The sequence below is a fragment of the Cervus canadensis genome, chromosome 18, assembly GCF_019320065.1.
Source record: "Cervus canadensis isolate Bull #8, Minnesota chromosome 18, ASM1932006v1, whole genome shotgun sequence".
In the NCBI taxonomy this organism is placed as follows: domain Eukaryota; kingdom Metazoa; phylum Chordata; class Mammalia; order Artiodactyla; family Cervidae; genus Cervus; species Cervus canadensis.
The window spans coordinates 32,825,965-32,898,053 of record NC_057403.1 but is presented as its reverse complement, the minus strand read 5'-3'; the positions used below and the strand labels follow the sequence as shown (position 1 = coordinate 32,898,053).

Sequence of the window (72,089 nt, the reverse complement as noted above, 5' to 3'; positions counted from 1 at the left end):
CTGAGGAGCGGACCAGCTCTGGGCCACGGTCCCTCTTCTCCCTGGTCATGGCTTTTAAAGGGAACAAATCCTATTTTTAAGGCACTATGGTCCTACTTAGAAGATATCACTGGGAAGGGCTCACCTAAGTCAGGCTCTGGAGACACTGTGTGATTCCAGCTTTAAAATACTTTGTAATGCAAATTTTCTTTTTTTCAGATTTTAAAAACAACATATTCTTTTTTTTAAATTAATTTTTATTGGAGTATAGTTGTTTTACAATGTTGTGTTGGTGTTTACTGCACAACAAAATGAATCAGCCCCTTCCTTTTGGAAGGGAGGCAAGAGAGAGCAGGAGAGAGCAGACCTTCTCATTCAGGTCACCAGAAAGCATTGAGTAGAGTTCCCTTTTTGATACAGTATGTTCTTATTATCTATTTTAAAATAACATATTCTAGATATTGTATGTTATTAAATAGCACATTATGTAAAAAGCGTAATGTTTTGTAAAAGGAGTCAGACACAACAGAATACAGAAGATATTATTCCATTTATATAAAATTAAAAAAGAACGAAGCTGTGTTGTTTAGAGATACGTGATCAAGTGGTGATTTAGAGGAAAAATAAGTGTGTGAACAATAAGATGGTGAAGGGAGTGGTTATTTTTAGTGAGGAAGGAGGGGGCTGGGATCAGAAAGGGCATGGTGGGCTTCTGGGGTGCAGACATAGGGAGTAGTCACATGGGTGCTTATTCTACTCTTCATTAAGTTGCAAATTTATATCTTTCTAGATGTGTAGTATTTCACAATATAAATATAAAAACAATATACTTTGCCTGTAGGAATTTCAGAAAATAGGGAAAAGTACAAAATAGAAAAAGACAGGCCACCTATGATCACTCCTTCTGAAAGTAACTACGGTTGACATTTTGGTGGGAGTCATTTTAGAAGGAGTTGACCTTGGTAGTTAAGAAGTGGACTTGAGAGCTAAACAGATCCAGCCAGATTCAGATCTTGGCCTTGCCTTATACTAAAGGTAAAAACTGGGAAAATGATTAAAGTTCTGCAAAGGGGGAATAATAATAATAACAACGATACTTATCTTGGCAAGATGTCATGGGGATCAAATGAAATAATGCATGAAGAACATCCAGACAATAATAAATGTTCAATATGTTAGCTATTTTTAGCTCATTCCAGTCTTTTAAAAACTTATGTGTATTATATATGACTTGTGTGTTACATGCATATACATATAATGAGTGTTTTTACAAAATTATGATTGCGCTCTTAACAATTCTGACTTGAGGCAGTTTTTTAAAAAGTAATTATCCATCACTGAACTTCTCAGAGGGACACTTCTGTACAATAAAGCCTGAATAATCTGGTATAACTTCCAAGGCAGCCTGTAACCCATGTTGCTCCATCATTCTCCAGAGTATCTGCCTGTGCCTTGGCTTACCTCATTCTCTTTGTCTGGTGCCCCTTCTTTTTTGCTGGTTGAATTTTTACTCATTCTTTGGGAACTAGCCTGACTGCTCCTCTGTGAAACGCTCCCAACTGAGGAAGGAGAGAGCAGTCCTCTTCCTGCAGATTTCCTGGGCCATGGAAGCCTCAGGGGGAGAAGCCCCCATTCCCTCTTAGCTCCAGGGCACAGGTAGAACCTTAGTTACTACACCAATAAGGGTGGTGAACTGGTCCCAGGCTTGTTTCCGGCTGACCTGAAGGCCATTAGAAATGAGTCTCAGACCAGGGCGCAGGGTGGGGATAACCTACACAGATGCTAGACCTTTGAGCAAAATTTTAAACACGTCAAGGCAGTATGACTCCTTCGTATCTTCTAAAAGCTGGAAACAAACTGCAGATTAAAACATAAGGGCTCATTCTTTCACATAGAAAAAGTCCAGAGGTGGTGGTCAGGGCCTGAGAATGGGGGCTGACTCCCATCTATCTGCTTTTCTTTTCTGGGGGGCTGCATTATGAGAGGTCCCAGCTGCTGGAAGCCCATTTTTCACATGAAGAAATGAAGGCTTAGAGAGCTGAGTTCACTTGCCTGAGGTCACAAAAGACGGAACTGGGATTTGAACCTGTTCTGTTTGATTTTGAAGCCCTTGTTCCTTAACTATCAGGCTGGAATGGCTCTTATCCCCCTTTGGCTTCCCTGGTAGCTCAGATGGTAAAGTGTCTGCCTGCAATATGGGAGACCTGGGTTCAATCCCTGCATCGGGAAGATCCTCTGGAGAAGGAAATGGCACCCCACTCCAGTACCTTTGCCTGGAAAATCCCATGGACAGGGGAGCCTGGTATGCTACAGTCCATGTGGTCGCAAAGAGCTGGACATGACTGAGTGACTTCATTTTTCCTCTTTGGGAAAAAGAGGGCCTGAGAGAGTTAAAATGACTTGGCAAAGATTATAAGCCAAGTGAGTAGGGACACCATCAGGACCCAGGCTTCCAACACTAGCTGCTGAGCTGCTGACGTTGTTGCCCAGGACCTCAGAGCAGCACCCCTGGCAAGCTGACTGATGTGGCCCAGATCATCCTCAGGCTCCTACCCGCTCTGTGCCATTCTAACCTAGAGGCATCCAGGCTAATCAAGGCCAGAGGAGGACTGGTGAGGTTCCAGGAGAAGCTGCAGACTTAGCAGGAGGAAGCAAGAAGCATCTTCTGATTTGTGAGCTAAATCCCTTTGATCTGAAAATCAATAAGAGTAAATTGGTTAGAACTGCAGAAGCCTTTCTCTGCCATGCCCTGCGTGCACTAGCTCTTGAACTCGCTGCTGTCTTCCAGCACCGTGACTCCCTCCAGGATGGCCCCTGCACTGGCCCCTGAGGACAAGCAGGCAGCAGATGGAGTTATCATTCTGCCAGCGCCCAACTGACAGCTTTTTTCACTGATTCCAGCCCATAGTGTGACTTCAGTATCTTTCCCCACTGTCTAGTAGGGGCAGATGTCCCAGAGTCATAACTGTAGGATGAAGGCCTGGATTTAAGAGATCTTTATGGAATACGCCAACTGGACCAGAATAAAACTTCCTGGAGACACTACAGGGAGCACCATAGGACTCCTCCAAGACTCCTTAGCCTCAGTCAAGGACTGAGCGCTGTGACCAGTCAGGCGTTTGCAGCCTGGGGCCTATCTGTCCTGTCAATCACTCAGAAGCTTTTACTGAACCCCTGATCAGTTTCAGGAGCACCTAGGATCAGCAGACCCAAAGCTGGAAGGGAATGTTAGAGTCAACTTGTCCACTCCTGAATCTCTATGGCAAAGCAGACCTACTGGGAACATTTTCCAGTTGTAAATCATTTGGCAGCACATCCTCAGCACTTAGTGAATAAACACTGAATGAATGAAAATACGAGCAATGAAAAAGAAAAAAAAGAAAATACGAACAATGCTAAACGAATGACTTAGCCATGGAGTTCTGCAGGACACTCTGAGAACTCACATCAGCTATACAGGCGTCGGGAACTGTGAGCTCAAGAAACCAGCCCCTGGGTGCTCCTGACATTCTCCTCACTGAGCATGGACCTGTTACCTGACCTCTTGTCTTGTCACACGCGGGTTTCCTTGTCTCTGGTGGGTGTAGTATGGTGATCGAGACAGTGAGTTTCCGCATCCAGCACACCTGAGTTCAAACCCAGCCTCCGTCACCTGTTAGCTGTGACCTTGAGAAAATTACTTCATCTTTTAGAGACTCAGTTTGTTCATCAGCAGAATGGAGCAATGATGGTACATGCATATTCCTCCTGGTAAAGAATGCTGTGAAGAAAAGTAAGGCAGGCTGAGGGGGACAGGGCATGCAATGGTGGGCTCTGCTCTTATTATACAGTCTCTTCAGGGAAGACCTTGCTGATGAAGTTGATGTTTGAGCAGAAACCTGAAGGATACGGAGGAAGAGGCTTTGTGGTCCCAGGAAGTGCTGTGCAGGCAGAGGGATTATCAACCGAGAATGCTCTGATATGGGGGTGCGCTTTGATGTTGGGTACCACGTGAGAAGAAGTGAATGGGCTCAACAATGGTTCTTGGCCTGAGAAACTGAAAGAATGGAGTTTCCATTTATTGAGATCACAAGGACTGTATTTTATTGTGGAAGAATTTAATTTTTAATAAACTTTTGACATTAGCATAGTTTTTGACATAAAGAAAAATTGTGATGATACCACAGATCCTGTCACACCCAGGTTCCCTTGTTTGTGTTATATATTAGTATACATTTATCACAATTAATGAATCAATATTGATACACTATTATTGACGAAAGTCCATCCATTATTCAGATTTCTTTGGTTTTTACCTAATACCCTTTTTCTGTTCTGGGATCCCATCCAGGGTATCATAGTACATTAACTGTCATGTGTCTTTAGGCTTCTCTTGACTGTGTCAGCTTTTCAACATTTCCTTGTTGGGTTTTTTAAAAAATGTACTTGGCAGTTGTGAGGAGTGATGGTCAGGTATTTTGTAGAATATCCCTCAACTAGGATTTGTCTCATTTTTCCCCCCCTCATAATTAGGGCTGTGATTTATCTGGAGTAAGACCTCAGAAATAGAGACAGCTCTTCTTATCATATCACACCAAGGGTACATTCTACCAACATGACTTAGCATGTTGATGTTAAACTTGATCATCATCTGGATAAGATGGTGTTTTTCAGGCTTCTCTCCTACAAAGCAAGTTTCTTATACCTTTTCCAGACTCTCTGAAAGGAAGTCATTCTGTACAGTCTACACTTAAGAAATGTTATGATCCATCTCCTTAAGGGCAGAGTATCTTCATAAATTATTTGGAAATTCTTCTGCATTTAGCTAATCTCCTCCATTTACTTATCCATTCAATCATTTATGTTAGTATGGACTCATGGATTTTTGCTGTATCAGCTCAGTTCAGTCGCTCAGTCGTGTTCGACTCTTTGCAACCCCATGAACCGCAGGACGCCAGGCCTCCCTGTCCATCACCAACTCCCAGAGTTTATGCAAACTCATGTCCATTGAGTTGGTGATGCCATCCAGCCATCTCTTCCTCTGTCGTCCCCTTCTCCTACTGCCTTCAATCTTTCCCAACATCAGGGTCTTTTCAAATGAGTCAGCTCTTCGCATCAGGTGGCCAAAGTATTGGAGTTTCAGCTTCAACATCAGTCCTTCCAATGAACACCCAGGACTGATCTCCTTTAGGATGGACTAGTTGTAACTCCTTGCAGTCCAAAGGACTCTCAAGAGTCTTCTCCTACACCATAGTTCAAAAGCATCAATTCTTCAGCACTCACCTTTCTTTATAGTCCAACTCTTACATCCATACATGACCACTGGAAAAGCCATAGCCTTGACCAGATGGACCTTTGTTGGCAAAGTTACGTCTCTGCTTTTTAATATGCTGTCTAGGCTGGTCACAACCTTCCTTCCAAGAAGGAAGTGTCTTTTAATTTCATGGCTGCAGTCACCATCTGCAGTGATTTCGGAGCCCCCCCAAAATAAAGTCAGCCACTGTTTCCAGTGTTTCCCCATCTATTTGCCATGAAGTGATGGGACCGGATGCCATGATCTTAGTTTTCTGAATGTTGAGTTTTAAGCCAACTTTTTCACTCTCCTCTTTCACTTTCATCAAGAGGCTCTTTAGTTCTTCACTTTCTGCCATAAGGGTGGTGTCATCTGCATATCTGAGGTTATTGATATTTTTCCCAGCAATCTTGATTCCAGCTTCTGCTTCCTCCAGCCCAGTGTTTCTCATGATGTACTCTGCATATAAGTTAAATAAGCAGGGTGACAATATACAGCCTTGATGTACTCCTTTTCCTTTTCCTTTGGAACCAGTCTGTTGTTCTATGTCCAGTTCTAACTGTTGCTTTCTGAGCTGCATACAGGTTTCTCAAGAGGCAGGTCGGTTGGTCTGGTATTTCCATCTCTTTCAGAATTTTCCACAGTTTATTGTGATCCACACGGTCAAAGGCTTTGGCATAGTCAATAAAGCAGAAATAGATGTTTTTCTGGAACTCTCTTGCTTTTTCGATGATCCAGAGAATCTTGGCAATTTGATCTCTGGATCCTCTGCCTTTTCTAAAACCAGCTTGAACATCTGGAAGTTCACAGTTCAGGTACACTTTGCTGTATACTTTGGCTTATAATCTAGTACTACTTTATTTTGTTGCTGAAGTTGTTTGGCCATTGAGAGTTTTTTTCATTTGGCTCCTGTGTCTTTTTGACATATCCCTATCATTTTTGTTCCTTACACTTAGTATGCTCCAGGCTCATCTTATATATTTTATTCTCTAGTCTCTAGAATTAGCTATTTCTCCAAGGATCCCTGGTTTCTTTTATTGGAGAATGGTATTACCAAGATCTAGAAGCCAGTTCTGCTAGTTGCTGCTGGGACATTGTTGTTTCTAGTCCAAGAGCTCAAATTTGGTAATATTAAGTTCAAGCCTCTCATCTGATGTCATAAGTTGAGATGTGTACACAAATGGCAGTTCTGTATAGAGGTCTGGAGTTCAGGGAGGGACCTGGGCTTCAGAGGCACATTTGAGACTCATCATGGTGGAAATTATCATAAAATTGCAAGACTGGGTGAGACTTCCTTGCAAGCAAAAAATAATTAACGAGAGATGAGGAATGAGCAAAGAAGGTGAGGTGTGGCCAGTGAGATAGAAAGGCATGAGGAAAGATTTTTCAAGAAAGAGATAGTGATCAGTTGTGCCAAGTGTTGACAATATTGATGAGATGGTTGAGTGAAATGAGCACTGAGAATTGATCAGTGGATATAGCCATGGGGAGGTCATTGGTAATCCTAACCACTGCTCTTTTAGGGAAGTGGTAGAGACAAAAAAAAAAAAAAAAGAGCCTGACAGCTTCAGAGGAGACAGGGAAGAGAGAACCCAGAGACACTGAGTTTGGACAGCTTTGTAAAATTTTGTTCTAAAGAAGTGTTGAGAAATGGGGCAGTAGATGGAGAGGGATGTGGATCAAGAGAAGTATTTTTTAATTTTAATTTTTTTTCATTTATTTTTATTAGTTGGAGGCTAATTACTTTACATTATTGTAGTGGTTTTTGTCATACATTGACATGAATTAGCCATGGATTTACATGTGTTCCCCATCCCGACCCCCCCTCCCACCTCCCTCTCTACCCGATCCCTCTGGGTCTTCCCAGTGCACCAGGCCCGAGCACTTGTCTCATGCATCCAACCTGGGCTGGTGATCTGTTTCACCCTAGATAATATACATGTTTCGATGCTGTTCTCTCTGGAGTATAGTTGATAAACAATGTTGTGTTAGTTTCAGATGTACAGCAAAGTGATTCAGTTATACATATACACGATGTATTCTTTTTCAAATTATTTTGCCATTTACGTTATTACAGGCAGTAGGTCCTTGTTGGTTGTCTATTTTAAACGTAGCAGTGCCTAAAACTCCCAATCTATCCTTCTCCCTCTGGTAACTATAAGTTAGTAAGAGAAGGATTTTTCAATTTATCCCTTTTAAAAATAGCTATTACTGTGTGTTTTATTCTTAGAATAATCCAGTGGAAAAGAGGAACAATGATTCCGTAGCCAGTGGGGACAATAGCTACAGTGTTTATTGAGAATTTACTATTTGCTAGCTGCTAAATGCTTTGCATGTACCATCTTATCAGGTACTCACAAAACCCTACAAGGTAAACATGATTCTTATTTAAAATGTTAGAAAACTGAGGGCCAGAGAGATCAAGCAACTTGGCCAAGGTCTAACAGCCTGTGAATGGCGGATCCAAGATTCAAATCCAGGTTTTTTTGACACCAAAGTTCATGCTCTTAGCCAATATACTGTCTCTTAAATCTTTGGGAAATCCCCTCTTCTCTTTCCTTCATTTGCTTCTTTCCTCTTCAGAAGAAAGAATTTTTTAGAACAGTGGACACCGTGTGGGCTGATAACCCTTTCTGTGGTTGGGCTGTGGAGCCACCATACTTCTCTTGAGTCACATAAACAAGGTAATAATTTCTGATGTTCCTCTTCTGCAGTGTGGATCCCAAGATCTCCCCAGCCAGCCAGCCAGCCAGCCAGCCCAGGAGTATACGGAGTAGCTGATAAATGTTAGATGCTAGGGCTACAGTAGAAAATGGACACAGTGAATGCCTGCCCGCACAGAACTTACCATCTCCTTCCTGAGACCTTTGGACAAAGGAGGCCAGTCCTGTGGTGAAAGGTAACTGACCTTTTTCTGTCCTCTGCTCTCAGGCAGGTACTAAAAGGAAGGCAGAGGGGTTGGGTGTAGCACAATATGGATAAGCAGGGACTCTGGTGAACTGAAAAGTGCATGACCTACCTCAAGAAGGAAGCCACTCCTGAATTCCTCCTGAATATGGGCCCCAGGCCCAGTGTTGTCAGATATTTGTATTTTGTCCAAAGGAGGTGGAAAATTCACATTTTTATGCGAGAACTCCCAATTCATTCTAATAAATCTTCCCCTGCCTGTTCCCCTTTTTTGTGCCCCCAACATTCCCTCCTCCCCCATCTGTGGGTCTGATTCACTCTATAGGCTGTTGGTTTGCAATTTTTGCTTTACAGCGACTCAGTGGTTTACCTAGCATGATAGCCCCCATTTAGGAGATGCGATTTCATCCTTGCTACTCTTTGATCTTATTAAAAATTCAGACTGAGACTTTAGCCCTGCAACTATCACCACTTAAGAATAATTTCTCTGAAGTATGCCTCCTGGTTAGTGAAATTACTGAAGTATCCCCAGAGAATGCATGCATAAACATGCATTTAGCTATGTGGGTGTTATTTAATTTTAAAAGCTACCTTGTTTAAGTAAAAAGTTTGAAAGGAATATATTATAGGAAAACTCTTGGGTGTTTTGGAGCCCACTTTGATAGGAACAGTCGGAGCACAGGGACGGAACAACACAACTCAGAAGCTTAGAACTGGGGCATGGCCAGTCTTTAGTGTCTAGGTCACTGAATGAACCCACCCGAAGGCAAAACTGTCTGAAACATGTAAACATCAACTGCTGCTCAGTGGACTGTGTGAAGGACTCGGGATCTTGATTTGCTATCATATTTAGATTTTCTGTACCACTTTGTGGCTGAGCTTAGGTGCCGCCCTTCACAACATATGCGTAAATGCTACCAGCACTGTCATTCCCTCTTTAGTGGCTGCAGACACCCATGTAGAGAGGGGATGGGATGCTGTATTTAGAGAGACCAAGAAGCAGGCAAGATTTAAGTTTCGATCTTGAATTTAGGCTCTTTGTCCACCATGTATAATACAGTGTTTCCTATACGCCATGTGTTCTTATATTGCCATAATGATTCTTATCACAGCTTTGTACCACCTGTGTTCTTATCTACACAATTTAAAAAATGCCCCATATTTTTGCTTAAATAATTTTATAAGGAAAATTTATCTCACCACCATTAATCTGAAATCATTATTACTTGCCAAGAATAGAAGATAACAATAAGGTATGATAAAATTACATAAGCATTACAGTTTTGTAAATGTTTGTCCATGTATTAATTGTACTTATTTTGCATGCCATTAGTGGAATGCACTATGTCTAGATCCTTCTGTGAGGAAAGAAGCGTATGCCTAGCTTTGAGTAAGTGTAAGCAATAGGCTGGGTTCACCTTTCTCCTATATCTTTTTCTGGGTAGCTATTAGTTCATTCATTCATTCATTGACTTGACAGTCATTAGATCCCTACTCTGAACCATGCAGAGTTTCCCAACCCTGTGATCCCCCTTTTTTCTTTTTAATCTCTCCTGAGTGAGAGTATTTCCTTGGGTCATGAATGGTGGGGTGTATTGCCCTGATATTTTGTCAGCCTTCTTTGGCTGCAAACTGGGCTGATCTTCAGCCAGAACATAACAGTCATGCTGCTGCTGCTGCTAAGTCACTTCAGTCATATCTGACTCTGTGAGACCCCATAGACGGCAGCCCACCAGGCTCCTCTGTCCCTGGGATTCTCCAGGCAAGAATACTGGAGTGGGTTGCCATTTCCCGTTCCAATGCATGAACGTGAAAAGTGAAAGTGAAGTTGCTTAGTCGTGTCTGACTCCTCGCGACCCCATGGACTGTAAGCCTACCAGGCCCCTCCATCCATAGGATATTCCAGGCAAGAGTACTGGAGTGGGGTGCCATTGCCTTCTCCAATAACAGTCATACCAGTTCCTTATGACTGCTGTCTGCTCTGATGGCTCAGGGCATCTGGTTCAAATGGGTTGGTTGCTAAATTTTTTGAATATAACTGATAGTGGCGAGCATCAGAAATTGATTAAAATTAGTTTAAGCAAAGGGGCATTCATTGGAAGGAACTGAGATCTCACAGAATTTTTTGAAGGCCGAAGAATCAGGCTGGGCAGAACCAAGGTCAATCTGGAGTGCAACGATGCAGGAGACACCAGCACAGTTAGGACCTGATGCTGACCAGGAATGGACCCCACAAATGTCGGTCTCTTGACTCATTGATTAGGACATAAAATCCAGAGAGTGCCTGACTGCCTCAAGCTTCAGTCAGCTAGACACAACCTGAGAAGCAGAGTGCTAGGCACAGGTATTTGTATCTCAAAGAAAAGAAGTAAGTTCTCAGAAGGAAATAGAGGTGCTTTTAGAAAAAGGAGGTAGAGGATGGGTGATCAAAAGGCAAGATGAATCCAAATATATTGCATTTTCAGATCTGGCAGAGAAAAACTTGGTTTTTCTAAACTTAGAAAAGCTTAAAACTTGTTTATCAGGGGAATAATTGTGGGATGGAAAGAAGATGAGTTTTGCCACAAACCATAACATTGGAAAATAATGGCAATATTTACCCTTTAATCATTTATCAGAAAGAAGTGCATTTTTCTCTCTCAGTGATTTTGTATTTCCATTGCATGATTGTACTGACTAAACCTGCCTATTTATTTATTTAATTGGAGTAAAGCTGCATATTTAATGAGAAAGATCGTTGTACTTGGAGTGAAAGTTTCTCATTTCCCCAGGAGTTCCTCTCTGACTTCATTTAGGTAAAACAAATAAACACCCCTGTCCCCACAGAGGTGGGATTTAATGAGTAGGATATTTATCCCAGTTCTTTCACTGAGTAGCTTATGAGAAGAGATCTTTGGCAAGATGCTTTCCAGGAAGATTTTCTGTGCCCTGAAGCCAAGACAGACTCCCCAGTGTCTCTCCTGGGTTGATGTTACCCAGATTGGTATTCTAAAGAATCCAAATCTTTTGAGGCCTCCCCAGTTCATGAGCATTCCTCCTGATGAACCGACTTTTAGGTAGTACTCCTCAGTTTATCAGCCTTGTGGGGGAAAATAGCTTTCTTGATTATTTAGCGTCAGGCAGATCAAACCCCAGATATCTGACTGAATTTTTGACTCAGTAGTTTTGATATTTGGAGCACTAACTTCAGTTCTCCAGAGTTGTGGTGTGTTGGGTCATTGTTTTATTGTGGCTCTTCCAGGAGAGATGGCATGTGTGACTTCAGTCGAAGGGAAACACCAGTAGTCAGTCAAGCCAGAAATAGTTGAGAATGGATTTTTCTAAAGAAAAATGAATCAGTGGTTTTCTAGCTTTTGACACATATATGCATGTGTGTGTGTGAATATATATATATATATATATATATATATATATATCTCAGTATACACACGCCCAGGACTCATAAAATAGTACTTTGTGCAAATACACTGTGCTTTTTTTTATTTCATTCTTTTCTTTTAAAAATTCTGGTCACAACCCTTTGGTATTGATTTTGCTATAACCACAGTTTTAAAAACACTAGTATCGATGGTCCAAGTCCAAAGCCAGCACCTTCTCCCCTATCTGCTGTTGATGGAGCGGTCCACAGTGCTGACTTCTGCCCACTAAATAGACTTGGTATGTGAGAAAAAGGCATCCTAAAAACCTCTTGAGTTAGCCACCAGGAGATGCACTTTTATGCTTGGTTTCTCTTCCTTCCCATCCTGAAAAATATTCTCTGACTGCAGGGCTGGATATATCAATGCAGAACTCTGTGCAGTGAAAACAGCCCTTGCTTACTGTCAGTCACTGTTCTGAGAATTTTGCCTATGTTATCTCCCTTAATCCTCATAATAATCCTGTTTGCAAGAGGTGGACATCATTCTTAATATCCATTTAAAGATAAATAAGTGAATTCCCGAGGAGATTTCATAACTTGCTCAAGGTTGCATAGTTACAAGGGGGTGGAGTTGAAATTTAAATCTAGACCTCTCTGACTTCAAAGATTTTTAATAAAACATTCTCCTTAAGATGTGTCAGTATGAGAGTTGAATAATTTAGATCAATTCCACAGTGTAGTATTTACTTTTTAGCAGAAGGTTCAAATAACAGTACTCAGCCCAGGGCCCAGAACTGTGGCCGCTTGTCACAGGGCACAGCTGCATGAGATGCTCTGTGCGTGACTGGCCAACACCAAGGACTAAGCCTTGCTGATGGCCAAAAACACCTCCCTCTGAACTCAAAGCACCCTGCCATCTGGAGAAATGCTTCTCTTATGTTTTGAGGGATTGCTAAACATTAGCAAGGCCTCCTGCAGCAAAACATACCTTCCACATGATTATCTGTTGGCTTCGAGAAAATCCAGCCAGAGAGAACACAGCCAACTCCAGAGAGTAAGAAGAGAGCACGCATGTTCAAGGAGCACCTGCATTTGCCATGCATGTAAATACACCCTCTAGTTCAAACCAAAGAGTTTACTATAGCTTCATAGATGGCTAGTGTTATACCAATGCAAGCTTCCCCAAGGTCACCTGGGAATTGCAATATTTTACAGCCCAGACATCTGACATGAACCAGATGGCTCCCTTCTTTTTCCATAATAACATGTTTACTTCTTCTCATCCTCTGTCTGACATTTATGGAGTACCTGGTCAGATGAGCAAAGAAAAATAAGGCAAGGCTCATCTGCTCTTGAAGCTGATGCAGTCTCCTCCCTTCCAGAACTGCCTATCACAGGGCTTTGTGCATTGCCTGAGGCCTCACCTGTCTCTGCTCTTCTGTTCTGTTTCTGTAAACTCCTCCCTACTTTCCCCAGAGATGATCACAAATTACTGTGGGCAAGGAGACCAGCACGTGACGACAGGCAGGATTTTAAAAAAGGAGATTTTCCCTGTGTAGACACTGTAGGCTTTTCTCCCCATGGTTCTTCAGCTTCTAGTCAAACATGCCGATTAGATCTCCATAAACAAGCAGAATCTCAAATGAGAGTGATTTCAAAACGGTTAAACACAGAAAATTGTTTGGAACTCTGCTAACACCGTGGGTTAATATTTCTTAATTTTTTTTAGCCACTATATGCAGCATGTGGGATCTTAGTTCCCTAATGAGGGATTGAACTCAGAACCCCCCTGCAATGGAAGTGCAGAGTCTTAACCACTGGACCACCAGGGAAGTCCCATGTGGGTTAATATTTCTTACTCTATGTTCTTCGTCTATATGTATTATTCTGCTCTCAACCTGCAGTCTCTTACCTACTGTACAGGATTCTGGAGACTATTTTGCCATCATCTTTATCAGAGTTGACAAGTAGCACTTAGATAGTTTCGGTGGTGGATCAGCTGATACTTTATAAGAATAGGTACTGTTATCTCTTTTGATCTCCCTCTGACTGCACATGGCAAGTGCCGAATACACGTTTGTTAATTGATTCATTTAGAAATTGATCTGGGCAAGTACCAACATGATAGTTTTAGTGCCAAGATGTTGGATACAGCCCAGGTCCATCTCTAAAGGGTTTTCATGTCCTGGATGGTATTAAACGGAACAGTCTCAAAAGGAAATGTTGATACAGTGAGAACTCTGAGAATCAACAAAGCTCTCTGGATTAGAGGCTAAGGTCCTATCAGCCAGTGTCAACCGCTGTCTTTTCTTACAGTGCCCTTTGCTTGTCCTAGGATGTGATTATAGGGATTATAGGAATATAGAAAAGATAGGAAGGCTAAACTTAAGGTTGTGAAATATTACAGTGAGAGAAGGTTGAGGGACATGTGGACAAAAGGTGACTGAGTTATGTGGAAGGTGATTAAAACCTCGTTCCCATCACTGGGCAAACATCAGTTCTCAATAACATCTCCTAGGATTCCACAATCCAGACAGAGTGCTCTCTCTCCCCTATTTTCTCAGGACCCCAGAATGCCCCAAGGGTCTTAGAATTTTAGAGCTAGAAATGACTTTTGATATCACTGAATCTAAGAGATCGTGTTTTATAAGTGAATCTTGGGCTAATTTAGTTCCTTCAATTGTTCATTAATTCAGTCTCTCGTCTTAAAGAGCTACTGAATACCAGGCATTGAGCTTGTGTTGCTACAGGGCCACAGTAGTAACCAAAACAGAAAGAGTTCTGACTATCTTCTTTGCTCTTTGGTAGTTTACATTCTGATGGAGTGATACAGAGAGAAAGCCAGTCAAATACAGAGAGAAAACCAGTCAAAAGCCAGGTAGAATAAGATAGTGTCGGGTAGTGATGAACACTGGGAAGAAGATAAAACAAGGTAGACAGGGTGGAATAGATTGGGAAGTCAAGGTCAACATGTGTTCACTACTATGTATGAAGTAGATGAGTGGTGAGGGCCTGCTGCATAACACAGGGGAAAAAAGAAGGTACGATCTGTTTGTAGGACATATATATTAAATTAACCTTAAAAATGCACTCCAGTATACACTGAAGTGAAGTGAATTCGCTCAGTCGTGTCTGACTCTTTGCGAACCCGTGGACTGTAGCTTACCAGGCTCCTCCATCCATGGGATTTTCCAGGTAAGAGTACTGGAGTGGGTTGCCATTTCCTTCTCCAGTATACACTAGGTGCAGACAAATACTGTTTGGTTTCGCCTGTACAAGGTACCTAGACGAGTCACATTCATAGAGTCAGAAAGCACATTGGTAGATGCCAAGGACTCGGGAGGTGGGAGGGGAAATGGGGAGTTAGAGTTTAACGGAGACAGAGTTTTAGTTTAGGAAAGCAAAAAAGTTGGAAAGATGGGTGATGGTGAGAGTTGCACAACAATGTGGATGTACTTAATGCCGCTGAACTGCACAGTTAAGAATGGTCAAAATAGTATGTTTTATATTATGTGACTTTTACGACAATAAAAAGAATTATTTTAAAAGCCAAGAAACAAAGCAAAACAAGGTAGTGAGACAGTGACTGGGGAAGAGGATGGCCACAGGAATAAGGGAACCTGCCTCTATAATGGATTTTTGAATTGGGATCTGAGTAATGAGGAGTCAGCCTTGCAAAGGTCAAAGTGAAGAATTTTCTGGCTGCTTCTCTGGCAGATACCTCAAGGTGGGAATAAACTGTTACATTCAAGAACAGAAGGAAGGCCAGTGTGACTGGATTACAGTGAGGGCAAGGGAGGTGATGCAGTGCTTATAGCATGCATGGTTTTGCAAGTCATGCCAGGGTGTTTTGAATTTCATCCTTCGTGCACTGGGAACCACTGGAAAATGTTAAACAGGGCAGCAAAGTGATCTGATATATTTTTTTAAAGGGCTACTCCAGCTGTCTGAGAAAAACAGTCCATTGGAGGTAGCAACAGAGGAGTGTGGAGCATAGGAAAGAAACTTCTGCTGTAAGCCAAATGAGTGATAACCTCTCAGTCATATAGTGAGTTAATGGCAGAGCCTGGGGGTAAAACATTAAGATTTGTTCCAATAGTTAATGTATTTGGTACAGTTGAAAAAGTTTAAAAATATAAGAATAAATATCATTTATTAAGTGCTTGTTATTGCCAGGCTCTGTGCAACATGCTGTATATGCATCATCTTATTTAATTTTTATCATAATTATGTAAGGTAGATTCTATTTTTCTTTCTATTTTATGGATGGGGAAATGGAAGCTTCAAGAATTTCAGTATACTGTCCAAGTTCACACACGTGGCAAGTGACAGAAAGGCAGACTGGGGATTAAAATGCAAACTAAGTCCCAGAGCCCACAAGCCCCAAAGATGAGGCTCATTACTTGTAGTAAGGGCAGTGTTGCCTAAAGGTTAAGCTGGTGAGTGTTGGAACCAGAAAGCCTGCATTCATATCCCAGCTCCCTTGTTAGTAGCTCTGTGACCTTGGGAAAGTCCTCCACCTTTTCCCCCTGCCACTTCCCCACCGTGATTAGCAATAAAATTCTGGAAAGAAAAATCAACCCGTGGGCTTTGTCCTTGCAAAGAATGGAAAAGCTGGGAAGACTAGGTCCCCTGTTACAGCCACAACTCAGAGTAGATGGTGCCTGCAGGGGAACAGAAGCTGATTCTCTGGATCCCTGGGAAGAAGAAGGGTTAGGGAAATCGTGAACTAGGCCCAATAAGCAGCTTTGGGGCCGAGTAGGCAGAAAGGCCTGCTAGGTTCCTTGGTACACGCGTGGTCTGGTCTCTGAAACAAACCCAGGTTCGTTGTTTTGTTTGTTCCGTGTCTGTGCTCTTACACGTGAAGGTCAGCAGGGGGCAGTGCAGCCAACGTATTGCTTGTGAGTGAGGGGCTGCCTGCTTCTCACCCAAGGGTCTGAGGAAGAGTTTCTGTGCCTTAAAACTGGGCCTATCTGGGCAGGTTCTGGGTGGATGGATCCACCCTTTCTCTTGTCCAAGATCCTATCCTACACACTTTCCTGTTGTCTCCTGTTCTGTTTGGCTTCCTCATCTCTTCTGCTCTGCCTCATATCCCCAGACCTTTTATCTTCATAAAATGTGCTCCTTGGGTCCTCCTAAATATTCTGTGCGAGAGACCGGGTCAGGTTGAGTGTTTGTCATTTGCAGATGAAGGCCTACGGCGGTGCCTGGTCCCTAGCCCCTGTCGTTTCCTCCAGTGTACTCACAGGATATGAAAGCCAATAGCTGAGACTGATTTCGTTCACCGTTCTAGGGAAGGCTATTATGCCCCCAGGGCACCACGGCGTTTTGGAATTAGAGCAAAAGCTGCCAGAGCAGTAAGCTGAGAAGGGACTTGTTCCGAGTTGTGGACTCTCGGGTCCTATCAGTTTCCTAGGGCCCTCCACAGAAAGGATGGAAAATCAAAGGGCTAACCTTTGAATACACACTTGGGACCAGACAGGTACAGATCAATCTTTATGCTTTTTAAGAAAAGAAGCTACCAGAGCCTCTGGCTCAGGGCCCAGGTGGTTGGAGAGAGCCAGCCAATGCTAAGGCTGTGTCCTTTGTGCAGAGGTGTCGTATTGCTAGCAAGTTTCTCCAGCTCTCTAAGCCTCAGTTTCCTTTCATATGAGGGGCAGTTATAATAGAGCAATTGTGACAGAGTCCACATGTACTCTGCATTCAGCCAGTGTTGCTACTGGTGTTGAAATAGGAGGTTTACTGTTTCCATAGCTACTCATTGTGGAAGATGGATTACGTTGACGGCCCCGGTTCATGACTCCCCGTATCCACACCCTTTGTGGTTGAGAATTTCTAGTCCCTGCCCTCTTCTGACTCAGGCTCGCCTTGGGTCTTGCTTTGGGCATTAGAATGTGGCATCTGTTAGCCTCAAGCCTCCGGGGGCCTTGTAGTCTTCTGCAGTCTCTTACTTGTTTTGAAACTCTGCCACTTAAGTATGAAAAATACTGGGCTGGACTCCTGGAGGATGAGGGCCACACGGAGCACGGGCCAGTTGTCCCAGCTGAGACCATCAGACTGGGCTGCAGCCCGTAGACCCCCAGTGGTGTGAGAGAGCCCAATTAAGATCAGCAGGACTGCCTACCTGACCCATAGCTGACCTCAGCTACTTGAGTATGTGCAGCGGAGACCAGGAGAGCTGCTCAGCTGGCCTGTACAAACTCATGAGCAATAACAAGTACTTATTGTTCATGTTGCTTGGTTTTGAGAGAGTTTACTATGCAGCAATAGCTAACTAATATGCTACTTAAAGTTTTATGTGTGCCGGTTGAAGAAGGGGGATTACACTAGGCGAGACTATTTGCAAGGTTAGTAACTATATTACTATTTGGAAGATTACTAACTATATTACTGAGTACTTAAGAGAACTTGATATGTATAGAGTCTCAAGTTTAGGGATCATATATAGTGGTTCAGAGTAAACACCGGAATAAAACAGACCTGGTTCCAAATCCCTGCTCTACCAATTACTAACTGTGTACCTTTGGTCAAATTTCTGAACCATTTCTATGACTCAATTTCCTCTCCCATAAAATGGAGATAATAATGGTTATTGGGAAGGTTGCTATGAGGATAAAGCAAATGTATGCGTAGTGTTTAGGATGGTGCCTGGCACACATTGAGTGCTCAAGAAATACTACCCACTCTTCCTTTGTTTTTCGACATTTATTTATTTGGCTGTGTGGAGTCTTAGTTGCTGCATGCAGGATCATTAGTTGCAGCATGTGGGATCTATTTCCATCACCAGTGATTAAACCTAGGCCCCCTGCATTGAGAGTGCAGAGCCTGAGCCACTGGGCCACCAGGGGAGTCCCCGCAGTTTTCCTGGTCATGGTGAATTTAATCTCCAGAGGACATCTCTACACAGAACCCTGCTTGCTGCAGGTCCAGTGAGTAACATAGGCAGGATTTTGCAACTGATTCTTCTAAAGCTTTTGATAAGAAAATTATGATTACATATATATCCCCCCCCTTTTTAATTATAAAAGTAACATACTTTAAGCAAAAGGGAATCTAGGGGGAAATTCCTGATTCGAAGAGAATTTGTATTGTGAGCTGTGACTTGTAATTATGAATATTGATCTCTACCTCAGTGCATTGAAGTATACCTTATTATTTTTAAGGAAGAAATGTGCACACCATGCTGAGTTGTGAGACAGGGGCATAAATCTATCTTTGTTGAAAATTATAACAATTTACCTCATATTTCATTGACCAAGGAAGCAAAGCAATGATCCACAATATACGAAGGAGGAAAAAAGTCATGACTATATGAGCTCTCATGTAAAAGTTTAACTCGGCAGGATATGTCAAAAGGAAATCAGATTTTGGTTTAATGTTCAGGACAAAACTTCCTGCCATGATCAATTCCTCACTGGCTTTCAGATAGCATTCACTGACGTTTATTCCTGATGGAGAAAGAAAGCTCATCTCTCCGGGGTGATGAGGAGTCAAGGTGGAAAGTCTTCCCAGTCTAGAGAGAGGAACGCTGTGTCTACTCCTTGTTCCTGAGCAGCATCAGGCTGCATGAGCATTCACTGATTCTGTTGACTCTCAGTTGATTTAATTTAAAAAATAATCAAAATAAAACTGACCCTTTCCCTAAAAGCTTGGCCTCTTTCATTTTGTCTTCATCATGTAATTGGAGTATCTGATGTTACCTACATGCCTGTGAATACCCACAGTGCTATTGATAACAGTCTAGGGGTTCCTGATCCCTGGAGTGTATCAGGGAGCTCCAGGGTCCTGTTTTAGAGGGAGTGGCAAGTTCCTCAAATTCCCACTAGTGGATCTAGCCCCTCCTCACACAGATCAGATGGAGGCTTTCCATCTGTAGGCCACTTGTGTGTGTTATTCCAAGAATCACAGTGAATGCACTTGATATTATCACAAACATTTATCTGTGAGTTGTCTGGAAGAGATACTGACTCCGCAGTGGGCTACAGAGGAAATCTGTGATCACACCAAAGTTTGTGCTAGGCTGTTGTGCGACTTCTACTCGGGTGATCCTGAGATTCTTAGGTCACAGCTTCCTGCAGCTTCACTCCCTGAGGGCAGCAGTGTGGGTGGGGTGGAAAAGAGGTGAGCTTTGGGGTGGCAAAGAGTTGGGTAACCAGAGTCTAGCAGTGGGGCTGCTCTATATGCTTATGGTGAGTTCCCCCTGGATTAGTTGGCATTTGGGCCTTATCAGTGGTTAAATATTATGAATGTCACCCCTGGTTACAAGTGACGAAACCTAAGGTTTTTATTGTACCTCTCCAAATCCAGGAAGCATTGCATGTCTGTCTGTCTGTATATCTCTCAGTTTCTTCCTCTCCACCCCCTCCCATACCCATAAGTGGTATTTCTCTGCTAATTTTTGAGCATAGCAAAAGATGGCTGTCTCATAGCTCCTATTTCTGTCCGTTTCAAGGCTCTAGTAGAAACTGATCAGAGTCTCTGAATCATAATTCTGAATTCTTTGGGGAAAGTATCTAACTGGCCAGGTTTGGGTTAGGTGTCCATCTCTGAATGGTGGCTAGGGGGTCCCAGTCACATTATGTAATCTTACCATCTTGCCAGCCTCTGTGAGTGATGGGGGGAGGCAGTTAGTGGAGAAGGACACGCTGATAAGTGGCTTCTGAGATGGCTCTCAGTAATTATTGTGACTACTGGCATCCACAGGAATTATCTTCTGTGTGATCCCCTCCTCTGGAATGTGAACTAGGTCTGTTGACTACTGCTTCTAAAGTGAACACACTGCCCAAATTAGGTTGCAGAAGACTGGGACTTTCATCTTGCTCAGACTCTGTCTTTCTGGTTCTTGTTTTATTTGCTCTGGTACAGCAAGCTGCTGTGTTGTGCTCTGTGGAGAGATTCATGGGGCACGGAACTGAGGGTGCCATCTAGCCAAGTGCCAGCAAGGAACCAAATCCTGCCAGCAAGCCTGGGAGTGAGCTTGGAAGCAGATCCTTTCCCATTCCCTTTCCCTTGAGATGACTGCAGTCCCAGCTGACACGTTGATTACAGCTTTGTGAGGGACCCAGAGCCAGAGGCACTCAGCTATGCTGAGATTCCCAACCCATAGAACCTGTAAGATAATGGATGTTGTGTTTAGCCATTAAATTTTACTCCACCATTCCAGAAGTTCCACCCCTAAGCGACTACATTTTGGATTAGTCTGTTATGCAGTGGTAGATAACCAGCCAGGAGTGTGGTGACTGGAGCGGCTCTGAGGTCAGTTAGGTTCATGTCTTGTCCTAATTTCACCATGAGCCAGCTGTGTGGTTTTGTACAAGCTGTTGAACCTGTTCAAGTTGCATTCTCTTTTGTAGAATTGACATAATAGTAATATGGTTGTTGGGAGGGCTAAATGAGTAATCCAGGGCCAGCACCAAGTTTAGTTATATTAATATTTATTCATTCACTAATATTAATATTAGCAATATCAGCCAAGTTTAGCTATTGTTATTGAGCTTTCACAGCTCTGCTAACCCTATACTCTTGGGTTATTTGTTGCCTCAGTTTCTTCAGAGAAGAGGAGAATTCTGTGCCCTTTACAGGAACATAAAATACCCAAAAATCTCTTTAAAGCAAATAGCTTTTTAATTGGTAAATATGGAGGACTGTTTTCCTTTTACTCTTTTCGGTTTCCTGGTAAAGAACAATTTCATATCATGGAGAAGTTAAATTACAGAATTCATGCTCTCCAGTTCCAAAATATCAAAAAAATATTTGAGTTGATAGAATTTGTTTTTGCAGCTTCCTTCCCACAAAGACATCCAACAACCTTCTGCAACCAATTATTTTGTGCACGGAAATGCCAGGGCACTAGGCAGGTGGCAATCCATCACCGAGACGGAGCCCGAAGATGAAGAGCAGGGGGATGATCGTTGGTGCTTAAAAGGTTTCTGCCTTCTGAAGCCAAAGCCCATTGTGTCAAAGGTTTGATGGGGTTTGCTCATTAATTCCAAGCTCCAGTGCTCAGTTGCCATGTTTTCATTACTCCTTGGGGAGGCTGTTTTTCCCCCACTGGCAGCTGTGGACTTTGTGTGATAGAGGGAGATGTCAGGTTTTCAGATCTCCCACCCATGTCATCTCCATCATCCCAAGACCACTGCCCAAGCCCAGATTCCCCATGCATCTCCTTCTGCCATGCTGTGGGTTTATTCCAGAGCCTGGGGCTCAGCCTGCCTCCTCTCATCTCCACTCCTTCACCCTCCTGGACTGAGCTGGCTGCTGAGTGGGGAGCAGCTGGGCTCACCCACTTTTGCTGTCCCCACTCTTTTCTGTCAAGTACCACAGAAGCCCTCTCTGTGTTAGGGTGACAGTGCTCCCGGCTGAGAAAACACAGAACAGAAGAAAGCGCACATGAGGGGTGTGGTGGTCAGACACCCTTTGAAAAACTCACTGGGATTCTTGACACGGGCCTGCCACTGTCTCAAGGCTGGGATCTGCCACATTCATCACATTTCGTCTCCTCCCCAACCCAACCTTGTCCCCAAGAATGGTAGAGTGAGATAACCAGTCTCCTCACGACTGAAAAAACACTGCTTTTTTGCTTCCAGAATCACCCTCGCCTGTCACTCAATGGAACAGACCGGTTAAAAATAATGACCAGCAATGACCAAACAGGGAAGGAGCTTATCCTCACGCTATAAACTGAAAAGCATCCGACAACAAGAAAGGCAGATTTTGGTGTGACTTAGTGCAGCCCCCACACCTCCCTTTCCCCCAGAGAGTGACACATACGGAAACCTTGAGAATTCCCACCATCCCCCGGTTTAGAGAGCAACTGACATAACTGGGAGTAGGAAACTTAAAGAAAAATCAAGGAAGTCTCTTCCAGGAGCAGAGGTTCCCTTCTATGATCTCAGCATCATAGCCGAGTCAGGACAAGGCCCCAGGTATCATCATTTTCCAGGATTCCTGCTGAGTTGGGGTTGAGATGAAGTCTGAGGACCTCTGCTTCTCCCCACCCCCATGGAAAGGAGGGTACCCCAGCTTGGACACTGACAAAATCTTAAAAAGAAACAGTAAACCCAGTCCTATACCAAAGGCTGCAGGAAGTTTGCCAAGCTTGTTCCAAGTTCCTGCCCCCAGGCTACAGGAAAGTGGATGGAATACAGTTACCAGGCCTTGAGAGTAGCTGGAAGGGGAAAAAAGGTCCCAGATGAGGTTAGGAAGTTGTCAGTGAGAATTCATCTTCTTTCTACCAAAGCAAAATGAACTGAGTAGAGCTGTCCATTTGAGGCATGAGCAACAAGAAAAAAAGCAACATGGTAACTAAGGAAAATTATGCAGATGAGTAAAATGGAGGAAAACTTAAAGGAGCACAGCAGGAATAAAACAGATAAAAGACTGCTCCACACCCACCATCCCCCCACCCCGGCCCCAAGAAAAATCTACCGAAGAAATTACTAAGAACATGAATTCAGTAAGACAAGGCTTAAAAAAAAAAAACCAAAACCCACCTACTTCAGTAATGAAATTCAACAAACCACAAGATGAATGGAGAGGTCAGGAGAGAAGAACCAACATGGCACTAATTACCAGATGATCATGGAACAAATTCTATAAGCTCATGAGGGAAAGAAAATCTACATGTCCTTTGAGAATACAGGAGACATTTTTAAGCTTGCTCAAACTTAGCACCTAGACGCCCTCTTGAAAAAAAACAACAACTCTTGGAACCATGATAAAAAGACATAAATGGAGAAAACATAGTAAAAGGAAATGAATCAGCTTTTATATAATAACACCAAGATTTGGGCCTGTTCAACTGCAAGAGTGCATTCCCACCTATTGACATGGGGAAGGCTGTGGGAAGCAGAGGTGTTTTGAACTGGAATTGGATCTCAATGAAATCTGAGATGCCTGGGATGCATTCAAGTGGAGATATTGAGTGGGTAGTTTGTATATAAGAGACTAGAGGTTGGAAGAGAGGTCTAGGTTGGAGATATATATCTAGGAATCATAGACGTAGAGGTGATATTTATGGCTTGAGATTGGATGAGATCACTCAGGGAATTAGTGTAAAGAAGGTCAAGGAATGAGCCGTGGTTAGTCTCAATGTCAAGAATCAAGAGAAGAGAGAAATGAACAAAGAAGACTAAGAAGGAAAGTCAGTGAGGAAGGAGGGAAACCAGAAGGTGGTGGTGTCAGGAAAGCCAAGGGAAGGATGGGTATTAAGGAAAAGTAGGTGATTAATTGTGTCAAGTGTAGCTGAGAGATCAGAATAAGATGAGACTTGAAAATTGTCCCCCGCCTTTGGCAATGCAGGAGTCACAAGTGACCTTAACAAGAGCTGTTTCAGTGGAGTTGTCTAGTTGAAAGCTTGATTGGAGAGAATTTAAGAGACAGTTTTCAAGAAATGCTGTTGTATTTGGGGCGAAGAAAAGAGGAGGTAACTGGTTGGGATGGTGGGGTCAAGATAATGCTTTTTTTAATTAACAGATTTTATTTTTTTAAGGCAGTTTAGGTTTACTGAAAATTGAGCAAGTAGTACAGAGTTCTCTCTACCCCCCTCCTCAGGGTTTCCTCTGTTATTAACATCTGCATTAGTGTGGTATATTTGCTACAACTGAGCCAATACTGGTACAATATTATTAACTAAAGTCTCTAATTTATGTTAGGGTTAATTCTTTGTGTCGTACAATTCCATGGGTTTTGACATGCATCATGTCTTGTGTTATTATAGTATCCTATAGAATAGTTTCACTGCTGTAAAAAAAAAAAAAATCCCCCATCCTCCAAGGATAATGCTTTTTAAAGATGGGATTGCATGTGGTAAATAGAAGAGAAGAGGGACAATTCTAATTCTGTTAAGCAGTTGGCCAGCTGGCTCTAGCCTCAGCAGTGAGCTCTGGGTTGAAGAAGTAACTCAAACAGTCAGCAGCTTATTTAAGGATTGCCTGGAGATCAATGAGACATCTTAGTGGGGCATGTAGACTGAGAAGAGCAGAAGGCCTAGTGGAGAACTCTGAGGACACCAACGTATAATGCACAGCCAGAGGCACTGGAGCCCACAAAGCAGTTGCAGGAGGAAGGAGCATAGGAGGAAAACCAGGAGGTTGTGTTGTCACCAAAGTCACAGGAAGAGAATGTTCAAAGAAGGAAGACCACAGGGTTGAATGATGCCAGGAATTCAGTAAAGATAAGGGCGAAGAAGTCCGTGTTGGATGTAGCAATAAAGGAGGTTATTTTGGATCTTCAGTGAGAGAGTTTAAGGGATATGAAAGAGGAGAAACACATTTTTCATGAGCTGAAGAATTACTGGGAGGTGATGATGTGACAGCCACGAGCATAAAACTCTTTGAAGAACTTCGGCCACGAAGGAGGTAGTGGAGAGATAGGACAGTGATTGAAGCAAGACATGAGTATGAGAGACTTATTTTCAAGATGGTAGAGACATGCATATGTAAATGTTGATGGAAGCAGGAGAGAGGGTGCGGGGAGAGGCTCCTCTGTGCCTGTGGCATGAAGTTTAGAGAGAGAGATACAGGAGAGAGAAATGATTGATTGAACCAGGTCCCCTGATGAGGTGGAACGACCTGGGACACAGAGAACAGAAGGAGGGGTTAGTCTTAGACTTCTATTGCATTATGACAGGAAGACCAGAAAGTGGGTACAGACAAGTTTTGGATGAGTGGCAGAATTCTGAAGGAGTTCTCTCCTGATGGCTTCTGTTGCCTTTGTGAGGGAGGAGGTGAGGTCATCTCCTGTGATGATAGGGTAGGAAATACGAGAAGAATGGGAGAAGTCCAAAGTCTCTGGAAAAGAAAAAGACTAGTCATTTGGAAACACAGAAAGGGAATCAGGGAAATAGAAGGGAGTTGGTTCCATATTCTTCTTTGTCTACTGAACCCAAGAAATGTACCTCTTCTCTTTTCAAAATGTTAAGGGGATTCAACATTGGTCTTTACTTCCATCACCAGTCACATCCACAACTGGGTGTTATTTTCGCTTTGGCTCCGTCTCTTTATTCTTTCTGGAGTTATTTCTCCACTCTTCTCCAGTAGCATATTGGGCATCTACTGACCTGGGGAGTTCATCTTTCAGTATCATATCTTTTTGCCTTTACATACTGTTCATAGGGATCTCAAGGCAAGATTACTGAAGTGGTTTGCCGTTCCCTTCTACAGAGGACCATGTTTTGTCAGAACTCTCCACTATGACCCGTCCATCTTGGGTGGCCCTACACTGCATGGGTCATGGTTTCATTGAGTTAGATACTGGGCAAGACTGAAGGCAGGAGGAGAAGGGGACAACAGAGGATGAGATGGTTGGATGGCATCACTGACTCGATGAAGATGAGTTTGAGCAAGCTCTGGGAGTTGGTGATGGACAGGGAAGCCCCGCGTGCTGCAGTCTATGGGATTGCAAAGAGTCAGACACGACCAAGCGACTGAACTGAACTGAAAGGGGATTCAACATGAGTGATCAAGGAGGTTGTGGATCAGTTGGTCTTGGATTCCTCTAGGTCTCCTGAGAGTCATTGTCAACAAACTCCTCACCTCCTTCCTGGTCTCAGCTTTGCAGTTGGTTCTCTCATGAGCCTTCCTCAGCTCCTGGGCTTGGAGCTGTTCAAGGGATTGTTCATGTGACTCCAGCAGGGACTGTGGAAATGGAATCAGGATGCTGGGATTCGGGATGAGACAGAGATGGATGTTTAGCAAAGGAAGTAGACACATAGGAGTGTCTATTTACCATCTTCTACAGCAAGGTCCCCAACCTATGGCCCATGGCCAGATCTGGCCCACTGCCTGCTTGTGTAACAAATATATTTCAGTACAGCTATGTCTATGGTTGCTTTCCAGCTGTAACATCAGAATTAAATGGTTGTGACAGGGGCCTTATGGCCCACAAAGCTGAAAATATTTACTATCTGGCCTTTTTACAGAAAATGTTTGTCTATCTCTGTTCTAGAGGAAAGATGGGGGTATTTTGGAGGAAGGATAACCTTGAGAAAACCCCAACTTCTGAGTCTGTTTCCTTTTCTGGAAAATAAGGACACCATTCATTAAATCATTCTTTCACTTAACAAACATTTATCGATTTCTCACTATGTGCCAGAAGCTGGGCGAGAGAGATCAATAAGACCCAGCCTTGTTCTTTCAAAGCTCAATAGCAGAGATGGATGGGTAAGCAAATAGTTGGAATGCTTAGAGATAAATGCTCTGTGCGTGCCATGGGGATGAAGGGAGGCGTCTCACCTGGCCCAGATGGATCTGGGAAGGCTTCATAGGAAAACAGAAGAGGAGGGACTCATCAGCATGGAGGGTTGCTGTGGATGAAGAGGAAATCAGTCAGGGATTCTTGCAGGCTGAGGGGAGATAAAGGGGAATGAAGGAGAGTGAGTACTTGGAAGCACCAAGATAGAAAGGGTAGATGAAGGGAAACAGAGAAGGAGCAGTGAGAGAGGCAGAAGGAGAATCAGGAAAGTGTCAGGAGTACCAGTGGGACACACAGGGCCCCACGATTCTACCACCCTGCCCTTGACACCCTGCCCTGCCTACCTGATCATTGCCAGTCCAGCAGGGCCCAGATATGGTTTCACAACTGACTCAACACAGTATTCAGAGCAGACACCATCAATCAGCATTTGCCGCTGTGATGAAACCCAGGGTGATCTTAAAAAGTATACACAATCGATTTGTTAATTACAAAGCACCCCCAAATTGTAATGTGGTATTACTATCAACTGTTAGTAAAATAAAATGCAAGAAAAACTCAATAATATGGTAATAGGTGTAATTCAACCTGGATATCAGAATTTGAAATCTATTTTGATAATGTAAACATAACACAAAACATAGCCTATTTTTAATAAATTCATTATACACTTTTCAAACTGAATCTGAGATACATACTCATTCCTGAAAATCATTCATACATATGATTTCATTGAGCAAATGGATTTCTACAGTATGTGGGAGTTTGAATGGATTTAAGAATGAGGCAGATTGTCCTCTTTTTTTATGCTTAAAAGTTTTGGGAAATATTTCAAACATTCGAAGAAGTAAAGAGAATAATATAACACCCATGTATCTACTACTTAGATTTTTTTAAAGTGCTAGCGTTCTGCCACTGCTTCACAACTCAATAATAAGAGTAAAAACATTGTGGACACAGTTGAGGGCCCTTTTGTGACTCTTTCTCATCCCTTCTGTCTTCCCAGAGCTCACCACCCTCTGGAAGTTATAGTGTGCATCTTCCTCCTCTGTGGTTTTATATTTTTCCTGCATTTGAGTCAATAAACATGAAGCAGAATTGTTTCTTGTGTTTTTAAACATGACACAAATGGTAAGGCCGTATAAAACTTCTGCCACTTGCCTTTATCATTCTCCTCTGTGTTTTTGAGCAGCAGCCATGCTGATTTGTGTGTTCATTCATTTTACAAAGCTGGTCCTCTTTCCCTTCTTTGAAACCTGCCCAAATTGTTGAAGACAGTGAATACGTTTGACAGCTTCTCGGTGACAGATATGAAATAATTTGGTCTCAATTGTCTTCTCAGTTTTCGTTTTCTCTTCCTTCATCTCCCTTCCTCTTTTCCTCTCCTGCTTTGTTGTGGGTTTTGAATGTAAAAAGAAATAGTGAAAGAAGGAAAATTCTAAAAGGTGGTATCTTCCAGAAAAGAATAGACTTCCCCCCACCCCACCAGGAGCAGCTAGCATTTATCAGATACTAAGTGCAAAAACCTACACTAAGTGTTTCACATTCATTTGTTAATCTTCAGTGTGACCCTTGGAGATCTTCCTTGCCCCAAGTCACAAAGCTAGTTTGTGAAGATTTTAACCTAGACACTCAGATGGTAGAGCCGATAAAGGCTTAACCATTCAAAAAGAGAAGCCATATTGAGCCCAAGTAGGGACAGTGTTAGGTGAGCTATTAACAGTAATAATCCCCAGGGTTAGTGCTTTAATAACTTTTGATATTGATCTCACTTCTAAGTTAAGTATCACAGTGATTGTTAATAATAAATAACAACAGAGTTCTTACTTAATTCACAAGCTTGAGAGTTAACCTCAGACTAATTTTCTCACCTGAACTTCAGTCACCCATTGATTTCAAACTCCTGCCAGCATATTTCTGCTTGGCTATTCCTCTATCATCCCTTACTCTCTAAGTACCAAACAGTTATTTCTTTTCTTCTTGACCATTTCTAGTTGCTGCAAATTCTCAGCTTGGCGTCGATGTCTCTCTATACTCTGGTTCTTCACTGCCTGCTGTGGATTGGATTGTGTCCCCACAAAATTCATATTTTGAAGCCCTTCCCCTCAATGTGATGGTATTTGGAGATGGGGCCTTTGGGATGTAATTAGGTTTAGGGATAGGACTGAGCACCTAACACTAGGTTTAGATGAGTTCATGGGTGGGGATCCCCATGATGGGATTAGTGCCCTTGTATGAAGAGACCAGAAACCTGACTCTCTCTCTGTCTTGTGAGGACACAGTGAGAAGGCAGCCTTCTGCAAGCCAGGAAGAGAGCCCTCACCAGGAACCAATCTTCCCACACCTTGATTTTAGACTCCAGCCTCCAGTACTGTGAGAAACAAAGTTCTGTTGTTTAAGAAACCTAGGCATATTTATTATAGCAGTGTAGGGTAGGGTATTTATTATAGCAGCCTAAAGTGACTAAGACACTACCTATATAGCATTTTAATCTTACTAAGTTTCTTTCCCTTTTGAGCAATTATCCTTCCTCTTGCCTGTTTTTCCACCTGTGTTATTTTCCTGAGCGAGGCTGGTACTTCCTCTACCCAAATAATAGCAGCCTTTTAAGGAAAAAATTAAAGTCTCTTTTCCCTACCAGTTCTTTCTTCTTTAGATTCCTACAATACTTAACCTGCGGAATACAATATAGTACTTAGTTGTGTAATGTTATTTATTTTTCAGTTCAGTTCAGTTCAGTCACTCAGTCATGTCTGACTCTTTGCGACCCCATGGACTGCAGCATGCCAGGCCTCCCTGTCCATCACCAACTCCTGGAGTTTACTCAAACTCATGTCCATTGAGTTGGTGATGCCATCCAGCCATCTCATCCTCTGTCATTCCCCTTCTCATCCCTCCTTCAATCTTTCCCAGCATCAGGGTCTTTTCCAAGGAGCCAGCTCTTTGCATCAGGTGGCCAAAGTATTGGAGTTTCAGCTTCAACATCAGTCCTTCCAATGAATATTCAGGACTGATTGCCTTTAGGATAGACTGGTTGGATCTCTCTGCAGTCCAAGGGACTCTCAAGAGTCTTCTCCAACACCACAGTTCAAAAGCATCAACTCTTCAACATCCAGCTTTCTTTGTAGTCCAACTCTCACATCCATACATGACTACTGGAAAAACCATAGCTTTGACTAGATGGACCTTTGTTGACATAGTTATGTCTCTGCTTTTTAATATGCTGTCTAGGCTGGTCACAACCTTCCTTCCAAGAAGGAAGTGTCTTTTAATTTCATGGCCGCAGTCACCATCTGCAGTGATTTTGGAGCCCAAAAAAATAAAGTCAGCCACTGTTTCCAGTGTTTCCCCATCTATTTGCCATGAAGTGTTGGTATTAGATGCCATGATCTTAGTTTTCTGAATGTTGAGCTTTAAGCCAACTTTTTCACTCTCTTCTTTCACCTTCATCAAGAGGCTCTTTAGTTCTTCTTCACTTTCTGCCGTAAGGGTGGTATCATCTGCATATCTGAAGTTATTGATATTTCTCCTGGAAATCTTTTTTTTTTAATTAATTAATTTATTTTTTAAACTTTTTTTTCCATTTATTTTTATTAGTGGGAGGCTAATTACTTTGCAAGATTGTAGTGGTTTTTGCCATACATTGACATGAATCAGCCATGGATTTACATGTATTCCCCATCCTGTACCCCCCTCCCACTTCCCTCCCCATCCCATCCCTCTGGGTCATCCCAGTGCACTAGCCCTGAGCACTTGTCTCATGGATCTAACCTGGACTGGTGATCTGTTTCAAACTTGATAATATACATGGAATTTAGAAAGATGGTAATGATAACCCTATATGCAAGACAGAAAAGGAGACACAGATGTATAGAACAGACTTTTGGACTCTATGGGAGAAGGCGAGGGTGGGATGATCTCCCAGAAATCTTGATTCCAGCTTGTGCTTCATCCAGCCCAGCATTTCTCATGATATACTCTGCATATAAGTTAAATAAGCAGGGTGACAATATGCAGCCTTGATGTACTCCTTTTCCTATTTGGAACCAGTCTGTTGGTCCATGTCCAGTTCTCACTGCTGCTTCCTGACCTGCATACAGGTTTCTCAAGAGGCAGGTCAGGTGGTCTGGTATTCCCATCTCTTTCAGAATTTTCCACAGTTTATTGTGATCCACACAGTCAAAGGCTTTGGCATAGTCAATAAAGCAGAAATAGATGTTTTTCTGGAACTCTCTTGCTTTTTCAATGATCCAGCAGATGTTGGCAATTTGATCTCTGGTTCCTCTGCCTTTCCCAAAACCAGCTTAAACATCTGGAAGTTCACGGTTCACATATTGTTGAAGCCCGGCTTGAAAAAATATTTATTTTAATATATATACATATTTATTTTAAAGTAAAAAATATATATTTTAAAAATATTTATTTATTTGACTGCACTGGGTCTCAGTTGTGGCATGCGCTATCTTTGATCTTCATTGTGGCATGTGGGATGTCTAGTTGAAACATGAGAAATATTTAGTTGTGGCATTTGAACTCTTAGTTATGGCATGTGGGATCTAAATCTCTGACCAGGGATCAGATCTGGGCCCCCTGCATTGGGAACATGGATCTTAGCTGCTGGACCACCAGGGTGCTGCGCTGTGCTTATTCGCACAGTCGTGTCTGACTCTGCGACCTCATGGACTGTAGCCCACCAGGCTCCTCTGTCCATGGGGATTTTCCAAGCAAGAATACTGGAGTAGGTTGCCATGCTCTCTTCCAGGGGAACTTCCCAACCCAGGGATTGAACCCAGATCTCCTGCACTGCAGGCAGATTCTTTACTGTCTGAGCCATCAGGGAAGCCTGGACCACCGGGGAGGTTCCTCTATTTGTTTTTTGATGGAAAGAGATGCCATTTTTGTCTTTTGTGATACGAATCTCTATTTCCCTCAATATTTTATTATGAAAAATTTTAATAGAGAAAAGCTTAAAGAATTATGTGTCCACTACCTAGATTTTACAGTTGTGAACATTTTGCTATACTCACTTTATCATTGATCCATCCTTCTATTCATCCACCAACTCATCTTCTGTGTAGTACATTTCAAAGTAAGGTGCAGATATAATATACTTCTCCCCTAAACACTTCAGCATGCAAATGGTTAACCTAGAGCTCAATATTTGTTCATGACTCTTTTTTTTAAAGCAAAATTTTTATTTAGTGGAATGCTAATCTGAATTGTACCATTTGATGACAAATACATATACCGCTTAACCTAAATCCCCTATCAAGATACAGAGCATTTCTATCACCCCAGAAAACTCCCTCTGGGATTTTGGAACCACGATTTGTATATTGTTGCCTCACAGAATCTGAGGATGTAATTAGAGACTCAGCAAGTCAATTGGTGATAAAGGATCACAGAAGCAGTTTATGTTTTGTTTGCTTTGACAGAGAACTATAATCAGATAGAGGCTGGGGAGCCAGTTGTTTTAATTCTTGTGTGCTACTTACGTTGTATCATGCCAACTGAAGACATAAAGAATTCACAGGAACTGGAAAGAATAACCAACTGTACCTGGCTTGCATTCAGACACTGTGTATGATCATTAAAATATATTGTAAAAAGTTGATACTAAATGCATTCACATAACTGTGCATTTTAATACCAATGTGCAAATTAGTACAGGGCCTGGTGATTTTCTTTCAATTCTTTAAAGTTTTAAATAGTAATTTAATTCATTCGTAACATTTCATCTATTTCCTCCAAATTTGCAATAATCCATCTTCCTGCTTTTAGGACAAAATGAATAAAACTGACCTTTTAAAAAAATTCCTGGCCTACTGTAAGCATTTCTGGCCATGAATGTGGACTATAAAGTGGTTTTTAAATTACTGGAGGCAATTTCTAGGAACTCTCTGCGGAACAGATTGGCCTTGGAGTCAGCCGACCTAGGTCCAAACCTTGACTCCAATACTAATTGACTGCATGACTTTCAGCAAATTTCTTAACCACTCTGGTCCTTGATGTCTCTGTTTACAAAATGGAGATGTTACATATATTGACCTCATAGAGCTGTTGAGAAGAATAAGTGAAAAATGGCAATTTTCAGGGTTTAGCACATATTACGTACTCAAAACAGGTTAATGTTGTGATTATTTTAGTAAAAACAGACTCAACTGTAAGTTTTTTTGTTTGGAATGTTTCTGATATTTATAAACCTCAAGGAACTTGGTGATTGTGTTTAAGGGATTAAATATCCTTTGTCTAGTCTTTGGTCCCGTGAAAGAGCAATAGCCATAGCTTTTAGTTAATATTTGCTAAGAATCAGATGTAAAAAGCAACCAACTCCCACCAGTAGTTAAAATAAAAAAGATTCACAACCCTGAAAGTTGGTGAGGATGTGAAGCAACCAGAATGCTCACATACTGTGGGTAGAGATAAAATAGTGCAAGCTCTTTGGAAAACTCTTTGGGGTTTTCTTAAAAGAGTTACACTTACACCTTCCTCAGTGATTCTCAAAATGACAATAATGCTGAGGTTGAGAAATCCTGATCTGCTTCATGACCCAGCCATATCATGGCTAGATACTTACCCAAAGGTATTTACCCAAGAGTAAAGAAAATATATGCTCACAAAAAAACTTTACTGGAATGCCTTGTTGTTGTTTAGTCACTAAATCGTGTGACTCTTTTGCGACCCCATGGACTGTAGCCCACCAGGATCCTCTGTCCATGGGATTTCCCAGGTAAGAATACTGGAGTGGGTTGCTGTTTCCTTCTCCAATGGATCGTCCCAACCCAGGGATTGAACCCATGTCTCCTGCATTGGCACAGATTCTTTACCACTGAGCCACCAGGGAAGTCCCACTGGAATGCTTATAACAGGTTTATTCATAATAGCCCCAAACTGGAAATAAAACTCACATGTCCATCAGTAGGAGAATAATATGTTAAACTGTAGTCTATCCATACAATAGCATACTACTTAATAAAAAGGAACAAACTACAGGTACAGAAGACAACATGGATGAATATACTCAGGGTTCAGAACATACTCCTCTAAAATAGGGTGCCTTGGCATATTGAATGTTTTAAGCTAAAGGAATGTAAGAAGTGGTAGGCACAGGAAAGACTCTGACCTTGCTCTGAAGCAGGTTATAAGAACCTTGCGTGAGAGATGCCCTCCCTATACCTAGAAGAAAGAAACATCCTTCTCTCCAAAGATGGGAGGACACCAAGAGGAATCTGGATAAACATACCTTGTTAAAATTTCCCCAGTTTAGTACTCTTGTTGTTGTTCAGTTGTTAACTCATGTCCAACTATCTGTGACCCCATGGACCACAGCACGTCAGGCTCTTCTGTTCTCCACTATCTCTTGGAGTTTGCTCAAATTCACATCCATTGAGTCAGTGATGCTATCTAACCATCTCATCCTCTGCCGCCGCCCCTTCCCCCTTTGCTTTCAATCTTTCCCAGCATCAGGGTCTTTACCAATGAATCAGCTCTCTGCATCAGGAGGCCAAATTATTGGAGAGTCAGCATCAGTCTTTCCAGTGACTATTCAGGGCTGATTTCCTTTAGGATTGAGTGGTTCAATCTCTTAGTAGTCCAAGGGACTCTCCAGAGTCTTCTCCAGCACTACAATTTGAAAGCATCAGTTTTTCGGTGCTCAGCCTTCTTTATGGTCCAACTTTCACATCCATACATGATTACTGGGAAAACCATTGCTTTGACCATACAGACCTTTCCTGGCACAGTGATGTCTCTGCTTTTGAATACTCTTTCTAGGTTTGTCATAGTTTTTCTTCCAAGGAGCAAGTGTCTTTTAATTTCATGGCTGCAGTCACTGTCCACAGTGATTTTGGAAATCACAGCCCAAGAAAATAAAGTCTGTCGCTGCTTCCACTTTTTCCCCATCTATTTGCCATGAAGTGATGGGAACAGATACCATGATCTTATTTTTTGAATGTTGAGTTTCAAGCCAGCTTTTTCATTCTTAGCTCAGACTCATTTGTCACACTTTCCCACGACATTCTACTTCTTATCAAATCTAGTATAAAAACACTCAGGTTTAAACCTAGTGTGAAAAACAGTGTCTTTCAGATCCTCATTTCCTTGTGAAGGCTCTCTTGTCATGCAAAACATTAATAAATTTATACGCTTTTCTCTTGTTAATCTATCTTTTGTTACAGAGCCTAAGCCAAGAATCCTAGACTAGTAAAAGAAAGTTTTTTTCCTCCCCTAAAAAAAAAAAAAAAAAAAAAAAAAAAAAAAAAATTACAGTGAGTGGAAAGGGGCTGGAAACTAAAATTATAGACTGTAATGACAGAATTTATATGACATCTAGAATAGGCAAAACTAAAATATAGTGTAGAAAACAGATCAGTGTTTGCTTCTTGGGGGTGGGAGATTAATTGGGAAGGGGCTCGAGGAAACTTTCTGGAATAAAATTATACCTGGAAAAATTTTCTAAAAATGGCAACCAACTGGTGAGTTAGGAAGATCTTGGAAGATCTTTTTTCTTCCAAACAGCTTTGCATTGGTTGCCCCTCAAACTCTCCAACAGTTATATTTTCAGGGTTTCATTTTAGCTAGTCAGTGTGTAACTGTTTGATTATGGGTTTGGTTTACATCTCTCCAATGACTAATGGAGTTGAGCATGTATTTATGTTTATTGACCTTTTGGATATCATCTTTTTAAAGTTTTTGTTTTAGTCTTTTGCCCATTTTCCTAATGGGACGTCTTTTCTCATTTGTTTTAGGAGATATATACTCTGGATGCAAACCTTTGTCTCATATGTGTATGGTAAATATACATATATATATATATATATATATATATATATATTTCCCCTTCACTCTCAATGCTGTCTTATGATGAATAAACATTCTTAATTTTAGTGTTTATTTATGTATATATATATATATTATGATTAGTGCCTTTTCTGTCCTGTTATAAGCTTTTTGCCTATTTCAAGACTATGAAGATGTTCTCTTATATTTTCTGCTTAGAGTTATTGTTTGATCTTTAAAATATAGATTGACAATCCAAATGAAATCTGTTTTTGTTTATTATGTGAAGTAAGAGTCCAGATGTGAGAGTTGGACTGTGAAGAAAGCTGCGTGCTGAAAAATTGATGGTTTTGAACTGTGGTGTTGGAGAAGACTCTTGAGAGTCCCTTGGACTGCAAGGAGATCCAACCAGTCCATCCTGAAGGAGATCAGTCCTGGGTGTTCATTGGAAGGACTGATGCTGAAGCTGAAGCTCCAATACTTTGGCCACCTCAGGTGAAGAGTTGACTCATTGGAAAAGACCCTGATGCTGGAAGGGACTGGGGGCAGGAGGCGAAGGGGACGACAGAGGATGAGATTGCTGGATGGCATCACCTACTCGATGGACATGAGTTTGAGTAAACTCTGGGAGTTGGTGATGGACAGGGAGGCCTGGCGTTCTGCGATTCATGGGGTCGCAAAGAGTCGGACACGACTGAGCGACTGAACTGACTGACTGACTGAAGAGTCCAGATGAAGTCTTTTCCATATAAAATAGATATTCAAATGTCCTAGCACCCTTTTTCAAAAGATTACTTATTTATTTATTTGTTTTTGACTGCATGGGGTCTTTGTTACTGTGAGGGCTTTCTCTCGTTGTGGTGAGCAGGGGCTTCTCATTGCAGTGGTTTCTCTTTTTGCAAAGCACAGGCTCTGGGTGTGTGGGCTTCAGTAGTTGTGGCACACAGTCTTAGCTGCCCTGTCACATGTGGGACCTTCCCTGACCAAGGATCAAACCCATGCCTCCTACACTGGCAGGTGGATTATTAACCACTGGACCACCAGGGAAGCCCCACTATTTATGTATCTTTTTTGAAAAGACTTTTCTCTACTGATGCATATACTGGAAGAGTTGTAAAATTTGTATGTGTGTCACACACACACCTATATATGTATATATATGACATAAATGGGTCAAACTCCACATCTAGTTCTATATTCTCCTATTTTCATGACACTTTTGGCATATATATAACCTATTAATGGCTGCATAGTAGTGTTAGTCACTGAGTTGTGATCAACTCTTTGTGACCCATGGACTGTAGCCTGCCAGGGTCTTCTGTCCATGGAATTCTCTAGGCAAGAATACTGGAGTGGGTTGCCATTCCCTCCTCTAAGGGATCTTCCCAACCCAGAGATCGAACCCAGTCTCCTGCACTGCAGACAGATTTTTTTTATCACCTGAGCCACCAGGGAAGCCCGTATATATGTGTTGGTATACAATATTTATTTTTCTCTTTCTGACTTACTTCACTTTGTATAATAGGCTCCAGTATTGTTATTAATGTTATTAAGATGCTATGATAAACATTTTTTCCCAAAGTGAGTGCCAGTTGTTTTCTAAAGCTAAATTGCTAGGAGTGGGAATTGCTGGGCTAAAGTACAAGGTTATTTTAAAGTTTGCCTTCTGTAAAAGTGAAAGTGAAAGTCACTCAGTCATGTCCAGCTCTTTGCTACCCCATGGACTGTACAGTCTATGGAATTCTCCAGGCCAGAATACTGGAGTCCAGGGGATCTTCCCAACCCAGGGATTGAACCCGGGTCTCCCGCACTGCAGGCAGATTCTTTACCAGCTGAGCCACCAGGGAAGCCCTTGTGTTCTGTAAGGTAGTAACAATTTTCACTCTCCCCTAAAATATGTAAACTTGTTTCTCCATATTGTCACCAATAGCCATTTCTGATCTTTTAAACGAGTGAAAATAAACCTTATTTATTATTTTTTTTAAAGTCAAATAGCTTTGTGAAGTGAAGGTCACTGAGTTGTGTCCAACTCTTTGCAACCCCATGGACTATACATATATATATAAACTATATATAACTATATAACCTATACATATATATATATATATAACTATATATAGGTTATATGTATATAACTATACAGTCCATGGAATTCTCCAGGCCAGAATACTGGAGTGGGTAGCCTTTTCCTTCTCCAGGGAATCTTCCCAACCCAGGGATCGAACCCAGGTCGCCCATATTGCAGACAAATTTTTTACCAACTGAGCTATCAGGAAGCCCAAATAGCTTTGCGGTATCTCCTTAACGGTTGTTTTGCTTTTCGGAATGGCTTGTTCAATCATCTCCCATTTTACTTTGAGGTTGTCTTGTGAAAGTGAAATGTGAAAGTGAAGTCGCTCAGTCATGTTCGACTCTTTGCGACCCCATTGACTGTAGCCTACCAGGCTCCTCTGTCTATGGGATTTTTCTAGGCTGTAGTGGGTTGCCATTTCTTTCTCCGGGGAGTTTGCCTTCAGTTCAGTTCAGTCGCTCAGTCGTGTCCGACTCTTTGTGACCCCATGAATCGCAGCATGCCAGGCCTCCCTGTCCATCACCAACACTCGGAGTTTACTCAAACTCATATCCATCGAGTAGGTGATGCCATCCAGTCATCTCATCCTCTGTTGTCCCCTTTGCCTCCTGCCCCCAGTCCCTCCCAGCAGCAGAGTCTTTTCCAGTAAGTCAACTCTTCACATGAGGTGGCCAAAGTATTGGAGCTTCAGCTTCAGCATCAGTCCTTCCAATGAACACCCAGGACTGATCTCCTTTAGGATGGACTGGTTGGATCTCCTTGCAGTCCAAGGGACTCTCAAGAGTCTTCTCCAACACCACAGTTCAAAAGCATCAGTTTCTCGGCACTCAGCTTTCTTCACAGTCCAACTCTCACATCCATACATGACCACTGGAAAAACCATAGCCTTGACTAGATAGGCCTTTGTCGGCAATGTAATGTCTGCTTTTTAATATGCTATCTGGAAGGGAGGTTGTTTTACTCGTTTATAAATATATGTATGTCATGATAACAGTATTTTTGTAGTTTCCCTAGTTTGGCTTTCTAACCTCATTTTCTTCTAACCTCATTTTCTTTCTGCTAAGAGCTAAACTCTACCGCAAGAGAACCTCGGGCGTCCAGGGCCCAGGTGGGCGGGGCCAGCGTGTCCGGGACAGGTTGTCCTCGCCCCATTCCACGCCTCCACCCTCGGGGGGCGGGGCCAAAGGACGCTGGGTTTGAGCGCGCAGTTGCCATAGCGGCCGTTGGGCGGGAGGCTGGCGCTTCCCGGATTCAGCACCCAGCGGAGAAACGAAACCGAGAGAGCAGAGGTCTCTTACGAGCATCGCCGACGTGCGTAACGTTGACGTAAGACGCCAGCTCAGCCTTGAGGCGCACGCGCAGTGCGTGTGTTAGGGCTTTTGGGCCTCCGTTCGCCGGAGTCTCGCTCCGGAGTCTCGGGCTGCAGTTGTGCTTCCGCTCTGCGTGTTCCTAGGGCCGCTCCTGCCTCCTTCTCGACCTTCCGGCGCGGCACCTCCCATCCCTGTGCCAGGGCTCAGAAGACCTGCAGTAGCGATGCTCTTGGGAATCATCCCCAGGAGTGGAAGTGGAGAATGCCCTCCTTGAGTGAGGAGAGCGAGTGAAGCGCAGCCTCTCTAGACTCTGGGGGCTGAGGTGGGCGTGAGCGAAGGTAATTCAGGCCCACTTTCCGAACCCGGGTCTTCCTTCGACTTTCCAGTGGATTAGGCAGAGGCTTGGGCTGAGTTTCCTCCGGGTCAGTGACTGGGTCGCTCGAATGAAACTTGAGACTTAATTTATACCTAGAGGAAACGAGATTTTGGGTGCCCCTGGCGCAAAGTAAGGCGCTGGATACACAGTAGGCATTATTTTCGCTGTTGCTGTGAGGAGGTGGAGCTGTTGGCACCTCTTCTAAAATTTCTTTGCAAGTGTTAACTGGAGGAGTAACAGCTATTAATGAGACTTTGTGTTAGGCCGGTGAATTTTGCGGGTATTCCCTTCGTGGCTTTGGGCAGGGGGTACATGACTTCCTACTCAATTCTGCAAAACAACAATGGTAATACTGACCCTCGTAGCAGAAGGATGATGCCACAAAGCTCTATGGAGTGCTTCATAAGAGGGACAGAGGAACCTTTTCCAGAGGATCATACTGAAAACTTTTTCCTTGTCTCTCGTAAACCATATGCATTTTTGTTTTTGTTTTGTGTGAGGTGCTAGAGTGACGTTGAAGTTCTTTGCTAAGACTTATATTCAGAACCTGATTAGAGGAACGCCTTTTGGGCTAGTCTGAAATCCCTTTTAGTTATTCCATGAATACTTACTGAATGCTTTCTGTGTACTGTTCTAACTTCTTAATAAGTGAGTAAAGAAAACAAAGATCCCTGCCCATTGCAGCTTAGGTTGTAGTTTTGGGAAGACATAAAAAATAGTAAACATAAATAAGGAAATTCTTTGATGGCTTAGATGGTAAAGCGCCTGCCTACAGTGCCAGAGACCTGGGTTCATTTCCTGGGTCGGGAAGATCCACTGGAGAAGGAAATGGCAACCCACTCCAGTACTCTTGCCTGGAAAATTTCCAGGGTAGTCTCCACAGTCGATGGGGGTGGCAAAGAGTCAGATACGACTGAGTGACCTCACGTTCACTTTTTCACTTTCACATGTTAGAAGGAAAGAGTGTCATAGGAAAAGACAGCAAAGTTCTTACCTTTACCATTGTTAATGGAAGATGCAATTTTAAATTAGAATGTCAAAGGCTTCACAGAAAAAATGACACTTCTGTAAATTCTCGAAGGAGATAAGGGAAGGGAAGAACATTCCAGGTGGAGGGACTGACTGTCCAAAGCCTCCCCTTGCTGTGTGTCTGGGCTTTTAAGTGAACGGCAAGAGAGCCTGTGGGACTGGAACGCAATGAAAAAAAGGGGTAGTAGGAGAAAATTAGGTTAGCCATGGGGTGGGGCTGGAGAACAGACATGTTCTAGGGCGTTGTAGACTATTGTAAAGACTTTGGCACTTACTCTGAGTGAAACGGGGAGCCGTGACAGCACAGCAGCCCTACAATCTGAGGTTTTTCAGAGTTACTCTGGTGGGTGTGTTTCAGAATAGAATGGCGGAGGCAAGGGTAGAAGCAAAGAGAGGAGTGAGACAGCTGTGGCAGTAGTTCAGAAGAGAGTTGATGCGTATTTCTAATCAGAAGGTTGGTAGTTGGAGTGAGTGTGAAGCAGTTGGATTCTGGGAATTTTAGGAAACAATATTTGGATAAGTTGTGTGTTATCAACCTGAACATTTTTCAACATGATATACAGTTTATATATAAATATATAATATATAATTTTGGTCCATGTTCCACAAGTATAGGCGGGAAGAACAGTGGAGTGTTTGAACCACTTTAGTTGTTCTCCTGTGAAAGTAATTACGTATTAGCTTAGGTAAGATTTCAGAGCTTACTTACAGCCATTAATTGGTATGTGAAGTTAATGACTAAAGTCAGACTTTTTCCAAAATAGAATATAGTTGAAATCTAAAAGTTGTAGTTTCCAGTAAGCAAAGTGTGAATTAGGACAGAATAACTTGTTGTAGTCCTCGTGCATTTACTCTTAATTAAAATTTTAGTGAATGTGAAAATGCTTCCTTTCTGCTTTCTGTCAGAAATTTGTCTAAATATTCTAACAGTAAAAAAAAAAAAAAATAGACCTAAGGTAAGAAAAATACATTAATAGGTTATTGTGACTGTTATTCACAATTTTGGGGTAAATATACTGTGGCAAACAGAAATAACTAAGATAATTGTTACTTCAGGAAGTTTGCAAGCTCGTGGGCTTTCCTAGTGGCTCAGACGGTAAAGAATCTGCTTGCAATGCAGGGGACCTGGGTTCAAACCCTGGGTTTGAACGATCCCCTGGAGGAGGGCATGGCAACCCACTCCAGTATTCTTGCCTGGAGAATCCCCATGGACAGAGGAGCCTGGCGGGCTACAGTCCATGGGGTTGCAAAGAGTCAGACAACTGAGTGACTGAGCACAGAATGGCACAGACAGACTTGTACGTAATTTAAGCAAAATATAAAAGGATGAAAAAGTATTTTGAGTACAAAGTAAATGCTAATGGAATACAGTCTTCTTTTGTTACTGTTTATTGTGCTCACTTTTATCTCCTGTTTTAATCTTCATACTGATGTAGAATGTATTGAATATGCTAAATAAACCCAGAAGTCATGAACTGAAGCACCTGTTGATTAACACTGTGCCAACAAGTACCATGTAATACTCATTGCTGTCTCTGCTGGAATTTAGAACTTTTTCAACATTATGCCGTTAAGCGTTGCTTCCTTCTCTTGCACCCCTTTCTGTTTCCAGTGGACTGATGTTTTTGGTATCTTAGACAGTGTGAGAGCACAGAATGTAGAGTGACTATTTGTAATTTGTATATTCATTAAGGATATTTCTTCAGTTTAAAATTATTCTATGAAAGTATATTAAGATTTTGTGGCAATAAAAAGATAATATTTTATAATATAAATAAACAAGGAGCTGTCTGACCGACCTTATGAGGCAGGAATCTGAAGTTTAGAGACATGCCAGGGTGAACTATAGGTCAGTTTCAGCGTTGAGCGAGAGGCTAACCTGTCAAGTTCACCACAGTTGACAAGTAGTATAGTGACGGGTGTTTGCTGGTGGGTGGCCTGTAAAGGTGATTTGGTACCGCCAAAGTGCATGACTTAGCAGGAGTCAAACCTGGACAGAGGGCATATTTGGCAGTCCTCATAGGTGAGTTTAAGTGGGTGGGGGCAGAGAGGTCATAGCAGGAACGGTGCTGGGTTCAGGTGCTGGAATCTCTCCTGGAAGGAAGTGAGGTTTGGAGGGAGCTAAAAAACAGAGCTAGAAGTCACTTGTTAGTAGTTTGAGCAAAAGGATAAATCTTCCTCTAAGCATGTGTTTGGGTCCCTGTGGGTGGTGTCTCAGCCTTGGGTACAGAACTTTGGGGAGGAACTAGGTGTGTTACTTTGGTAATAGGAGCTGCCATTCACTGATGAATGTTCTTTCGTGTATGCTAACATGTTTCATCCTCATCTTAAAAAATAATACCTCAAGTTTTTAAAGAAGAAACTGATGTAAAGTTATTTGCCCATGGCCACTTTACTAAGCTGTAAATAACAGTACTGGAATTTGAGCCTAGGTTTATTGGACATCAGTGCTTTTATTCTTTCTTTATTCCAAATTGCCTCAATATGTAATGAATTGTACTCACATTAGTCTACCTATTTTATGTGATTTGTCATGATTGTGGTCGTTTGCTGTGGATTAGATTTCACTCACTAATAAAATTTGATTCACTTAATTGTGTGTTTTCTTTTTCTAGATTTTAATTTGATTTGAAAATGAGTAAGTGCAGAAAGCAACCACTGGGTTCAAGTCCTGAGACATTCAGCCCAGATGTTCTTGCTGACATTGTTGAACTCTTTGCCAAGAACTTTTCTTATGGCAAACCACTTAATAATGAGTGGCAGTTACCAGATCCCAGTGAGATTTTCACCTGTGACCACACGGAATTCAGTGCATTCCTTGATTTGAAGAACTCCCTAAATGAAGTGAAAAACCTACTGAGTGATAAGAAATTGGATGAGTGGCATGAGCACACGGCTTTCACTAACAAAGCTGGGAAAATAATTTCTCATGTGAGAAAATCTGTAAATGCTGAACTTTGTACTCAAGCATGGTGTAAGTTTCATGAAATTTTGTGCAGCTTTCCACTTATTCCACAGGAAGCTTTTCAGAATGGAAAACTGAATTCTCTACACCTTTGTGAAGCTCCTGGAGCTTTTATAGCTAGTCTCAATCACTACTTAAAATCCCACCGAGTCCCCTGTGATTGGAATTGGGTAGCTAATACTCTGAATCCTTACCATGAGGCAAATGACAATCTTACGATGATTATGGATGACCGACTTATTGCAAATACCTTGCGTTGTTGGTACTTTGGTCCAGATAACACTGGTGATATCATGACCTTGAAATATCTGACTGGACTTCAGAATTTCATAAGCAGTATGGGTACCATTCACTTGATCACTGCAGATGGAAGTTTTGATTGCCAAGGAAACCCAGGTGAACAAGAAGCTTTAGTCTCTTGTTTGCATTACTGTGAAGCTGTCACTGCTCTGATGACCCTTGGAAATGGTGGCTCTTTTGTTCTGAAGATGTTTACTTTGTTTGAACATTGTTCCATAAATCTTATGTACCTACTAAACTGTTCTTTTGATCAAGTTCATGTTTTCAAACCAGCTACTAGCAAGGCAGGAAACTCAGAAGTCTATGTGGTATGTCTCTACTATAAGGGAAGAGAGACAATCTATCCTCTTTTATCTAAGATGGTGCTGAATTTTGGGTCTGAAATGACCAAGAAAGCTCTCTTTCCCCATCACATGATTCCAGAATCTTTCCTTAGAAAACATGAAGAATGTTGCATGTTCTTTCATAAATACCAACTAGAGACTATTTCTGAGAACATTCGTCTGTTTGAGTACATGGGAAAAGGGGAACAAGCAAAGTTGAACAGTTTAAGGGACTATGCTGTTCAGTATTTCATGCAAAAGTTTCAATTGAAGCCTCTTTCCAGAAATAACTGGCTAGTGAAAAAATCTAACATTGGCTGTAGTACAAATACAAAATGGTTTGGGCAGAGAAACAAATATTTTAAAACCTACAATGAAAGGAAAATGCTGGAAACCCTTTCCTGGAAAGATAAGGTGGCCAAAGGGTACTTTAACAGTTGGGCTGAAGAACATGCTACATATCATCCTGGGCAAAGTTCTGTTTTGGAAGGGACAGCTTTCAATCTTGAGTGTCACTTATGGCAGGTTTTACAGGGAAAGAAACTGCCAAAGGTAAAGTGTTCTCCTTTCTGTGATGGTGAGATTTTAAAGGCTCTTAATGAAGCAGTTGAAAAGTCATTAGGAGGAGCCTTGAATTTTGATCTTAAGTTTAGGCCAAAACAGCAGCATTGTTGTTCTTGTCATGTTTTTTCTGAAGAATTGATATTTTCTGAGTTGTTTAGCCTTACCAAGTGCCTTCAGGATCATCAGGATGAAGAACCCAGCACCCAGATAAAGTGCCTGCTAGTGGGTTTCCCAGCTCTCCATAATATCAAAATGCACATACCATTGGAAGTTCGACTCTTGGAATCAGCTGCACTCATGACTTTTAGCTGTTCATTGCTTCATGATGGAGACCCCACTTACCAGCAATTATTTTTGGACTGCATACTACATTCATTGCAACAGCTTCATACAGGAGATGTTATGATTTTGCCTATACTTTCTTGTTTTACAAGGTTTATGGCTGGTTTGATCTTTGTACTCCACAGCTGTTTTAGATTCATCACATTTTCTTGTCCCATATCCTCTGAGCCCCTGAAGACTTGTGCAGTCCTGCTTTGTGTTGGTTATCAGGATCTTCCAAACCCAGTTTTTCAGTATCTGCAAAACGTGAATGAATTGTTGAGAGATTTGGTTAACACTGAGGCAACCCAGCAGGTTTTACAGTTTGTGCCAATGGAGGTGCTCCTTAAGGGTGCACTACTTGATTTTTTGTGGGATTTGAATGCTGCCATTGCTAAAAGGTATTTGCATTTGATTATTCAAGGGGAGAGAGAAGAAATCATTGGCAGCCTTCAGTTATGAAGTTGATCTTGTCCTTCCTGAGATTTAACTTGATGGCTTCTTACAGTTTCCATTGTTATTGCATTCCTTTGCTATTAATTTAAAACCTTCTGTTTTGAAGAAAGGCTAAGTTTTGCATCATTTAAAGTCTCACTTTTTTCTGGAAAACCCATCAGCTAGTCTGACCTCTAGGGTATATACACACACAGGCATAGAGCTTCCTATATGGTAGAAGATACATAGTGCTGGTATTCAACTTCACACAGAGAAGTGTGTATATACTTGGACATATCCATGTGTGCATATGCAGTTTAGTTGGTTTTATTTATCTGCTTAAGATTTGCACCTGTGTGCCTTCAGGTTAGATTTTTTTTCCAACTAATTTTCTCTCAATGGCTAATACTGTTATGAATTGACAGAGGTCTTTGATGAAAAGAGATGAGCCACTCCTCAGCAATACTAATTTCCTTTGATATTGACCTTGTCAGTTACTAATTTGGGGAACTCATCATTCTAGACATCTTGATATGTGCCATTCATTGCATTTAGGCCACTGATCCAATTTACTTTTGTGGTTCAAATGAAGCTACTGTACTGTTTTATAAATATTTTACTAACTACAGTCCAACTAGAAAGGCTATCAGGACAGCTTTAAACCAAAGATCATATTTAAAACAATGAAGAATTACTGTGTCTAAAACAGTCTTATATGAGTGAAAAGTTTCATTTAGCAATGGAGTGGTGATTTTTAGCTTCCAGGAAATAATGTGTGAACAAAAAGATTGCAAAATAATGTGTGAACAAAAAGATTGCAAAATAATGTTTATGGTCTCTCATTGGGGACATACAAATGTGATGAACGTAGTGAATACTGAGAAATTTTGGCACTTTGAGAATGATGGTATAACATGAACTTTTTGTAATCTTCATAAATCCTTTTTTCCATATGAAAGTAGCACTTTACCAAAAGGTTAACCATGTGATGTTTATTTTTCAGGTACATTGATTTCTTTTGCATTATATATATCTGTCAGTATAATCAGGCTATTATGGCCAGCTATGTTAAGCAGATCTTTGTTACTTTGAAATTCCACAAGGTGAAGAATATTTGTATGTTCACATGTGCATTTTAGAGATATTTGTTAGTTATATAAATATTCTTTGATGTATTTGGTTGACAAATATTAACGTGAAGTTTTTCATGTTCTTTGCTATTTTGAGTTCCATTATAGATTCATGAATAAAGTCATTAGCAGAGAAATTTTGTGTTCATTCTTTTAAAGAGAATCATGGGGGAATTAAAAAATATAACTTGGAAACACTTTTTTTTAAGGAAAGCTTTAATGGAAGCTAATGTTCCTTCATTTTCTCTGATTTGTATTCATTAAAATTTATTCCTTAATGTTGCAATATTTACAGAAGCTCTACTTCAGGAAAGAAATGGAATACTTAAGGGACAGAGGAAGAGGTTATATTTAGTTCTTGACAGGGAGGATGTGAGTGTTTGAGGTAGATTTCTGAAAGAAATGTGATTTCCTATTGGTGACTTTATGAAAGCTGTTACAGTTGTGTAATGGTAGACATCTGATAGAAAATTGGTTACCAAGAGAGAATTAAAAACCACTCTTGGGAAACCATTTTGCACTTAAATAGACTTTATGCCTTGGTTGATGGGGTCCAATACAGTGACTCAGTTTATTTTTACCTGTTTTAACTATTTGATTAGAATGAAGTTGAAAGCTTAGGGCCAGGTTCTGATATTAAAACTTTTTAATTTAAGTCCCTCAAATAAGTATTGAATGCTTAGTTGTTTTTGTTAACCTGTGTTGGGATATGTAACATAGGGGTGTATACTAGAATGTATTTGTTTTTTAATCCATGTTTGGGATCAGTTGCTTTTCATATGGCTTATTGAATTCAGAGTTGCTCTTGAGGTGAGATAGAACCTCAAGGAAGATTCAAATTGAACGGGGTGTAGCTGACAGGTACCAGTGATTTTCAGAAATTGCTCTGAGAAAAAGGGAAGGAAAAATAATGTCTGAGAAACGAATGAGAAAGTAGAGAAAGACCATAAGATGAGATGATTTGTGTAGGTTATCAAGGTAGTAGTTCCTGTTATTAAAAATATCGGGGGGGGGGGTCTTGAAAATTTTAACTTAATTGTGTTGCTTTTTGAAAAGAATTTTTAACAGCCATAAAATTTAATCATCACAGATGTGTTTCCTGACAAACTCAGAGAAAGCAGTCTTAAAATACACTTAATTTCTTCAGTATTGTTTTATGTTTTCCAAGGAAAAAGTCAGTTTTGTATTTTAGTGGAGGCTTTTATATATCATGCTAATGTCAAAGTTTTGAAAATTTCTGAGTCAATGTAAAATCCAAATTTGTGTACTTTCTCCATTTTTACAGTCATTATTTTGTTTAAAAAGATTTGCATTAAAAGTTTTTTTCTACTCCAAAGATTTCAAAGTGGAACAAAAGTAACAAGTTACTAGGGGAGTTGAAAAAAATCTTTATACTTTTGTTATTTTATTTAATCTTTGATGAGAATACAAGTCCTTTTAAATATTTAAACCTTATCTTTTATTTCCAGATATTTAACTGAGTATTTTTAACATTTGTTAAGGTACTGTGGTGTGAGTATATAAAATTAGTTAATACTTCACTTTTTTATAATGAAAGTGTTGATTATAAACCCAATCAAATTCTTATTTTTCTTGTTTAAATACTTAATATTTTTCATTGATTCTTTACAAAGGGCAATGTATTTTGTTTAGTGTATTTTTGCTTTTTAAGATGAAAGTAAGAAAAAGGAGATGTTTTAATTGTTTCAGTTTTTTGAGTCATTTTAAGCAATAAATGATTATTACTTTTTATAAAACCAATACATGCTTATAAGGATTTTAACCAAAGCATGAGAGATTTTCTGTTTATTTTTATATTCTATAGCCCACAAGGCTCCTGTGTCCAGGGGGTTTTCCAGGCAAGAATACTGGACTGGATTTCTTCTCCTGGGGATCTTTCTGACCCAGGGATCGAACCCGTGCCTCCTGCCACATCTCCTGTGTTGCAGGAGGCAGATTCTTTACTGGTGAGCCACTGGGGAAGCCTAATAAAAAAATAAAACCATTAATTACACTGTTATAATTAGATCTTAAATTCCCTTTATAATCTGTTTTAATACAGTTTGAACAAAACTTAGATTTAATATAGTAATATCTAAGTGAAGTCGCTCAGTCGTGTCTGACTCTTTGCGACCCCATGGACACCAGGCTCCTCTGTCCATGGGATTTTCTAGGCAAGAGTACTGGAGTGGGTTGCCATTTCCTTCTCCAAGTAATATCTAGTATATCCTTTATTAAAATGATGAAAAATTATTATACATAGATGGTACTACAGATTTGCAGGACCTGGCTGAATATTTGCACATAGTTACTACTGCAAAGAGACTCAATTATTATTTGGTAATAGGTCTCTCCCCACTTTTTTTTTCCTTAAGTTATATTAAAACTCATTTCTGGCTGATATGAGCAGAATTAACTATAAAACAAAAATTTCACGGTTCCCAAATAAATTTCTATTTGGATAGTAGATGCTTTTCTGGTTGGCCTAATGGCCAAGTAACAAAAAGCTAAAAGCTTGATACTGCATATAGTCACTTATAATATCTTGGCATGTTTTAGGGCATGTGGTTAAAACAATAATCCTCAATAAATTTATGATTTTATGTTTCTAATCAGTGTACACTTTATATAAAACAGTTTATATTAAAGTTTTTAATAAGGAATTTTTCTCCTCATTCTGTTGTCTTTTCTTAGTTTTAGCGAATACAGAAAATGAAGGTAACTTATCTTTTGACAAGCACAAGTTTATATTGGAACATTTTGATTTATAACCACAAATATGGAAGATACCAGCTTTTCTTAATGAATATGAAATATTTTAGTGAAAATATTTGGAAATTACCTGTCAGTGAGCATAGGTTAGCATTTGGTTTCACTCAACTGAAAATTTTCTGTAAAAGTGTAATCTGCTTGTGTTCACATAAAGGCTGTATGTGCATGTGTGCTAAGTCGCTTCAGCCCTGTCCAACTCTGTGACTCTATGGATTGTAGCTCTCCAGGCTCCCATGTCCATGGGGATTCTCCAGACAAGAATACTGGAGTGGGTTGCCATGCCCGCCTCCAGGGGATCTTCCTGACTCAGGGATCAAACCTGCGTCTCTTAGTCTCCTGCATTGGCAGGCAGGTTCTTTACCACTAGTGCCACCTGGGAAGCCCAATAGGTTATATATTCAATTACAAATACAGTGTTTCTCTAATTTTCTCAAGATCTTGATTGTCATGTCTTTATAGTGGTCTAATAGATTAACTAGGTGTAGTCATTCTGTGTTCACTTACACCAAGTGCAGGAGCATGAGTTTAGCCTGTTACCAGGGATTTAAAAATATTTAATATTGCAGCCATCTGGTGATGTCCATCTGTAGAGTCTTCTCTTGTTTTGTTGGAAAAGGGTATTTGCTATGACCAGTGCATTCTCTTGGCAAAACTCTTAACCTTTGCTCTGCTTCATTTTGCACTCCAAGGCCAAACTTGCCTGTTATTCCAGGTATCTCTTGACTTTCTACTTTTGCATTTGAGTCCCCTATAATGAAAAGGACATCTTTTTTGGTGTTAGTTCTAGAAGGTCTTATAGGTCTTCATAGAACTGTTCAGCTTCTTCAGCATTACTGGTTGGGGCATACACTTGGATTACTGTGATATTGAATGGTTTGCCTTGGAATCGAGCAGAAATCATTCTGTCGTTTTTGAGGTTGCACCCAAGAATTTCATTTCAGACTCTTTTGTTGACTATGATGGCTACTCCATTTCTTCTAAGGGATTATTGCCCGCATGGATATAATGGCCATCTGAGTTAAATTCATTCATTCCAGTCCATTTTAGTTTGCTAATTCCTAAAATGTTGATGTTCACTCTTGCCATCTCCTGTTTGACCACTTCCAATTTGCCTTGATTCATGGATCTAATATTCCAGGTTCCTATGTAGTATTGTTCTTTACAGCATCAGACTTTACTTCCATCACCAGTCACATCCACAAGTGGGTGGTGTTTTTGCTTTGACTCTATCTCTTCATTCTTTCTGGAGTTATTTCTTTACTGTTCTCCAGTAGCATATTGGACACTTAGCGATCTGGGGAGTTCATCTTTCAGTGTCATATCTTTTTGCCTTTTCATACTGTTCATGGGGTTCTCAAGGCAAGAATAATGAAGTGGTTTGCCATTCCCTTCTCCAGTGGACCACATTTGTCAGAACTCTTCACCATGACCCATGATGTCTCCCATCATGACACCTGATGCAAAGAACCCACTCACTGGAAAAGACCCTGGGCAACACAGATGTGCTTTTATTGTCTAGACTTTTAGGAGTTTCTATTCTGTTTCCAGTGACCTCCAGCGCTGAAAAATCAGTCTTTGTATTAGGCTAGCTGAGAAAATTCAAAACAAGCACACACATCCTAATAAATTTCCTTTTTATTTTTTAAGAGTAAACATCATTCCTGCAACTATTTAATAACTCTAGTAATGTTAATCTATTCCTGGAGCTATTTTTATTGCACATACTTTTTGGGTTGTTCAATTTGAAATTGATTGATTTTTCTACTCTCTAAAACATTTTATTTGTAGTATTATATATATTTTAATGAAGTATAGGGCTTCCGTGGTGGTTCAGATGGTAAAGAATTCTACCTTCAATGCAGTAGACCTGGTTTTGATCTCTGAGTCAGCAAGATCCCTTGGAGAGGGTATAGCTACCTACTCCAGTATTCTTACCTGGAGAATCCCATGGACAGAGGATCCTGGTGAACCAACACTCCAAGCAGTTGCAAAGAGTCAGACACAACTGAGTAACTAACAACACACTATTGAGGTATAGTTGATGTACAGTTCAGTTCAGTCGCTCAGTCATGTCTGACTCTGCAACCCCATGGACTGCAGCATGCCAGGCCTCCCTGTCCATCATCAACTCCTGGAGCTTACTCAGACTCATGTCCATTGAGTCAGTGATGCCATCCAATCTTCTCATCCTCTGTCATCCCCTTCTCCTCCCGCCTTCAATCTTTCCCAGCATCAGGGTCTTTTCAAATAGGTCAGCTTTTTGGATCAGTGGCCAAAGTAAGAGTTTTGGCTTCAACATCGGTCTTTCCAATGAATATTCAGGACTGATCTCCTTTAGGATGGACTGGTTGGATCTTGCAGCCCAAGGGACTCTTAAGAGTCTTCTCCAACACCACAGTTCAAAACCATCAATTCTTCGGTGCTCAGCTTTCTTTATAGTCTTAACTCTCACATCCATACATGACTATTGGAAAAACCATAGCTTTGACTAGATGGACCTTTGTTGGCTAAGTAATGTCTCTGCTTTTTAATATGCTGTCTAGGTTGGTCATAACTTTCCCTTCCAAGGAGTAAGCATCTTTTAATTTCATGGCTGCAGTCACCATCTGCAGTGATTTTGGAGCCCTAAAAAATAACTTCTCACTGTTTTATCTGTTTCCCCATCTATTTGCCACGAAGTGATGGGATCGGATGCCATGATGTTAGTTTTCTGAATGTTGAGCTTTAAGCCAACTTTTTCACTCTCCTCTTTCACTTTCGGCAAGAGGCTCTTTAGTTCTTCTCTTTCTGCCATAAGGATGGTGTCATCTGCATCTCTGAAGTTACTGATATTTCTCCCAGCAATCTTGATTCCAGCTTGTGTTTCATCCAGCCCAGCATTTCTCATGATGTACTCTGCATATAACTTAAATAAGCAGGGTGACAATATACAGCCTTGATGTACTCCTTTTCCTATTTGGAACCAGTCTGTTGTTCGATGTCCAGTTCTAACTGTTGCTTCCTGACCTGCATACAGATTTCTCAAGAGTCAGGTCAGGTGGTCTGGTATTCCCATCTCTTTCAGAATTTTCCACAGTTTATTGTGATCCACTCAGTCAAAGGCTTTGGCATAGTCAATAAAGCAGAAATAGATGTTTTTCTGGAACTCTGTTGCTTTTTTGATGATCCAGTGAATGTTGGCAATTTGATCTCTGGTTCCTCTGCCTTTTTCTAAATCCAGCTTGAACATCTGGAAGTTCATGGTTCACATATTGTTGAAGCTTGGCTTGGAGAATTTTGAGCATTACTTTACTAGCGTGTGAGATGAGTGCAATTGTGCAGTAGTTTGAGCATTCTTTGGGATTGCTTTTCTTTGGGATTGGAATGAAAACTGACCTTTTCCAGTCCTGTGGCCACTGCTGAGTTTTCCAAATTTGCTGGCATATTGAGTGCAACACCTTTACAGCATCATCTTTCAGGATTTGAAATAGCTCAACTGGAATTCCATCACCTCCACTAGCTTTGTTCATAGTGATGCTTTCTAAGGCCCACTTGACTTCACATTCCAGGATGTCTGGCTCTAGGCGAGTGATCACACCATCGTGATGATCTGGTTCATGAAGATCTTTTTGGTACAGTTATTCTGTGTATTCTTGCCATCTCTTCTTAATCTCTTCTGCTTCTGTTAGGTCCATTCCATTTCTGTCCTTTATTGAGCCCATCCTTGCATGAAATGTTGCCTTGGTGTCTCTAATTCTCTTGAAGAGATCTCTAGTCTTTCCCATTCTATTTTCCTCTATTTCTTTGCACTGATCACTGAGGAAGGCTAGTTGATGTACAGTATTATATAAATTTTAGGTCCATAACTTAGTAGTTCACAATTTGTAAAGATGATATTCCATTTGAGCAGTACTTACATTGTTCTTTCTTTCTTTTCGCCATTCTTTCATTTTTACCAGAATTACAAACTCAAGGGCAAGGCACAATGATATACTGATTTTATATCTTATATTGTCAATATAGATGTCTACAGGATATATGTGATTTTTAAAAAATTATATAAAACTTTAAAACATGTGCAACGTTAAAACTAGGTAACAACCCTCCCATGTACCTTCACCCAGCTTCAATAACTATCCATATTTTGTTAAAACTTATTTTATTCTTCCACTTTTTTTTTCTTGGAGTGTTTAAAACAAATTCATGAAATACCTGTAACATATCACACCTGAAAACATTAGTATTCACCCAATACTTAAGTCTGTGTTTAATTTTTACAGTTTGTCTCAAAAATGGCTTTTTCAGTTGATTCAAATAAGGATCCAAATAAAGCTCAGATGTTGAATTTACTTAGTATGTCTCCAGACTCTCCATCTGTTGAGTCCCTCTCCCAACATTTTCTTCTCCATGCCAATTTAACTGTCCTATAATTTTTTACATTCTGGATTTTAATTATTTTATCTGGATCTAATTATTTTATCTCTTAATTTGTATCTCTATGCCACACATTTTCTGTGGACTGATAGTTAGATCTAGAGAATTGATTGCTTTTGGCCCTGGTACTTTGTAAGCAGTGTTGTGTACTTTCTTTTTAATCATGTCACAAAGCATGAAATGACTGATTGCCCTGTCTCAGTGACATTAGGATTAGTTAGAGATTCAGATACCAATTTTATTTCTACACTACTAAGTTTTCTATCAATCTTTCACTTAATAGCATTAGCTTCTATTGAATATTGTTTTTTAGCTCCACTAAAGCTTAAATTCCAAATTAGTGGTTTCTAACCATATTATGGAGTAATTGGACTTTATAATACGTTCTTGAAGTCAGCTGTTTGTTTTTTTCTGAATAGTTTGTTGCGTAGAAGCTGGAGAAATGTTTGCTGTTGTTCAGTTGCTCAGTTGTGTCCGACTCTTTGCGACCCTGCGTCATGCCAGGCTTCCCTGTCCTTCACTATCTCCCAGAGTTTCCTCTGACTCATGTCTGTTGAGTCAGTGATATCATCCAAACTCTCACCCTTTTTTTTTTTTTTAAATGAGTTTTTTGGCCCTTTTTTTGATCTTAGTTTTTTGAATGTTGAGTTTTAAGCCAACTGTTTCACTCTTCTTTCACCTTCATCAGGAGGCTCTTTAGTTCCTCTTTGCTCTCTGCCATAAGAGTGATGTCATCTGAATATCTGAGAGTATTGATATTTCTCCAGGCAATCTTGATTTCAGCTTGTGAGTCACCCAGCCCGGCATTTAGCATGATATACTCTGCATATAAGTTAAATAAGCAGGGTTAGAATATACAGCATCAGTGTACTCCTTTCCCAATTTTGAACCACTCTGTTGTTCCACATCCAGTTCTAACTGTTGCTTCTTGTCCTGTATACAGGCTTCTCAGGAAGACAGATAAGGTGGTCTGGTATTCCCATCTCTTGAATAATTTTCCACAGTTTGGTGTGATCAACACAGTCAAAGGCTTTCATGTACTCAATGAAGCAGAAGTAGATGTTTTTCTGGAATTCCCTTGCCTTGTCTATGATTCAGCAGATGTTGGTAATTTGATACCTGGTTCCTTTTTCTTTTCTAAATCCAGCTTGTACATCTGAAAGTTCTTAGTTCACATGTTGTTGAAGCCTAGCTTGAGAGATTTTAAGCATGACCTTGATAGCATGTGAAATGAGTGCAATTGTGCGGTAGTTTGAGCATTCTTTGGCATTGCCTTTCTTAGGGATTGGAATGAAAACTGACCTTTTCCAGTCCTGTGGCCACTGCCAGGTTTTCCAAATCTTTCCAAATTTGGAAGATATTTCCAAATATCTTCTTTTAGGATTTGAAATTGCCTATCTGGAATTCTGTCACTTCTAGCACTTTGTTCGTAGTAATGCTTCCTAAGGCCCACTTTAGTTCAGACTTCAGGATGTCTACCTGTAGGTGAGTGACCACAGTATCATGGTGATCCAGGTCATTAAGATCTTTTTTGTATAGTTCTGTGTATTCTTGCCCACCTCTTCTTAATCTCTTCTGCTTCTGTTAGGTCCTTTAGGAATTTTTAATTTTTAAAATTGAGGTTAGTTGATACACAATATTAGTTTCAAGTATACAACATAGTGATTCAAAATTTTTGTGGTTTATACTCCATTTGTAGTTTAAAAATATTGGCTGTATTCACTATGCTGTACAATACATCCTTGTAGCTTATTTAATTTATACATAGTAGTCTGTTGCCTTTTAATTCCCTACCGCTGTTTTTCCCTCCCTGCATTTGTCCCCCACTGGTAACCACTAGTTTGTTCTCTATATCAGTCAGTTTCTTTCTTAAAAAATAATTTTATTTATTTATTTAGCTGCTCACCATCTTATTTGTGGCATGTGGGATCTAATTTCATGAGCGGCATCAAACCCTGGCCCACTGCATTGGGAATGCAGAGTCCTAGCAGTTGGACCACCAGGGAAGTCCCTGTCAGTTTCTTTTTTGTTATATTCACTAGTTTAATTTTTAGAGTCCACATACAAATGATAACATATAGTATTTGTCTTTCTAACATATTTCACTAAGCTTAGTTATTCTCTAGGTTCATCCATGTTGCTGGAAATAGCAAAATTTCGTTCTTTTTTATGGCCGAGCAGAATTCCATTGTGTATGTATACCACATCTTTATCTACTCATCCATTGATGGACGCTTGGGTTGTTTCCATATCTTGTCTATTGTATATAATGCTGCTATGAACTTTGGGGTGCATGTGTATTTTTGAACTAGCATTTTTGTTTTCTTTAGCTAAATACCTAGGGGTGGAATTACTGTATCATATGGTAGTTCTATATTTAGTTTTTTGAGGAGCCTCCATATTGTTTTTCTTAGTGGCTGCACCAATTTACCTTCCCACCAACAACATACAAGCGTTCCCTTTTCTTCGCATCATTGCCAACATGTTATATGTGGTCATTTTGAAGATAGCCATTCTGATTGTGTGAGATGAGATCTCATTGTGGTTTTGATTTGCATTTCTCTGATGATTAGTGATAGTGAGCATCTTTCCATGTGCCTGTTAGCCTCTGTATATCTGGAAAAATGCCTGTTCGGATCATCTTCCCATTTTAAAATCAGGTGTTTTTTTTTTGTTTGTTTTTAAATCAGGTTTTTTTTTTTTTTTTTGGTATTGAATTTTAGCTGTTTATATATTTCAGATATTAATCCTTTATCAGTCATCAGTTCAGTCGCTCAGTTGTGTCCGACTCTTTGCCATGCCACAGACTGCAGCACTCCAGGCTTGCCTGTCCATTACCAACTCCTGGAGCTTGCTCAAACCCATGTCCATCGAGTTGGTGATGCCATCCAACCATTTTATCCTCTGTTGTCCCCTTCTTCTCCCACCTTCAATCTTTCCCAGCATCAGGGTCTTTTCAAATGAGTCAGTTCTTTGCATCATGTGGCCAAAGTATTGGAGCTTCAACTTCAGCATCAGTCCTTCCAATGAATATTCAGGAATGATTTCCTTTAGGATGGACTGGTTTGATCTTCTTGCAGTCCAAGGGACTCTCTCAAGAGTCTTCTCCAGCACCACAGTTCAAAAGCATCAATTCTTCAGTGCTCAGCTTTCTTTATGGTCAGACTCTCAATCCGTACATGACTACTGGAAAAACCATCGCTTTGACTAGATGGACCTTTGTTGGCAAAGTAATTTCTCTGCTTTTTAATATGCTGTCTAGGTTTGTCATAGCTTTTCTTCAAGGAGCAAGCGTCTTTCAATTTCACGGCTGCAGTCACCATCTGCAGTGATTTTGGAGCCCAAGAAAATAAAGTCTCTCACTGTTTCCATTTCCCCAACTATTTGCCATGAAGTGATGGGACCGGATGCCATGATCTTAGTCTTTTGAATGTTGAGTTTTAAGCCAGCTTTTTCACTCTCCTCTTTCACTTTCATCAAGAGGCTCTTTAGTTCCTCTCTGTTTTCTGCCTTAATGGTGGGGTCATCTGCATATCTGAGGTAATTGATATTTCTTGCAGTAAGATCGATTCCAGCTTGTGTTTCATCCAGTCTGGCATTTCTCATGATGTACTCTGCATATAAGTTAAATAAGCAGGGTGACAATATATAGCCTTGATGTACTCCTTTCCCAATTTGGAACCAGTCTGTTTTTCCATGTCTGGTTCTAACTGTTTCTTCTTGACCTGGATACAGATTTCTCAGGAGACAGGTAAGGTGGTCTGGTACTTCCATCTCTTGAAGAATTTTCCGCAGTCATATCATTTGCAAATATCTCCTCCCATTCAGTAGAACTTTTTTTTCTTGTTGATGGGATTTTTTTTTTCCTGTGTAAAAACTTTTAATTTGGTCCCATTTATTTTTGCTTTTGTTTCCTTTGTAGTAGAAGACAGATCCAAAAATACATTGCTACAATATATGTCGAAGTGTTCTGCCTGTGTTTTCTTCTAGGAGTTTTATAGTTTCTGGTCTTTTTTTTTTTTTTTTAAAGATTTATTTATTTATTTTGGCTGTGCTGGGTCTCTGTTGCTATGTGCAGGCTTTCTCTAGTCGTGGCGGGTGGGACCTACTCTCTAGTTGCGATGCTCTGGGCTTCTCATTGTGGTGGCTTCTCTTGTAGCTTCAGTAGTTGCAGCTCAGGGGCTCTAGAGCTCAGGCCCCTGAGTTGTGGCACATGGGCTTACTTGCTTCTTGGCATATGGGATCTTCCCGGACCAGTGATTGAACCCGTGTCCCTTGTATTGCAAGGCAGATTCTTAACCACTGGACCACCAGGGAAACCCCAGTTTCTGGTCTTGTAAATATTTAATTTAAGAAAACACTTTTATCAGTTTTCAAATAAGTAGGATGGTGTCTTAGTAATTTCTAGGGGTGTTCAGTGAAAAATTTTTGTAGTTTTTTTTTTTTAATTATCTTTAGAAACTTCCAGGTGCTTATTTAGATGTGTCTTAGTGAATTACAGTTATTGTTTTCGCTTGATGCTCAAGTTATCCTAATTGGCATGGGTGGGTCAGAGAGAGGATCCTTCAAGTTGATACTAGGTCATTTTTTAAATAATTCAGTTTCTGATAGTTTCCATACTTCCTGGCACAACTCATTTCCATCTTTTATATTTTCTGCCCATACCTGCTACCATCCTGACCTTAGTGGGAATGTCTGTAGTACTGTGGTTCTCAAACTTTTTGGTCTCAACACCCTTTTACCCTTTTAAAAATTATTGAGGAATCCTAAGAACTTTAGTTTATGGGAGTTATATATGTTGATATTTTCCATATCAGAAATTTAAGCTGAGAAACATTTTATTAATTCAAAAATAATGATAAAACTATTTTATGTTAACAAATATTTTTTTATGAAAAATAATTTTCAAAACAAAAGTCAGTGAGAAGTATGGCATTGTTTACATTTTTCCAAATCTTTTTTGTTTATGTGTTTTAATAGAAGACTGCTCTGTTCTCATATCTGTTCTTACATTCAGTCTGTCGTAACACACTGTCTTTATTTTGTTGAAGTACTTAAAACCTGGCCTCACATAGCTATGTGGTTGGAAAGGGAGGAGTATTAAACAACCCTGTTAGGTAGTTAGGAATATTCTTTGATGCCACTCCAGAATCTGACAGATGATAGTTTCTCAAAATTCAGTTGCAATGAAGAATGTTAAACTAAATTAATGACCTTTTATACTCTGTTACACTAATATCCATTGGTCTGTCTTGAGCTTTGAGTGGGTCTCTTACCCACACGTGGTTTTGTAACGCCATGAATTTGTCCTTTGGAAAATATCAGTTCCTTGAGTTTTGCAGATCTTGCAAATGTTGACACATCTGATTATATGGTATCAAAAAAGAATCACATTTTTAAACATCTCAACTAATGTCTCCAGTGTAGTCTTACTACTGAGAAACTGTCATGCTCACGATGGTGAACAAAATTTTTCTTAAATTCTGATTTTCACTTGTGTGCTTGAATGTTGTCATGGCAGGAAATATTGTCAGTTGTTTTCCTTGAAGTGATAGCTCACTTTATCAATTTTTGAGAAAATATCTGTCAAAAATATGTCTGAATAACTACAGTTTATCAGCTGGTTGTTCCTGAAAGTAAAAATGGTATTCCATGAAAAGTTTAAAGCTTCAATTTACAACTCAGTCTCACAAATGCTTTTCCTGAAGACAGCTGTCATATTTGGATATGCAGTAGAAGTGCTTTGTGTATAGTTCCCATTTCTTCTCCTAGAATGTTAAAGACGTGTGCTCAGGGGTCAAGACTTAATAAAATTCATCATGTTTTTTACTTCATCAAATATATTATTTTTTAAAAATATTTTATTTTGTTTATTTATTTGTAATTAAAGGATAATTGTTTTACAATGTTGTGTTGGTTTCTGCTGTAGAAGCAGTGTGAATCGGCCATAAGTATGTCTATATCCCCTCCATCTTGGCATCCCCGCCAGTCCAACCCCTCTGGGTTGTCCTGGGCTCCCTATGTTGTATGTAGCAGCTTCCCACTATTTACCTGTTCTACACGTGGTAGTGTGTACAGGTGGTGATGGACAGGGAGGCCTGGCGTGCTGCGGTCCACGGGGTTGCAGAGTCGGACATGACTGAGGGACTGAACTGAACTGAACTGAGTGGTAAAAGTGTATATATGTCAGCGTTGCTCTCAGTATGTTCCACCTTCTCCTTCCCTCTCTGTGTCCACAAGTTCGTTCCCTACGGCTGTGTGTGTATTCCTGTCCTGCAAATAAGTTCATCAGTACCATTTTTCTAGATTCCATATATATGCGTTATATCAAAGGTACTCAATAAAAGTGGCTTCTCCTCCCCCCACTATAATATGCGTGATGAAGAATGACTACTAGTATAGTTTGTTGCCACAAGGTGATTTATGCTGACACCAGCAATTTTGCTCATTGCTTTTGTATTACATTTACTATTAACATAGTGAAAAAGGGAAATAAATAATGTCTTGGTTTGGGTCCACACACCACACTTTGAGAACTGGAGCTCTTTTCCCCATTATATCAGCTGCTGAGATTTTAAAAATTTATTTTCATTTATATTAATGAGGTATTAGTTCCTATTTTTGAGGCTTTTAAAAGCATAAATGAGTGTTTCATTTTTCCATTTTTAAAAATTTGTGAAGATTAGCATAGAGTATATTTTTCTCTTTGGCTCTATTAATATGATTAATTGTATTAATGGACTTCCTAATAGTGAACCCTTATTACATTTCTGAAATAAACACTGCTTTATCTTGATGGATTATTGGATTCTGTTTGCTAATACTAATTACAGTATTTGCTTTAATATTTACAAATGAGATTGGTTTATATCTATGTCTTATTGAGCAGTATTTTTCTGGTTTTGTAATCAATGTTATATTTGCTTTATAGAAATAATTTGGATGTTTTCTTTTTTCCCCAACTCTCTGAAGTAGTTTAAATAGCATTTGCATCATCTTTAAGGTTTAGTAGACTTCTTTGTGAAACAAGCTTAGCTTGGTATATTTTTGGCAGAGGAACTCTTACAATTTCCTATATTTCTTTTCCCAGGTGGACTCTAGTCGTACAGAATCTGCCTGCCAATGCAGGAGACATAAGAGATGCAGGTGCAATACCTGAGTTGGGAAGATCCCCTGGAGCAGAACTGGCAATCCATTCTACTATTCTTGTGTGGGAAATCCCATGGACAGAGGACCATGGAATTGCAAAAAGTCAGACTCGACTGAGCATGTGTGCGTGCACACATATTTCTTTTTACAAAAGTCATTTGTTTAGAGCCTCTGTTTCTATTAGTGTTAGTTTTGATATATTTACCTAGAGTTTTGTTTATTTCATCTGAATTTTCTCAAACATTTTCTCTTGTAGAATTGTATAGAGTAGTCTCATAATTTAAAAAAATTTGCTGTGTTGAGTTTTTCTTTTGTGTGCTTATACTTTCTTTTAAAATCAGGTTAACTCTCTATTTTATTGATTAATTTTCAGAGAACCAGCTTTTTGGTTTACTTTTTTGGTTTACTGTTTATTTCTGTTTCCTAACTCATCAATTTCTGCTTAAATTTTTAAATTGAGGTATAATTTATATATAACATTATTTCAAGTGTGCAGCATAGTGATTCAGTATATGTATATATTGCAATATGACCACCACCACTAGTTGGCATTTGTCATCATACATAAATTACAAGTTTTCTTTTTCTTACAGTGAGAACTTTGAAGATCTACTTTCTTGGCAACTTTCAAGATTACAGTATAAACTACAGACAGTTGACTCTTGACCAACATGGATTTGAACTGTGTGGGTCTACTTACATGTGGGTTTCTTTCACTGAATACATGTTATATACATACACTACACTATCCACAGTTGTTTGAATTTGTGGTTGTGGAACTATGTATATGGAAGGCTGACTGTGACGTTATACTTGAATTTTTGACTGCATGGAGGGTTGGTGCCCCAATTCCTGACTTGTTCAAGGGTCAGCTGTATATGGATTAACCTCCATCTCTGGCAACCACCAGGCTTTTCTCTGTATAGATCATGGGACCTAGGACCTATATTCCCTGTATAGGTCATTGGATCTCGCTTTTACATTTTTAATTTTGTATATTCTACATATAAATGATATCATAGGTTATTTGTCTTTCTCTGACTTATTAATCTTTCACTTAGCATAATACCATTTAGATCCAACCATGTTGTCTCAAATGGCAAAATTATTTTTTTTATGACTGAGTAATCCATTGTATCTATACCACATATCCTTCATCCACTCATCTGTTGATGGATAGCTTGCGTCCATACCTTTTCTATTCTAAATTTAATGCTGCAGTGAACATTGGAGTGCATGAAAGTGAAAGTTGCTCAGTCATGTCTGACTCTAAAACCCCGTGGACTATACAGTTCGTGAAATTCTCCAGGCCAGAATAGTGGAGTGGGCAGGCTTTCCCTTCTCCAGGGGATCTTCCCAACCCAGGAATCAAACCAGGTTCTGAATTGCAGGTGGATTCTTTACCAACTGAGCTATGAGGAAAATATATATATATATATATATATTTGAATTAGTGTTTTTGTTTTCTTTGGGTATATGCCCTGAAGGGAAATTACTGGATTACATGACAATTTAATTTTTAATTTTTTGAAGCCTGGGGAAGCTGGTTCCTGTCATTGGTGAGGGAAACTTTCTCAGGCTGATGAGTTTCCTCTTAGCACTGAGCAGGGCCAGCCTGGGGGATGACAATGAAGCAGACAAAATGAAACTATTCTTCCTATCCTTTTTGTGTGGTTATTTTCAATTTTTTGGCTCCGTTGTGTTGCTGAGTGTGCTGCAGTCCATGGGGTCACAAAGAGTTGGCGCGACTGAGTGACTGAACTGAACTGAACTGTGTTGCTTACGCTTCTTAAGTGGATTCTTGAGCTCTCCCAGAGCTATTTTCATTCATGGATAGGTGTCTAATTGTTACCCTTTGTGGGGTGTATTTCCTACTCCACAGTCTTGATGAAGTCACTCTTGTTCAGTCCTTTAAAAATGTCACACTGTCGTCTTTTAGGTGCATGATTTCTAACAAGATGGCTGTTGTAATTGTTATTAATACATTTATTTCTGTGTAGTAATTAGTATGTCTTTTTTCCTCCTTTGACTGCTTTCAAGATTTTCTCTTTATTTTGTGTTGTCAGAGGTTGAATTTTAATATGTATACATCTGACTTGGGTATTTATCTTGGTTGGTAGTTCAGATCTATAGTTTGATATATGCCATTAATTTTGGAAATTCTTAGCCATTATCCCTTAAAATATTTATTCTATCCCATTCTCTGTCTTTTTTCCTTCTGGAGTTGTAATTGCACATCTATTAGATCATTTGTTGTCTTACAGTTCCTGGATGCTATACACGGTTTTTATTTTTAAATGTTTTTTTCTGTGTTCAGTTTGTATATTTTTCAAATTTGCTGATTAAGCTTTAAGTCTACTGACGAGTCTGTCAGTAACAGTATTGATCTCTATTACTGAGTTTTTATTTCTAGCCTCTCTTTTTTTTTTTTCTTATAGTTTCCCTTTCTGCTGAAGTTACTCATTTGACAATGAGTATTGTCTACTTTTTCCACTGGAGCCTTTGCCATATTTTGCATAGTTATTTTAATTCCGTATCTGATAGTACCAATATCAGTGTCATATGTGAGTCTGGTTCTCTTGGTTGTTTTGTCTCTTGGCATTGTGGGTTCTTTCTCTTGCTTTTTTGAATACCATGTAAGTGGTATTATTATGTAAGTCATATTATTATTATGTTTTAAATAGGGGAGATAGAGAAGAAGGATCTGAGCAGGGCTCCATGGCCTTCCTGCACAGCTGCTCTTGCCCTCCCCTAAGCCTGTACCGTGAGGACTGCTTTCTCAGGACTCCTGTCATAATTTTTTTGTGAGTACCTATTGAAACCTGTTGAAAGAGGGGCCAGTGAGTGGTGTGAAGTCCCCTATATCTGCAGCCTTTAGAGCTCCAAATTCTGTCACCAGCCAGTACTTAGCCTCCACCAATACAATACTAGGTGAATTCTTCTTACCGGTATTCAAATGCCCCAAGTAAACAAATGCTTGCATTTCCTATCTCCCTGTAGACGTTTGTCTCTCAGATTTGGGGCTAGTTGACATTTCTTCAACTTCAACTCTTTGACAGATTCAGGAAAGGTAATTGACTTGCAGTTTGTTGAATGTTTTATTTCAATTGTAAGGTCTTTTTCCAGATGTTAATATCCAAGTAGAAACCAGAAACCCCAAACTTACTCCTTCTTTTTACCGCCCCCCATATCTCTACTGGTGGGATGACTCTTTGTCCTGGTTTGCACCAGTATAATCCCCTTTTCACTCAAGAGTTTTCTTCATTTGAATGGTAAATTGTGTGATCACCATGTCCTTGAAAGTATTACATAATGAGGTTTCACTGGGAACATATGTTAACTATGGATGAATTTGTTTATCTTGGATAAAAATCAAATATTGAAGGTCATTTTGGCTATATTCAAAAGGACATGGAGAGAAAAGATGTAAATGAAAGACACATCAACCAAATCCATTGTGTAGACTTTGTTTGGGTCCTGTTTGAGCCCAAAATAATTATTTTTACACAATCAGGAGCATTTGAACATGGACTTAGGTATTAGACATTATAAAAATACTGTTATTTGGTTAAGTATTATAAAGGTATTATAGTTACGTTTTAAAAAAAATATTATCTGTTATAAATTCTGATGTATTTGGAGGTGAAATGTTATGATAGTGGGAATTTATTTAAAAATGCTCAAAAATAAAAATGAAGGTGAAGGGAGAGAGAAATTTGATAGGTAAAAGCAAGAATGACAAAATATTGATAATTACTAAAGCTAGATAATAGGTAATTATTTTATTATCTCATCTTTATTGTAGTTTTTGTCAACTTCCATAATAAATACTTTAAAAAAGAGACACAGGAATATAAATCAGGAATCTTTTTTTTTTAAAGGTAATTATCCTAAAATTGGGCTTCCCTGGTAGCTCAGGTGGTAAAGCGTCTGCCTGCAATGCAGGAGACCTGGGTTCATTCCCTGGGTGGGGAAGATCCCCTGGAGAAGGAAATGGCAACACACTCTAGTACTCTTGCCTGGAGAATTCCATGGACTGAGGAGCCTGGTGGGATACAGTCCATGGAGTCGCAAAGAGTCAGACATGACTGAGCGACTTCACTTTCTTTCACACTTTCTATCCTAAAATTTAAAGTGGCAAAGGTGAAGTTTTCTTGTGGCAGATCAGAGGTCAGGCAACCCTGCCTAAAATTTCATTTGAAAGCTTCCTGTGCTTCAGTGGGTATTCAGGAAATCAGATAATATGTTCTATTACAGGTATGTTGCTACAGCTGCTGCTAAGTCAAGTCAGTCGTGTCCGACTCTGTATGACCCCATAGACACCAGCCCACCAGGCTCCCGTCCCTGGGATTCTCCAGGCAAGAACACTGGAGTGGGTTGCCATTTCCTTCTCCACTGCATGAAAGGGAAAAGTGAAAGTGGAGTCGCTCAGTCATGTCCGATTCTAAGCGACCTCATGGACTGTAGCCTACCAGGCTCCTCCGTCCATGGGATTTCCCAGGGAGGAGTACTGGATTGGGGTGCCATTGCCTTCTCCATATTACAGGTATAGGGAGGGGAAAAAAAAGAGGTGAAATGCCATGGTTTTAATGTAGTTCAGTCCTGCAGACCTACACTGGACCCAGAGGAGGGAATGAACCTTGCAGGTGTCTTATTAATCCTGGTTCAATTTAGTGTCTATTTTGTGCAAACTTGAGCTTCCCTAGTGGCTCAGATGGTAAAGAATCCACCTGCAATGCAGGTGACCTGGGTGTGATCCCTAGGTTGGGAAGAGCTCCTGGAGAAAGAAACAGCTACCCACTGCAGTATTCTGGCCTGGAGAATTCTGTGGACAGAGGAGCCCGCTGGCAGTCTACATCCATGGGGTTGCAAAGAGGTGGACACTACTGAGCGACTTTCACCTCACTTCATATAAACTTACCTTAGAAGGGGTATGCTTTGCTTTCCTTTTATCCAGGTTCTCAATGTTGCTCTTTTCTCCCCTGTTTTCATAATATGGAGAGACAAATGCCTTGGGAAGGGGATAGCAAGGCTATAAACTCCAAGGGGGCAAGGACTATTCACTGCTTTGAACTAGGTATACCTAGTACCATTACTGGTACATGAAAAGCATTTAATAAGTAACGGATGATTTATATCCACTTCATTTAAAATGAAAACAACATTGTACAGTTGCATATAGACCACCTTACTTTCAAATATATTTATGGAAATGATTAGGAGAGGACAGTGATTCTCTCTTCCCCTCTAAAAGTCCTTAGCTCTAGTTCAGCCAAGAAATCAAGAGACTGTAATATCCTGTCTACAGAAAGTTGAAATGACAGGTACCCTTAAATAAACAGGTGTAATTAATCATAGTGCTACTTGTTTTGATGAGCATGCAAGAGTGACAAGTTAATAATAAATCTCCAGCTCATACAGGGGAGGTGGCTAAGGAGATGCTGTGGTTTAATTTACATCTTTGGAAGGCACCGAAGATTTAATAATCTCCCTGCCTTATATATCAAACTAATACCCCTGAGGCAGAAAAGCAAAACATTTTAAACTGTTAATCTGAGAAGCAGTAAAATCTTGTCTCAGGTCAAAAATAAATTGAGTTTCTGGTGGTCTCAATGGACCCTTAGGATGTGTGATTTATTCAGATTCTAAAGCCGCTCAGGACCCCTGGGGACCTTGGCTGCAAAACCAGGCAAGCTGGGAACACCATGGGGATTGCCAATCCAATCAGAAGATCAGACTGAGGGCAGTGACTGATTTTACCTTAGACTTACCCAATAACTTATTTTACCTTCTGTGTCAGCTACAAATAGATTATGGAATACAAACCTTTGTGAATTTGACATTCAGTTCTAAACGATTGCTTTAGTTCTGTTTATGTTAATTGTCGTGTCTTGTATAGCCACTCAGTCATGTCCAACTCTTTGTGACCCCATGGACTATAGCCCACCAGGCTCCACTGTCCGTGGGATTCTCCAGGCAAGAATACTGGAGTGGGTTGCCATTTACTTCTCCAGGGGATCTTCCAAACCCAGGGATTGAACCCAGGTCACCTGCATTACAGGCGGATTCTTTACCATCTGAGCCACCAGGGAAACCCTCGCGTATGTTAATACTTGTTCTTAAAAGTTCAAAAACTGTTTTGAGGTTTTTACTAAATGTAGGATTTTAACCTGACTAGAGAAACTGGGATACAGGAAAGGAAAATAATCCTTCATGGCACAATGAATCACTTGTGAAGCCTCAAGTGTTCAGACTTCCAGCTCTTTGTTTCTAAAGGAGCTAAACTATGAGGTACATTGAATTTATTAATTTGAAAAACTGCCTCCTTACAGATACTAGTAGAGAAGATGCCATCTTCTTTGTTTAAAGAATGGACCAGAGCTAATTGAGGATCCTGAGAGAGACACAGAAACAATTTAGAAATAACTTGAGTCATCTCACCCTGCTTGAAGGGAACCAGACTCTTGGTCTTTGGGGAGCCACCCAAATTGACTAAGGGAAGACAGAGGAAAATTCCCTGGTCCCTGCAGGGTTAATTTATTCAAAAAGGAAATTGAAAAATACTCAACATGCAAAAGTCTTATGAAGAAAATAGAGGAAAACCACAGAACATGCCAAAGGCTGAGGACGACCGCCCTTTGGAAGCTGTACCGCAGGAGGCAGAAGGAAATCCTCAACCTTGTGAAGAAGGTGTAAGCCAGGAAGCGAAGGAAACCTTAGAGGAGGGCTGACTCAGCCTGGTCAGGGATATAAAGAGGATGCTCCTGTTAGGCATTTAGACCCTGAAGAAATGATAAGAGGAACAGATGAGTTGGAAAGGCTTAGGGAAGAGATAAGAAGAATAAGAAGCAAATTTGTGATGATGCATTGGAAGCAAAGACATTCACGCAGCCATCCTTATCCTGTGTGCTTTAGGCCTTGAATTCTTTTTTTGTCCAATATTAAAATCTGGCCCCTGCTTTCTGTTAGCATTTTCTGATATATCTTTGACTTTTGCTTTATTTTTAATCATCTGGTGGAGTTTTGTTTTAGGTAGTTTTCCTCGTTATCAGCATCTGCATTTTGTATTTTGACACATTCTCTAGGTCTATTTTTCGATTGGGAAATTTCACACATATGCATGAAAATATGTTCATTCCATATTGTAAAGTAAAACATAGCAGGTTACAAAGCAGCATATTCAGTACCAGCTCACATATGTAGGAGAAAGTCTCAAATTTTGTGTGTATGCATGTGTGTTTACATACAAGCATGTATCAGAAATTTAAATGTGCTTGTTTCTGTGTGATTGTTTTTCTTTTTGCTTATATGCATTTTTTAATGAACACATCACACACACAAAGAGATGTAAAGTTTTTTTTTTATTAATTAAGAGTCAATCAAATAATTTGCAACCAGCTTATAAGGGCAATGGGGGCACCTAAACTCCTGATGAAAGAACTATTTAAAAAAATGTAAACCTCAAAATACCTCTGGATCTCTTAGCCAGAGGAATAAAACTGGCAATTATTACAGGGGGAAAAAAAAAAGAATGAACCATAATGATCTCAGAGAAACAGGAAGATAGAATTATGTACATTTGCTGTGTGTACAAGTGTATTCATTGTTCTAATTTGCTATGAAATAATTTTTATAAAGGAATTAGATTGTAAAATATGATTTCATCTTTTTACAAATGCTGCTTATAATTTCAGCTGAATCATTGTGATGTTTAATGCACTGTTGCAGGAAGTAGAACATAAAAATACCCAGTTCCCCTCATCTCGTACCTCCCTCCAGCCCCTATGGCTTTAAATCAAAGCTGTAAATTAGGGTTGCATTTTGTCATGTCTTCCAAGGGCACACTGACTGGCATAGCATGAGCTTCAGACTGTAACTAGCGTATCCATTCAACTTAGCAATTAGAAAACCACATACTATCACCCCAGACACACCTGGGCTGCTTCCACCTGCCTCTGTTTGAGGAAGGCTTTATTCTCCTGGTCAGGAGTTTGGGTTGGCCCAGGTGGGAAAAATCTTAGAGGAAAATCTCTTTCTCACTTGTAATTGACTTAGCAAACATCCTTTGACTCTCTTAGGTCATGATGCTGGGACATATAAGGACAGAGTCACAGAGCGTGGTGTCAGTTTCCTACGGCCACTATAACCAGGTATTTAGTGTCATAAGCACAAATTTACTATCTTCCTGTTCTGGAGGTCAGAAATCTAAAATCAAGGTACTGGCAGGTGTGTCCTTCTCAAGGCTCTAGGGAAAAGTCTGTTTCCTTGTCTTTTCCAGTTTCTGTAGGCTGCCTGCATTCCCTGGTTCATGGCTCCTTCCTCGAATCACTTCACCTCCTGTTTCTGTTGTCACATCTCCTGCTATTCAATATGATCTCCTCCTTCCCTCTTACAAGGATTCTTGTGATTACATTGAGCCCAGGATAGTCCAGCATAATCTCCTCACCTTAAAATCCTTATTCATACCTGCAAAATCATATTTTTCATAGAAGGTAATTCATGCATTCGAGGAATTAGGATGTGAATGTATTTGGAGGTGGCCTTATTCAGCACAGAATTTGGCATTAGATAACTCTGCCACTCTCTAAGTTAGTTTGACAAACCGTGAGTTTCTTAATGCTTCTGAATCTCAAGTTTCTTTTATGAGAAATGAAGTAAATAATACCATCTCCTAGGATTGCGTGAAGGTTGAAAGTGAAAGTGAAGTCGCTCAGTCGTGTTCGACTCTTTGCGACCCCATGGACTGTAGCCTACCAGGCTCCTCCATCCATGGGATTTTCCAGGCAAGAATACTGGAGTGGATTGCCATTTCCTTCTCCAGGAGATCTTCCTGACCCAGGGACTGAACCCGGGTCTCCCGCATCATAGGCAGATGCTTTACTGACTGAGCCACCAGGGAAGTCAGGGTTAAATGCCTGAAAACAATTGGCATTGTGTCTGACACGTATTATAGTTCAATGAATGGGAAGTTAATGGATTATTGTTTTTACTATTCAGTGATGAATAGTCACTGTCACAGACTCACCTCTTTGAGGACTTCTCAGTCTAGTGGAGAAGATCAACAGCTGAACAAGTCATTATAAGTCAGCATGAGGCAGTGTTACATGGGCTATATTTGTCACAGGCCACAAGGGTCCTTCATACATAATTTCATTCATTCTTTTGTAGGTGTGTAACTAACATGAGTTTTGGGGCAAAGGAAGGGAAAACATAAAAGGTTGTTCTGAGGCTATGACTGACATGGAATGTCAGGTCCTGGAAGGTTGTGTATTTTTATTTTGATGACCTCATAGTTTTTCCTAAGGAAAAACTGTTTACTGCTCTTGAGATATAATGTTAACTTTCTTGGATTTGGAGTGTGTGCCGTTTAACAAGTTAGAGCCTTGGACGTCTCAGACTGTATCATATGGTAAAAGGAGAGACAACAGTATAGGTCTGTAAGCGAAAGTTGAAAGTCTTCCTGTTCCTCTATGTTTTTGCTGCTGACGTTCACACCTTCCCTCCCCCAGTGGGAAAGAGTGCTGATCTTTTGGAAATGTTCCAGGATTCTGGTTGTGCCATGTTTGCTGGTACCTGGAGTCCCTGTGTGTGAAAAAGTCACACTCTTGAGTGGGTACCATTTGTGTGTCTCTCCCGTCATTGTGGCTTGGGTGGTGAGGACCAGGCTCCACTCTTCCTTCTGTGTGTCAGCTGGCCTGATCTCATGTGCTGTCCCTCTTCTGTCACGTTTCCTAATTCTGCTCTCATTTTACCTGGCCCTTCAGCCACAGGTGACACCAACTCTTCATTTGGCTTCTAGAATACCACTTTCTTACGTTTTCTTCTACCTGATGCTCAGTTGGGTCTTTCTCATTTCCCTGACTTAATATTCAAACTTACCAAAACTCAGTCCCAAGACCTCTTCTTTTTTCTGTCTATTTATCCCATTTTATGGATTTAAATACCATCTATATATTGGTTATGCTGGCATTAGTTTTCCATTGCTGCTGTAACAAATTACCACAAACTTAGTGGCTTAAAATAACACTGATTTATTATTTTACAGCTTTTTAGGTTAGAAGTTTGATACAGTCTCACTGGGCTACAGTAACTTGTCAACAGAGCTGTGTTCCTTTCTGGAGTCTCCAAGGGAGAATCCATTTCTTTATCTTCTATAGGCCTTCTGCATTCCTTCAGTTCAGTTCAGTTCGGTCACTCAGTCATGTCCAACTCTTTGCGACCCCATGGACTGCAGCACCCCAGGCTTCCCTGTCCATCACCAGCTCGTGGAGTTTACTCAAACTCATGTCCATTGAGTTAGTGCTGCCATTCAACCATCTCATCCTCTGTTGTCCCCTTCTCCTCCTGCCTTCAATCTTTCCCAGCATCAGGGTCTTTTCCAATGAGTCAGTTGGCATCAGGTGGCCAAAGTATTGGAGTTTCAGCTTCAGCATCAGTCCTTCCAATGAACATTCAGGACTGATTTCCTTCAGGATGGAATCTATGTTCCTGAGCTTGTTTTATTCTTTATCAGAATCTTATCTCTCTGAACCTTCTTCATTTGTCAGCTCTCTCTCACCACAGCTGAGAAAAATTCTCTGCTTTTAAGGTTCCATCTGATAAGATTGGGTCCACTCATATAATCCAGGGTAGTCTCCCCACCTCAAGGTCCATACCCTAACCACATTTGCAGAGTCTTTTTTTGCCATGTAAGACAATATTTTCACAAGTTTTGAGGATTAGGTTATAGACATCTTTGGAAGAACATTGTTCTGCTTACCGCAGTGTCCAAATAAATGTCTCCAGCCTAGACCATTCTCCTTAACTCTTAAGACCATATATTCAGCCACCTACTTGACATCTCTGTTTGGATGTTTAATAGACATTTCAAAGCTATTTGTCCAGAACTGAGCCCCAAGCAACACACATACACATACACCATACATACATGCATGTTTATGTGTGTATATAAGAAAAAAGCTTGTGTGTGTATATATATATATATTTTTTTTTTTTTGAAAAGATTTGTCTCTTGACCTTCATTTTGGTGCATGGTATACATCTTATCCCAAAGGCAGAACTGATAATTTGAGACTTCATAATGTATTCTTTTGTTGACTATGATGGCTATTCCATTTCTTCTAAGGGATTCTTGCCCACAGTAGTAGATATAATTGTCATCTGAATTAAATTCACCCATTCCAGTCCATTTTAGGTTGCTGATTCCTAAAATGTCAGTGTTCACTCTTGCCATCTGCTGTTTGACCACTTCCAATTTGCCTTGATTCATGGACCTAAAATTCCAGGTTCTTATGTAATATTGCTCTTTACAGCATCGGACTTTACTTCCATCACCAGTCACATCCACAACTGGGTGGTGTTTTTGCTTTGGCTCTGTCTCTTCATTCTTTCTGGAGTTATTTCTTCACTGTTCCCCAGTAGCATATCGGGCACCTAACAACCTGG

General features: G+C 40.5%; 1 protein-coding gene and 1 pseudogene across 1 annotated transcript; both read left to right on the top strand.

The window, feature by feature from the left end:
• The first annotated feature begins 38,795 nt into the window (after window positions 1-38,795).
• CMTR2 (cap methyltransferase 2) lies at window positions 38,796-46,447 on the top strand. Its single transcript, XM_043437054.1, has 2 exons — window positions 38,796-39,205; window positions 42,888-46,447. Exon 2 carries the CDS (start codon window positions 42,907-42,909, stop codon window positions 45,205-45,207), a length of 2,301 nt encoding a protein of 766 aa, XP_043292989.1. The 5' UTR covers window positions 38,796-39,205; window positions 42,888-42,906; the 3' UTR covers window positions 45,208-46,447.
• A 20,634-nt stretch (window positions 46,448-67,081) lies between these two features.
• Window positions 67,082-67,566, top strand: LOC122421074 (annotated as a pseudogene).
• Window positions 67,567-72,089: the final 4,523 nt, after the last annotated feature.

Coding starts and splice junctions, on each gene's coding strand:
- CMTR2 (XM_043437054.1), top strand. CDS start 42,907: ATGAGTAAGTGCAGAAAGCAACCACTGGGTTCAAGTCCTGAGACATTC.